The following is a 66,437-nucleotide window of genomic DNA, read 5'->3' as shown; positions in this document are numbered from 1 at the left end:
CTCCCCAGTGCTGGGCTAGGGTGCCAGGAGTGGGGAAGTGAGACTTTCTTCTCCTGTGCAATCCTGGGGGCTTCTCATTCTGCCCTCACTATCTGATCTTCTGGTGTGTTGGCTTGATGCAGACACCCCCATGGTAGCTAGTCCCCTCTCTGAAGGGCTTTTCCCCAGGCTATGAAGGACTTCAGGGATCTATTGTGCTCCCACAGAGGGCCATTTCTCCCTTCCTGCTTTCTTCCTTGTGGCTGCACATAATCCCTGGGTTGCTGTCCTTCCTTGAGGAAGAGAAGCATTCTCTTACTTTGAACCACTTCCTTGGGATGTGGGGCTCCAGCTCTTCCACCTTACAACGTGTGGCTGCATGGGTTTCTCAGACGTCTTTTGTGTTGTGTGGATATCCTGTTGGAATATATATGTCCTTTTCATTGTGTCTTTTGGGGGAGACTTTACTGGGAGCTCACTATGCCATGATGCTGATGTCACTCGACATAGATGAATTTTAAATACACATTGCTAAGTGAAATAGGGCAGACTTAAAAGGCTATATGCTGTGTGATTCCACTTATATGATATTCTAGAAGATGAACAAAGAGAAAGTAAGCAAATCAGTGGTTTCCAGGACTTTGGGAGAAGGAGGATAGTTTAACTGAATAGTTGAAACACAGGTGACTTTTTTAGGGTAGCAAAACTATTCTATACAATGCTGTAAAGACAGATATATCACACTCTTTAGTTGTCAAAACCAGTAAAATCTTGCAACACAAAGAATAATTCTAACATATGCAAATAAAAACAATAAATTTCAGGGTGTTAAAATAAAATGCAGAAGAATTTAACTAGATTACAAATGCGTGAAACAGCCACAGCGAAGGGAGTAGGGGAAAAAGGTGCTGACCTAAGTAGCTGGAAATGAGTGGAATCATTAATACGGCAGTCTAAAGGAACTGTGCAGAAGTCCTGTACTCTAGTTGATAAAGTTGTCTCCCCCTCTACATATAGAGTGGAATCGAATAAGGGAGTAAATGATTGGCAGATGGAGGGAGCCAATGTTTCACTGTAGGAGAGGTTACACGTAAGCAAGAGAAGAAAGCTAGAATGAGTCATGTGGTGATGGGTTAAAGTTGAAGACCTTAGTACACACTCATGATTAGCTTAATCTAGATACAGATGCACATATACAGATATTTATACTTGTGTGTATAGATGTGAATTAGTTAAAAACATATATTTTCACACTCTGTCATCTGAGGGACCTAGAAACAAAAATACCATGTGAAAACGCCAATAGAGAAAGATTCTAGAAAACTGATAAGTTAATTGTTCACACTCATGGCTCCTGATAACTTGCTGTCACATCTGCATTACACAGTGAGAGAGGTAAAGAGGAAGAGGAAGGTAAGTCTCTTTTATCAAGGGATAATCCTGGAAATTCTGCAGATTATCTCCATTTGCATCCTTTGGACAGAATTTAGTCACATAATCACCACAAGTTCCAAGGAAGGCTAGCTATGTGCATACATATGTTCTATTAATATTGAAGCGGAGAATGCTTACTTACTATGAAAGATCACTTTAAGATCCACTAGACAATATCACAAAGACTATTTGGAGAAAAGATAGCTGTCAGAAGAGAAACTGAAGGACACATAGGACGTGAAGTATTAAGTGTGTCTGAAGAATTAATAAAGGTTCATTTAGCTGGAGGTAAAATTGTTTTCTATGATCAGCTAAGTTCTTCATCTTATATTGTCACTTTTTATTGCCACTTTTTTTCAGCTTCCAAATCCTTATCTTTGCATCTGAGATTTCAAAACATGAGGGCATATACATATTAGGGAAATATACACTGAATTATCTGGAGTTGTAGTTAAAGGCAATTTGTTAAAATTTTAACTAACATCTGAGGAGAACACTTGTATAACACATAAATTTGTGATCCTTTAGGAATGAAGTTCTTGGATCTCAAATCTTCCTGAGAATTATTCATAATCATTAGATATTTTCCTTCAGGCACAGAAAGCATAAATACTCCAAAGGATAAAGTGTTGATTAATTTTATACAACACTGTGGGTAAAGTTTAGAAAACTACCCAAAATATACATAAGTATATTGTAGTAATGGGAAAATTTACTACACTAGTTTAAAAATACGCAAAATAAAAATACCTAATCAAACCATTTATGAGGTTGCCATTAATAGACAGGGAAAAATGATCATAGATTGTGGGGTAGAGTGAGATCCATTCAGAGAGCAATGGAATATGAGTGTGCTCTGTTCAGCACGATGACAAAAGAGTTAAATAGTGAAGCAGAGATGATTTTGTCTGAATAAAGCTATGTATATATCTTCTTAAAAAAGTTGTTTGCATTTTTAAGTCTTTTTGGTAGACTGCTATAGGACTCAAAATGATGAAAAGAATCGATATGTCTAAAATTTTAAAGATCATATTTTCTGTTAGATATACTTTAATCCACATTTGTCCTATTTTTCCCATTAAAGTAGTAACTTTAATTTTTTCTAAGCTTGTAAATTTTGATTCAGGGAAAATGGTGAAAGGAGAAAAATAGAATACAATTATAATTTAGTACTGAAAAACATTTTCTTTTTTAAAGTTACATGATATTCACAGTATCTAACACAACTAGGCCCGACTTCTAATGCTTTGGTAATGCGAATTTTGTTAATGTTTTGTAGTTGTGTGATGGGGGTAGCTGGTGTGTGAAATTGTTGAAGTTGCACAAAGAAATAATATGACTTGGTATAATTCTGATATAGGTGTTTTAAATATATGCATTCCTACAGTTGTTGCCATTGGAGTAATTTGTGTAAAGGAAGAAAAATTTGTAATAGATTGCTTCACAATTATGTGAGTATAATAGGAATGTCCCTGAAAAATGTCATTTCTTTTCATTCATATATGTCTACAGAGATTGGTTTCATTTTTCTTGTTTGATGTATATGACATGGACATGGAAGGTGGGCCAAGTTTTCTTAAAAATCCTTATGGTTTACAATATATAGCTACTTCAAGAAGTTTTTGTCTTGCTTTTAAACTTAAATTTACAGATTGTAGAATTTCTCCACTATTAAAATAATTTTCCATGTATTTTTAACTTCCTTGGACAATAGTCTCCAGGGAAATGTTTTCTTCTTTTTAAAAATTTTTAATCAGTTAATTCTCTTGAGACAAATATCACAGAGTACAAAAAGTCTGATTCTGCTTGTAATCTCACAAACTAAGAAAAAGCAATTGTGCTTTTCATATAGACCAAAAACATCTCAAAGTAAACAACCAGTCTGAAATCTTTTCTTACCCCTCCTTTCTAATCTTTTAAAATATATATTTATTTTCATTTTGTATATATTCCAGAAAATGTACTCTAACTTAAATATAACATAAATCGGAGAAAATTACTTGTTTAAAAAATTAATGAGAAGAAATGAAACTATTAATTTTCTTGTCATGATAAAATTTGAGCTTACACATCATAAATGTGTGATGCTTGTGCAGATGTATTTTGGAAGATAATCCAAGACAATGCCAAGGGTTAAGGCAGTATAAAAAAACATGATGGATATGTAACACTAGAAATTGCCTCTGTTCTGGGACTCACATCATAAGAAGACAGTTGGGAATGAAATTGCCAATAGAGACATTAAGGTTTGGAAAAAAATTGTTTTTATTTTAATCGTATTAGTTTTACTGGGTGAAGCTGGAAGAAAAAGAAAGATTGCTTTGTAAACCATTGAAATATATTTCATGAAGTTAGAACTGATGCTTTTTACAAAACAAACATTAAGCTTACCATACCAAAACTTATACTGAAGTAGTTGAGTTATCTGAAAGAGAAATCTTTGAATCTTTCATTTTGTAGGAATCAAGATTTGAATATATATCCTTCATAGTATCCAACGGAATCTCAGAGATGCATTTTATTAAATGAATATGTTGTTTTCTCCAGATAATCATAATTGCTTACACATTTAGTACACATAGTTATTATGAATATTGTGAAATATCTCACTGGAAAAACAACTTTGTCTTGAACTTAGGAAATTTTCTTTTATGTTTACCAAGCATCATATCGAATTCAATAGAATTTAAACATTTCACAAACTGTCAGATTTTCATATCTAAGGAATATCTTATCTCTTACCTATAAATTGCCAAAGCTGTTACAGAAGCCCCTGGGATGGTAAGAATCATTGGAAACAATGACCATTTTATTTCATCCAGGAAGTATTTTCTTGTAGAATTAGGAAGAAAAATAATGTTGTCAAGTAGTTTGTAAGTTTTCTTTAAATTTTTTTTTTAGGATTTTGTAATTTAAAGTTAGGCTAGAGAGTGCCCATGTATGATTCTATTTCTGACTTTATACTCTGGCACACTATAGAACGTGTCATTGTTGATTGATGTTTCCCTATGCTTTTCGCCTTTAAAATAGACTAACATGAGTATGAAGTTTACTTAAGTGGACAGAATATAGATATTTTTAGAAGAATGATCCATTTGCAGAGAATGGGGAAGGAAAGAAAAAAAGTAAGAAAGAAATGAAGTAAAAGAGGGAAGAAAAAAAACTTAGGTGTATTGTAATCATTTATAGCCATTGGAATATTTGTAGTTTTTTAGATACCAGAACTGGAAGATGTGAAACGTAATAAGATTAAAATGCAATTTAACATACGACGCAATAATTCTTCCTCAGGAAAGTATTGTCATTCTTTAAAAAAAAAATTGGTGATAGACTTCTGAGGTGATAAATGTGAGAGCATAGGTATGGTCAGGGAGAAGACAGAAAAACAAGAAGAAATGAAAAGGTTAACATAATTCTGAATCGTTACGTGCTGAATCACAAAGACAGGTTGGATGTGAATAAAAGAGAAGAGGCTGCTATGGGGACGGGGGAAGCACGCAGGGCAGTGACACTAATACGAACTAGCGAGCAGGTCAAGCTAACATTTTATTTTTTTAAATAGCTTGTTTTCTAGAACTCTCCTCTGTCACTGGAGATAATCAGTAAAGCATGTTACATAATGATGTAAACATCATGCACTAGGATATGCTTTATGTCTATTTGGGCATATATCAGACAAAGGAGAACAAGCAGGGTGAGAGAGATGAAAGTAAATTCAAGTCTCTGGAAAAACAGGGAAAGCAAAGCTAAAAGAGGTTATGAGGGTTAAAGCTTGAAATTTCCAGAAGTTTTCTGAAAGTATTGGATTCCCACTGTATATGGGATAGAGAATGTTTAGGTGAAGTTTATGTTAATTTTAAAAGGCAGAGAGGCCTCAGCTAAAATCTGACCTGGAGAATAACAAAGTCCACCATGAAAAGTGAGAAACACAGAGGAAGAGGTGTTTGGCAAAGAACAATGAACCTTATTCCTCTATAAAGTGAGGATAGCGAAACTTTATCTCCCTCAAAGCAAATGGCTTTTCAAAGATTTCTTGAGGTCCTGTGTAGCCTACCATCTATGACTCAATGAGAGAGTTTCACTACTTTGTATTTCCATCATAAAAACAAATGATTCTTTTAACAAAAGCAAAAAAAAAGAAGAAAAGAAACAGAAGAAGAAGAATAGGTCACTAGGTGGTGTAAAATATTTTAATATAAACTAAATAGACAGGGAAGAATTGCAAATACAGAAGACGAAAGTTAAATTATGAAAGTTTTTTTGTTTCTTTCGGTTCTATATGACACTATCAGTCCATTTGAAATGTCTGATTTAAGACACTTGAAAAAGGAAAACAAAAGAAGAGTTCTATTTAGTTAATGAAATTTTGAGTAAAACTTATGTGAGTAAATTTTTATAGGTGTTACTTCTGTCTAGCAGAATATTAAAGGAGGTTGGCTGTGGGTAACAATGTGTTTATGGAGGATCTCAAGATAATTGGTATTGCATGCAACATTTTCCCCTTTAATTCTCATTTTTTCCCTATTCTTTATTTTACTTTATTTTGTAGAAGTCAGCTATGAGAAACCACACAACAGTGAGAACCTTTATTCTCCTTGGACTGACTGATGATCTACAATTACAGGTGGTCATTTTTCTTCTCCTTTTTTTCACCTACATGTTGAGTGTCACTGAGAATCTAACCATCATCGCCCTCACCCTACTGGATTCTCATCTAAAGATGCCCATGTATTTCTTCCTCAGAAATTTCTCATTTTTAGAAATCTTATTCACAACTGTCTGCATCCCCAAATTTCTTGTCAGTATGGCAACAGGTGATAAGACTATTTCTTACAACAGTTGTGCAGCACAGATGTTTTTTACTATTCTCTTGGGTGCAACCGAATTTTTTCTGCTGGCTGCCATGTCCTATGACCGCTATGTGGCCATCTGCAAACCCTTGCATTACAACACCATCATGAATGGCAGACTTTGCAGCTTGTTGGTCTTTGCTTCATGGTTGGCTGGTTTTATAATAATTTTTCCACCACTCCTTGTGGGTCTCCAGCTTGATTTCTGTGCAGTCAATACTGTAGATCATTTCTTCTGTGATGTTTTTCCTATATTGCAACTCTCTTGCACAGACACAGATTTAGTAGAATTAATGGCGCTTCTCTCAGCCATTTTGACGCTCCTGGTTACACTGGTGTTAGTGATTCTCTCCTACACAAACATCATCAAGGCTATTCTGAAGATTCCTTCATCTCAACAGAGGAAGAAAGCCTTTTCTACATGTTCTTCTCACATGGTTGTTGTGTCCATTTCTTATGGCAGCTGCATCTTCATGTATGTGAAACCGTCTGCAAAGGGGAGAGTGTCTTTAAATAAAGGGATAGCTCTGCTCAGTACTTCTGTTGCCCCCATGTTGAATCCTTTCATTTATACACTGAGAAACAAACAAGTGAAAGATGCTTTTAAACATATGATCAAAAGAATAGAATTTTTCTCACTGAAGTGAACCACTTTAGTGATATTAACTGAGGTTATGAGTAAAATAAAACAAGAAGGGTGCAGTGTGTCACAGAGCTATTCAATGTTTGTATTCAAATAATATTACCTATCTTGTGACTTATAATTTCTGTTGGGGCTTGCCTAACCTTCAAAGTCTAACCATCACTGTTGTTTTTCCCCTCATGCTGAGAGCACATATAAAAGATAATTCTTGTTTATTGTCAAGTTCATTTGCTGTTTTATTTGGTGCCTCTATAGAATTTCTTCCAAAATTCTCTCAGAGAGAGACAAAGTGGGATTTCATTTTCTCCATGTTCCTTTCCACTTCTCTGGAATTCAGAGATTCAATTTGGCGTATATTTTATACAAAAAATACACTACCTAGATTTCATCAACTAATCAGGTTTTTTGGGGGGATGCAGAATTTGATGTCCGATTTATTACTGTACTAAATAGAAACTTGGGGAAAATTAATTTACCGGTATTTCTTATATTATGCATCTTGATAGTTTCCAACTTTCAACCAGGCTTAGAGTTATAGTGTGTTTTGAGAAACAAATTAAAGGAACTCCAGAGAATTTAAAGCATTACTGCTTTTGCAGTAATCAGGTAGAAATTATCACTGACATTTATTGATTGCTTACAATGGCCAGGACTTGTGAAATGTATTACTCCCATCTTCAAAACTATCTAAGTCAGGTATCATCATGCTCATGTATGCATGAAAACCTCAGACATATTTTGAGCTTAATTCACTTGCTGATGACAAAAAAGAATAGTCACAACTCACTGATGACAAAATCTGGTTTCTTGATGGCCATGCATCTTTTATACTTTGTTAGCAAACTAAAGTGGAAATCCCTCTGTCTATATGTTATTTGGAGGCAAAAACAGTAAGATCTTTATAGAAAAGTCCAAGAGTTTAAGGAATGACATAGAAAAAATTAAGGCCTTATGAGATTTAGATCTTATTTATTTATTTATTTATTTATTGCTGAGAGAAATTCATCCTGAGCTAACATCTGTGCCAGTCTTCCTCTATTTTGTATAAGGGTCACCAGCACAACATGGCTGACAAATGGTGTAAGTCTGCACCTGGGATCCAAGCCCATGAACCTGGGCAGCCAAAGTGGAGTACACCAACCTTAAACACTAGGCCATGGGACCAGCACTGAGAATGCTTTATTTCTCAAATTAAGTGATTTGAGCATTAAAAATTAGATATAATTACTGATCATGTGAAAAGCAAAATATTTTGACTCTTTTCCTTTAACTTGGATCATTTTACAATGTGACCTACTGATAAAATTTTCCCAAGAAGACTAATTTAAATTTTCTTGATGAATATTTATCTATCACTTAGTTTTGAGACAATCTATATGGTGACCTTAGGGATAATTGTTACATGGATTGTCCAAATCCATTTAGAAGGAAATATGACTTTATTAGAACACCAGGTTAACAATTTCATGTGAATTTTATGAACATTTGTGAATAAATCTACATATCTAAATAAGTATTAAATCGGGCATTGAGAATGACTGCAAGAGATTCGAGTATACATTTCAAATAGGGATCATGTTTGTGTAAGTGGTTTGTATTAAACTATAATACTTTAGGAATATTTTATTTGACAGCAGAAGCTGACACATAAAAATAAGTATCCTTTGACCTTCTCTATTTGGCTTTCTTTTACTGATCAACTTCTGAAAGGCATTATAACCTAAGTTTATATGCAGAAAATTTTCTACTTTATGGATGACAACTACATCCAAGAAAAGTATTCTCAAAATGGTTGGCATCTGACAAATTTCTTGTGAACACCCTTGCCTAAGTCTTAAGTTGTTGCCAAATGCAATAATGTAGAATATTTATTTTATATTCCTAAATAGAATTTTGCTTATGTATTTTATTTTATATTCCTAAATAGAATTTTGCTTATGTATTAAGCTTATTCTTTAAATATGACTATAAAGACTATTTAGCTGTTGTTAAAGTCTGATATGTAGGTAAATTAATAAACAATTTAATATAGATCAAAGACTGAAACTTCCCCCTATTTCCTTCATCTCCAAAAATAATTATATATGATTTTGTGAAATTCGTAAATACATTTACTAGGTTTAACCACTTACAGTGCATAGGTGCTGTTTTATTTTCCATTCCGAGGCTGTCTGTAAGCAGATAATGGAAAATGAAAAAGGAAAGAAACCCCAGGCCTAAGGTATGATGAGACGTGATTAGTGGAAGTAATTTTCCACCTAATTTTAAATAAATCATGAGTTTGTAGCTAAACGTTGACTTTTGTTAATAGCAGAGATAAAGGTGCATTTCGTGGACCTTCGATTTTCAAATTGTGTTAGACTTGCAAAACACTATTAAAGTCCTTTTTGTGCACCAATTTTTGGCACTCTGACTTTCTTTCCCTCTGGAACTTAAAAGTGACAAAATTATTAACAGTTTATGTTTCACTAATACATATTGAATGAGTGTTAAGATGAGCTAGACTCAAGGTGAATCAATTGTCTCTTCAATACCCTTCCGGCCACTGATCTCCAATTCATCATCCACATTGCTTTTCAAATACTTTCTAGAATGTGAATTGATCATGCAACATTCCTGCTAAGAAATTTTTGATGGCTTTCTATTGCTTACAAAATGATGTTGAAACTCCTCTAGTATTTTCAAAATCTGATCTTTCATTTCATTTCTTATCTCTTCCAACTAGGAGTCCTGAGCCTCAATAACACTGTATAACAAAGTGTACTGCAAAATTATATGCTCTCACATATGTAGAAGGCATATTCCATGCCTAAATCTTCTCTGCTAGCATATAAAACATCAATTATCAGTTAAAGTTAATTCACATGGGGTCTCCTATGGAAGACTCTCATGGGCAAGGCTGTGTTGGTCACTCCATACTCAAACTTTCATAGTGTTTGTTGTCAACCTTCGATGGTACTTATCATAGCACATGTAATTGGCTATATATGTTTCCTTCAGTGGACTCTAAGTTCCTCAAAAAGAGCCTACATCTTACGCATTTTGACATTCTCATCATTTAAGCCACTGCCTAGAAAGGAATCAATGATTTAGTGAAGAAATGTGACTTCACAATAAAATATTGCATAATATTTGCATGGCAGTTCACCACAAGTAATCATAAGCAGAAACAACAAACTCCTGAAACAATGAAGTCATAAAAATTGCTTCAAGAATCATATAAATTCTGTCAAATAATGGATAATAGCTTACAGAAATCAAAGAGAGTAAGGCAATTTTACGTAGAGATAAGAGACTATTGAAGAGAAAGTTTTGGAAATAATAGAATTTATTGAAACGAAAATAAAAATAATTGAAATAAAAATTTATATATAGGTCAAACAACGAATTGACATATTTGCTGAATATGTCAACAGGAAAATACTTCTCAGTAAGTTATTTAGAATACCATGTAGAAAGGTAAGATATATAAATATGGGAGAGTTCACAAAACACTGCATATATAACGAGATGTTCTAATGTATGTTGGATTGGATATCTAGTAGCAGAACATATCTAGAACAGGGAAAACTTTTATTGTGAGATAATGGCTATTAACTTTCCATAACTGATGAAAGACACCAATTTGAATTTTTAGGAAACTAAATAAATATTAGGCAAATTTAAATAAAAAGAAATCCATGAGTAGGCAAATCATAATGGAATTCTGGAAACTGCAAGGATAAACAGAACATTTTAAGAGCAATAAGAGAGTAAAGATAGATTAGAAACAAAGGGCGAATAGTAATTCAACAGCAACGCTGTGATACGAAGATAGTTTAATGATTTCTTAAAAATACAGAGAGAGGAGCAGGCTGGGTGGCGCAGGGGTTAAGTGTGCACGTTCCGCTTCAGCCACCCAGGGTTTGCCGGTTTGGATCCCAGGTGAGGACATGGTACTGCTTGTCAAACCATGCTGTGGTAGGCGTCCCACATAGAAAGTAGAGGAAGATGGGCATGGATGTTAGCTCAGGGCCAGTCTTCCTCAGCAAAAAGAGGAGGATTGGCAGCAGATGTTAGCTCAGGGTTAATCTTCCTTAAAAAAAAAAAAAATAGAGAGAGAATAATAATTAGACTTGTATATGCAGCAAAATCATTAAGAATTGGAGTTGAAAGATATTTTATGCAGAGAAATAGCTATGAGAGTTAGTTTTTCAAAAACATCAGAAAATGAGAAAAATATAAGCCACAAATTGAGAGGCAATATTTACAGCCAGAAATGATTAGTATTTGCAATATATAAAAGCACTGCTGTAAAACCATAGGGAATAGGTAAACGACCTACATAAAACTAGCTTAACTTTACAGGACATGAAATTTCTGAAGACGCATTTCAACCTCTTTTCTTTAGGAAAATGTCACTCACATCACAATGAAGAAAGTAACTTCAGAGAACTTTAAATATACATTAATCCTCAGACACAAAACTGCTGGAAGGAATGGGAAATATGAAAATCATGTGCTTGACATTAATTGGAGAGAAAACAAGATAAGGAAGAATTATCAGTCCAGAATACAGGGAAGCGAGATCCAGGAAAATCAGTTTAGACTTTGGGCCTCCTTTTCCCTGAGGGAATTGCTGATGTAGAAGTGTCATCACTAAGAAAAGCTCAGTGTTTTTAACTGATTCCTGGGTCCAAGGAGACAGAGACAGGGCACATCAGAGGAGACTGGGTGAACACCTCTGATTTTGAGTTGAGAAACTCTAGTAAACTGACTCTCACAGGTCCGTATGTTCTGCTTCAAATCATCTCAATACGGGCATTTGGACTGAGATTGTCCTGGATTCCTAAGAGTTTCAGTACCCAGCTAAATCAAAACATAAACATCTCTGGAAGAAATGGCATCATTTTAACCCACATTTTTTTTCCAATTGCACGTCACATAAATACAGTGGAATAACCGCTGTGGTGCTAGATCGATGTAATGGAGTGAACTCATGTTATCTAACATATAGAGATATTATAGAAAAACATATAAGTATAAATATATGGGTATGTTTGTGTGTGTTAAATATGTATATGAGTATAAATATATGAATGAGCATGTGTGTATATATGTATATATGCCCCTCTGTACATGTTAGAATGTATATGTATATTGTGCATGTGTGTATACGTGTATGCATAAGTGTGTGTGTGTGTTTACATGTGTGTGTAAATCTGGCCACTGTGAGGACTTGACAATGTTGACCCCGCACAGCAATGAGCATACGTAACGTCAGCACCCAGATCTTGGCTTTGAAATAACTTTCTTCACTATAGGGAAAAAAAAAGACTCCTTGAAGAAATTGTTTACATCAAGGTTGGTGTTGAAAAGGTACAAGTTGAGTCTGGAGCGCTTTGTGGTGCCAGGGAATAAAGAAACTCTCAAAAATTGATGGGATATGTCAAAAGGACAAGGGAACAATCTTGAAGGGGCCTACACTGGCCAACTCTGGGGCATCTGAGCATCAAAATAAATAATGATAATAATGAATAAAATTAGAAACCACAAATTTGTAATGATAGAAAGCAACAAACCTATAAATTGAAAGCTTTCCAAAGATTAAGATATTTACATAGTATTCAATGTATCTGTACAAAATACTTATTAATTTCAAAAACAAAAGAGTAGCTTTATGGTGAACAATCCTGTAAATAGCCATATTAATCAAGAAATGAAAGAAAACATCACCTATAATGGGAAAAAATAAAATAGTGTGATGCCTGTAGGATTCCATGAGAAAACATCATCATGTCTGTGATGTACCTGCCAAAGGTTAATAAATTTAATGTAATCATGCAGAAATATCAGACAAAAATCGAGTGACACAATATATAATTACTGGAAAATAATTTCTGGTCCACGATCTTGAAAGTTAAGGAAAGACTAGATAGCTATTCCGAATTAAAGGAGATTAAAACATTTTGAAAAGTAAACATAATGCTAAACTATATTCTTTTTTCTACAAAGGAAAATTTTCGGACAATTGGTGAAACTTGAATAGAATTGGAGAATTGTATGTTAATAATGTAGCAATGTTAATGTCCTGGTAATGAACGTTGTATTGTGTTTATCTAGTAGAATATTCTTTTTTGTCATAAACACACACTACTATATTGAGTAACAGATGGAGTGTCAAATGGTTCAGGAATAAAAGATCCATGTTTTTTCTTTATGTTTCATATTGTTTTGAAATAAAAATAAACAGTGAGCCATTTAAGTATTTTATTGTTGGTGCCCTTGAGTCAATTCTGATTCCTATCTACCTTGTGTTCAGCAGAGTGGAACCCAGCCTGGGCTTTCAGTGCCATCCTCTTATCTTCTGGCACTATATCAGACGATGCTCCACTGCTATGCGTAGGGTTTTCATGGCCAATTTTTTTGGAAGTGGGATATCAGTGGCATAGCTTTCAGCATCACAGCAACAGGCAGTCACCTCAGTATGACAACAAACAGATGGACAAGTGGTGTGGGTCCCTGACTGGTAAACAAATCTGGGCCGTGAAAGTTTCCAATTTTGGGGATGGGTCACAATCAAGTTACTGGAATCCTAACATCTTGCCTAGTGGACAAAAGAGACAGGTTCCTTTTGGGGAAAAACCCTCTTTCCAGTAGAATTGGTCATATTGTCCCAGGGCAGTGGAGTATCTGAAATTCTTGTTGGCATTAAGTATAGAGTTTAAATCACTTCTAGTTCTCTTTTGAGAGAATGTTCTTTCAGTTTTGTAGTTAAAACAATTCACAGTAGTTTTTAACTCCTTATTTCTTTGTTTTCTTTTCTCTCTCTCTCTCTCTCTTTTTGCTTAATTGGTATGTCCTGACACCAGTCACCAGAGGACATTTCTTCTTCTTTTTTCTTTCTTCTTTCTCTTTCAATTAATTGCTTTGTGTCTCCTGTGAGGAAAAGGATAAAACTGTGTCTTTTGTTAGCGTACAGTTGGAAACAATAATTCTTTGTTACAAAATTTGTGTTCCTTTCAAATGAGCAATTTCCCAAACATCTTTTCATTTAGACCATCACCTTTTCACTTAGAATTTTTATGAAGATATTTTGCTTGATTTAAATATATAAGAAAAAAACCCAGAAAATAAATCTTATCTGTCATGAAGATGATTCTAATTAAATTTTCTGTGATATCCGGGTCCAGTGATTTTAAAGAGTGTGAGTGAAATTGGAAGACATTAACAGATGCATATAATTTCCAGATTGCATATCTGTTTTGAATCTTTCTCTGTAAAAACATGAAATTACATTTCTTCTTGAAATACTTGAATATTTTATAGTATTACAAAAGATACATGTCTCTTTTTGAGAAACTGGCAAGAATAGTCTTCATTTATTTTTGACTCTTGTTTCTACCATGTTCTCAGTGGGGGGAAGTTAAATCAGTCTACCCTGGACATGGTAAGTCATTTATAACTTGGAATAGCTATCTAGATCATAAATGAAAGCAATTATGCAACCACAAGTCAGGTAACATTCACTGACTTTTAAACTCTCATATACTTTTATATTTTTATGTAGTTGCAATATTCAATACTTCCTGATTAAATGCAACTAATTTTGAGAAGTCTGATGTATTTGAAAGACCCCCAAAATAATCATTAAATGAAATGAGATAAAGGAACAAAGGAGACAAAATAATTGATGGCATATATTAGAGTATTTCAATAACAGAGAAAATATGTAAATCCCTATATCTTCCATATATTTAAAAAGCTTTTTCATGAGCTAAGAACTTTTGAAATTTTGCAAATTGACACTGGTATACATGTCTAGACATTACAACAACTTTTTCAATAATATATGAAATATACATAGAAAATATATTTCAAGTAATACTTATGTTCTATGTAGAGCATTTAAACAGAACTCAGCTCATTTGGGAATGATCAGCTAAAATTTAAATTATCTCTCAAGTTCAAATAAGGAAAAATAAAGAATTTAGTAGTATTGAAAAGATCACTGGCTTAAATGGAACAGTTAGAGGCTGCTTAGGTTGACCTATGTGTAATGTTAGATATCTTCTGTCTTGTCAAATTGGATCAACTTTTTGAACTTGTTTACATTTTAAATTTCTGAATTTTTTTTATGTCCAGCTTTTAAAAAATCAGGTTATTTCCATTTTTATTATAAATAGAGCTGCTATGAACATTCACTTATGAGATGTTCTCTGGATAGGTGTTTGGACATTGTGAGTAAAAATATAGAAGAAGAATGGCTGGCTTGTATGGGAGGTGCATGCTTATCTTTTTAAGAAACTGGAAACTATTTTCTGGAGTGGTTGTACCATTTTACACTCACATTGGCAATGTATGAGAGTTCCACTCCCTCCACAGCCTCACCAACACTTGGTATGGTCAATCTTTTAACTTTTAGCCATTATAATATGTAGGGATGATATTCCATTGCCATTTTAATTTTTATTAACCTAATAACTAGTGAGGTTGAGCCTCTTTTCATGTGCTTATTTACTAGCCATGTCTTTTTTAGTGCAGCGTCTGTTCTAGTTTTTGATCATTTTTCATTTGGTTTTTCTTTTCTTATTAATGAAGTTTGAGATTTTTTAAATACATTTTAGATACAAATCCTCCATCAGATATATGCTTTGCAAATATTTTATCCCAGTTTGTAATTTGTCATTTTATTCTCATAACAATGTCTATCAAAAAGCAGGTTTTTAAAAATTTTGATAGTTTCGTTTATCATTTACTCATTAGGTTATCTCTTTAATGTCATATCTAGATTTGTTTGCCTAACCCAACTCCACAAAGATTTTCTTTTATTTGCCCTTCTAGAAATTTTATAGTTTTACATTTTACATTTATGTCTATGATCCTTTTTGATTTCATTTTTAATATAGTTTGAGTCTCAGAATAAAGTTAATTTTATGATGTATGAATGTCCGCTTGTTTCAGCACAAATTGCCGAGGACTATCCTATACACACTGAATGATTAGAGCAGAACTCTATGAGACAGGGAACAATGACAAAAAAAATGAATAAAAGTGAATTATTTGAAAAAAATAAATAAGATTAATGTGTCTCATTAGGGAAAAGTGAGAAGGCCCAAATTACTAATATGAAAATTTAGAAAGATGACATCACTGCAGATCATAAGATAATAAAGGAATAAGAAGGAGATACAGTGAAAAACTTTGTGCCAAAAAAAGACAATTTATATGAAATGGACAAACATCCATGTAAAATATAAACTGCCAAAGCTCTCAAGGAGAAATATATAACCTGAATAGCCCTATACCTGTTTACCTGATTGATTTGTAGGTAAAAACCATCCCACAAAACATAACAAAAACAACCTAAGCCCAGATGGCTGCGCTGGTGAATTCTACCAAAATTTTTAGAAATACCAATTTCACATACATTCTTTCCAAAAACTGAAGAGTTGAGAACCCTTTCAATTCATTGTTAAGCCAGCTTTACCATGATACTAAAAGTGGAGAAAGACATTATAAGAAAATACAACTATAGCAAATACACCTTATGAATATAGTTACAGAAATTCTAATAAATATAATTGCATTTAATATTACATTGAAGTGATAATGCATCATGACCAAGTGGGGTTTATTTCAGGATTGCATTGTTGGTCTAACATTAAAAGAAAACTAATGATATAATTCTTTGTATTAATAAACCATGAAAAATAATTCAACTGCCATACATGAGTAATTTGACAAAATCCAACATCCATTGCTGAGAAAAACTGAGGAAACCAAGTATAGAAGGCAACCACTTCAACTTGATGAAGAGCATCTAACAGTAACCTACAGCTAATAGCATATTTAAGGTGAAAAACTAAATGCTTTTCCCATCAGATCAGAAAAAATAAAGGAATAAAGGAATATTCACTCTCCTCACTTCTATTTAACATTATAGTGAAAGTTCTGGCCTGTCCAATAAGTCTAACAAAGTAAATAAAAGGCATCCAGATCAGAAAACAAGACGTAAAACTGTCTTTATTCACACACAAGATGATCATCAAAGAAGAAACTCCAATCGAATCTACAAAAATGTTACTGGAATTAGTAAATGAGTTTAGAAAGAGTACAGGGTACAACATCAATACAAAAATTAATCCTGTTTTATATACTATAAATTAAAATTAGAAATTAAATTTTAAATAATGTGGTTTTCAATTTAAGTAAAAAACAGGGATGAATTTGACAAAATATTTGCAAGACGTGTACACTGAAGACTACATAACGTTGCTGAAATTAAGAAGACCCAAACACTGTAGAGACTTAGTCTCTTCATAAGTCGGAAGACTCAATATTTTTCAGATGTTGCTTCTCCTGAAATTGATCTATAGATTCAATGTAATCTCAATCATAACGACTGAAGTTTTTTTTTTATGATGGAAATTGGCAAATTGAATAAAGAATTTATATGTAAATGCAAAGGACCTGGAATTGCCAAAACAGCTTTGGAAAAGAAGAACAAAGTGGGAGCACTAAGACTACCTGATTTTAATACTTATAAAGAGACAATAAAGCCTTGTCTTCAAGTAGACAAATAGGTCAATAGAACAGAATGAAGAGTCACGAAATATACCTATAACGTACCTATATAGAGAACAAATCTCTTTCAAGATTCACAGGCAAATCAGTTGAGAAATGATCGTTTTTTTCAAGGCGTTGTCGTGAGGTATTCTTGCATGAGAGCAACGTGTTTGGGCTCTTTCAAGTCTAATTCCTATGCCACGCCTGCAGTTTTATTAAGAACGGATGGCAGTAAGCAATTTTCCTCTACATTCAAACACCAGTATTAAGTCTTTTGGGATTTGCTGCTGTTGACTTTTTGTTATGAGTCATGACAAAGTGGCCCTTTATAGGAGACTTTGTTTAACAACATTTAACAGTTTATTTCCCAAAGTGATATACATAACCAATCCTTTTAAACTATTTTGAGTATATCTTTATGTCAATACAATTAAAGTGCTTCAGATATTTAAGTTTTCCTGCACAGACCAACCAGTTACAAACCAAATGTGGCACCGGAGGTTTTTTCCAAATTCCAAGAAGAAATACTCCGTCAAAATCTACCAAACTCATCAGACTTGAATACTCAGACAATGTCCTACCAATTGATAGTTAAAACTCTCATTTTAATATAGAGTCTGTTTACCATGTTAGTTTGTGTGTGTGTGTTTCTGTGTAAGTAGCAGAAATTTCCTTATTGGAGAAAACAAGCCCAGTAAATTTTCCCATATTCCCTCAGGACTGTGAAACAACCAGTGTTTTGCTGCATATTTCCTGAATTTTAAAAACAAACAGTGTGGATTTTTTTTTTCCTGTACATAAATAATACTTTCTGAAGAGCGGTGTCTAGAGATAATGTTTTCCTATCTTGTTCTCTTTAATAATTTCAATAGATTCCCTTGTGTCTTTATTAGACAAAAAGATAAAACTGTAGCTTAGCTAAAATCATGGGGTATGTTCAATTTCTATACTTATAGATTGTTTCTTTTTCTAGGTTTTAATTTTTGATGTAACACTTCCAGTTAAAGATTAAATAAAACTTTCAGAAAAGTTTATCCAAACTTGAAAGGATGATAGAGGTATATTAGGATTCTTTAGCATCCCAATACTGTGATCTGTAGTGAACGTGAACCTAAGTGAAAGGGGGAAATATCTTGAAAAATAAATAATTCTCACATTTCATATTTTAGTCAAATCTCTATGAAGAAAACATTCGTTTTTATGTCTATTTGATAATTTATCAATGTCTTTAAATGATTTTAATCACCCTTAATTTAGTTAACCCGTATATTCTACTCTGTACCATGATAGAAAAACAAATCTTAATATACTTTGTGTAAGATAAGTTAATTTTTAAATTTAACTTACCTTTTTCTGAAACAAAAGTTAAAGTAAACCTTGGGACATCTGTGTCTGGGTATAAAAGTTATCTTTAGAGGCCCCTAGTGGTGCAGCGGTTAAGTTCACACATTCCAGTTTGGTGGCCCAGGGTTCACTGGTTCAGATCCCAAAGCATAAAATGTGGGAGGAGGGGAGTGAAAAACTAGAGCTTTTAGAAAGAAGTCAAGCTAAAGAGTCTATCAGCTCAATATAGAATGCAATAAACACAGAATATTATCTAGGATCCTCATGGTAATCACAAATCAGAAACATATAATAAGTAACCAAATAAGTACTACATGAGAAATCAAACATATTGCTAAAGAAAGCCATCCACCCACAAGGGAAGAGAGCAAGAGAAAAAGAAAGGAACAGAGAAGAACTACTAAAACACCCAGGAAAAAGTAACAAAATGGCAACAGCTACAGAGAAGAACTACTAAAACACCCAGGAAAAAGTAACAAAATGGCAACAGCTACTTTAAATGTCAATGGACTAAATGCTCCAATCAGAAGGCATAAGGTGGCCAATTGGATAAGAAAAACAAGACCCATATATATGCTGCAAGAGACACACTTCAGACCTAAAGACACTCACAAACTGAAAGTGACAGGATGGAAAAAGATACTCCGTGCAAATGAAGAAATCAAAGGAAAAATCAAAAAATTTGTGGAGACAAATGGAAATGAAAATACGACATGCCAAAATCTATGGGATACAGCAAAAGTTGTTCTAAGAGGGAAGTTTATAGCAATTCAGACCTACCTCAACGAAGAAGAAAAATCCCAAATAAACAATCTAACAGCGCATCTAAAGGTACTGGAAAAAGGAGAACAAACAAAGCCCCAAATCAGCAGAAGGAAGGAAATAATGAAAATTAGAGCAGAAATAAATGAAAGAGAGACTAAAACAGCAATAGAAAAAAATAATGAAACCAACAGCTGGTTCTTTGAAAAGATAAACAAAATTGGCAAACCCTTAGCTAGATTCACCAAGAAAAAAAGAGAGAAGGCTCAAATAAGTGAAATCAGAAGTGAAAGAGGAGAAATTACAATGGACACCTCAGAAATACAAAAAATAATAAGAGAATACTATGAAAAGCTATACGCCAACATATTGGATAATTTAGAAGAAATGAATAGATTCTTCCAAAAATACAACCTTCCAAAACTGGACCAAGAAGAAGTAGAGAATTTGAATAGACCAATCACCAGGAAGGAGATCGAAACAACAATCAAAAACCTCCCAAAAAATAAATGTCCAGGACCAGATGTCTTCCCTGGTGAATACTACCAAACATTCAAAGAAGACTTATTACCTATTCTTCTCAAACTCTTCCAAAAAATTGAAGAGGAGAGGAGGCTTCCTAACTTATTCTACAAAGCCAACATTATCCTGATACCAAAACTGGACAAGGATGACACAAAAAAAGAAAATTACAGGCCAGTATCATGGATGAACATCGATGCAAAAATCCTCAACAAAATACTAGCAAATCGAATACAACAACACACTAAAAAGATCATGCATCATGACCAAGTGGGTTTCATTCCACGGATGCAGGCATGGCTCAACATCCACAAATCTATCAATGTGAATCACCACAATAACAAAACGAAGAATAAAAATCACATGATCATCTCAATAGACGCAGAGAAAGCGTTTGACAAGTTATAGCATCCATTTATGATAAAAACTCTAAAATGGATATGTAAGGAAAATACCTTAACATAATAAAAGATCTGAACAGAGATTTCTCCAAAGAAGATATACGGAGGGTCAACAGGCATATGAAAAGATGTTCAACATCATTAACTATCAGGGAAATGCAAATCAAAACTCCAATGAGGGGGCTGGCTTCGTGGCCGAGTGGTTAAGTTCATGCGCTCCGCTGTGGCCACCCAGGGTTCGGATCCTGGGCGCAGACATGGCACCGCTCATCAGGCCACGTTAAGGCAGCGTCCCACATCCCACAACTAGAAGGACCTGCAACTAAGATATATGCAACCGTGTACAGGGGGGCTTTGGGGAGATAAAGCAGAAAAAAAAACTACAATGAGATAGCACCTCACTCAGGTCAGAATGGCTGTAATTAACAAGACAGGAAACAACAAGTGTTGGAGAGGATGTGGAAGGAAGGGAACCCTCTTACACTCCTGGTGGGAGTGCAAACTGGTGCAGTCACTATGGAAAGCAGTATGGAGTATCCTCAGAAAATTACAAATAGATCTACCATATGATCCAGCTATACCACTGCTGGGTATTTATCCAAAGAAATTGAAAACACAAATGTGTAAAGATACATGCACCCCTATGTTCACGGCAGCATTATTCACAATAGCCAAGACTTGGAAGCAACCTAAGTGCCCATCAAGGGATGGATGGATAAAGAAGATGTGGTATATATAAATAATGGAATACTACTCAGTCATAAGAAATGATGAAATCCAGCCATTTGTGACAACATGGATGGGCCTTGAGGGTATTATGCTAAGTGAAATAAGTCAGAGGGAGAAAGTCAAGTACCATATGATCTCACTTATAAGTAGAAGATAAAAACAATGACAAACAAACACACAGCAACAGGGATTGGATTGGTGGTTACCATAGGGGAAGGGGGGAGGGAGGAGGTGAAAAGGGGTGATGAGGCTCACATGTGTGGTGACGGACTATAATTAGTTTTTGGGTGGTGAACATGATGTCATCTACACAGAATTCAAAATATACTATGATGTACATCTGAAAGCTATACAATATTATAATCCAATGTTACTGCAATAAAAAATAAATTAATAAATAATAAATAAAAGAAGAGAAACAGGAAAAAATTGTGTTTGCTCTACTTTGTACATACTTGAAACTTCAAGGACCTGAATTTTGCATAACTTTTATGAAGGACTTGCACAATTTTTTCACTCACACTCTCTCATTGGGCATGATTATATTATTATAGACTAGTCAGGGAAGGTACTAACTCCTAATATTATAATTGGCATATAAATTACAACATTAATCGATCAAATCAAGAAATTCTTCAGTTGTCATTCCTGGCAAGCAAGAGTGAGCAGGAAGAAAAGTATTATGTATTAGTAATAGTATGCTACAAAAATTCTTATTGGAAGGCAGATTAAAAATAATGGAGTTAATGACTGCACTTAGTACAATATGGCAGATTACCAGTTTTAAAAAATGGCATGGAGTATTGGGTAGAGATCTGCATCAGGAATTAAGACATTTGGTTGCTAAACTCTGTCTGAAAAATAATGTGAACGGAAGCAAGCTTCACACGGTGTTGTTGTTTGCTTGTTGTTACTTTTTTTTCTGTCTCATTGATCACTGACCCCTAAGCTTCCTTTTCCAACTTCAATACTAATGTGTATCACATTTTGTATTCCTCAGTGTTTTGTGTACATTCCTGTTCTGGCAATTGTGATTCACTGAATTAGTCCCTTTGAGCCAGTGGCTGAGAGAACAGATAAAAAATTACCTGGCTTGTGCTACATAAAATCTATGTAGACACCATACCAGAGAGTTTTAAAACACATTCTGATATTTCTTTCTCTTTTGTGTATTTCCTCTTTTCTTACTCTCTGTGGTCAAAGAAATACATCCCCTCTGGATAAAATGGAAAATTTAAGACAAAAACGTTGACAAGTGAAGGCAAATTTGTTCAATGAAAGCAACTGTTCTCAGAAATGCTGGTTTCCTTGGATTAAAACAATGGCAGTTGCTAATATTTTCCATATTTCAGTCATTCTGAGTGTTAGGTATGAATATCAGAGGTAAGTTGGCCATACAGAGGCAATGGAAGTCTCCCAAACCCTATCATTGATTCATTATTTGTCAGCTCAATTTTTTATCAAATCGAATGGGATATATTGAAGTTATATATTGCAAACGGATAGACTAAAAAGTGTAAAAAGAAGTTACTATATATTTTTATTATATAAATTTATTCATTCTCTAAGTGAAATTGAGAAATTGCTGTCTCCTCATTTGTGTGTTTCTAATTGAATATAAGCAATGTAGTACTTTGTTTAAGGCTAATTTCAGGTGGTCCATGATTATATTTGACATTTGCTAACTGTCTGAAAATACGTAAGGTACATAACATCTATGAGCTTCGTTATTTATTTGGGAATAAAGATAGAAGTTTTATAGTTGTGTTATAATGGCTAAATGAGATAAAATACAAAAGTCCTTAGTATTTCTCTGGTATAAATAGTGCTTTTGCTAAATCGTAATTACTATGAATATCCTTCCCAATGGTAAATTCCAACTAAAAGGAAAATAAAGATAATAAAACAGCTATTCTAAAAGAATATTAAGTGCCACATGATTTATACAGTACTGTCATTTATATTATTTCAATTAATTCTCAAATACACTCTTGAAATTTCAACTCAATTTTAAATAGAACTGATACTCAAAGAAATTAAGTAACTCATCCAAAGGCCAAAATGGATTAAGTGGCCCATTTGTATTTTAATCCATGTTTCTCTAACTGCAAAGCCCAGATACTTGCTGTGATAAGAATTTATCCTAGAATGTCATAAATAATAAATTAATAGTGTTTTGATACTACAATCTTATCATCTTTTTACTTTTCTTTCCTTGTTTAAATTATAGGGGGCTTGCTAATGAACTGAAGGTGTGAGATTATGAGCTGATATTCACCATAAATCCCTACAGATGTGAGTGTTACCATTTCTGAAATTGTCATTAATTGTGACTTGATGATTTCTCTTTTTCCTTGATTTGATTTGATGAAGACTGGTATGAATGCTGATAATTGAATCTGCCCATCATTACTGAAATGAAGAATTATAAATTCTTCTGATTTCTCCCGGGAAATAGTCATCTAAAATAATTGTGGAAAAAGAGTAAGAAGCATCTAGTAAAACAACCCTTCCAACCACTGGATTGGTTCTCCTGAGGAGTCTTTGTTTCACTCAGGCCAAGAGATCTTCTAAGAGGAACCCTGTGTCATGGCTCAAAACATAGACGGATTGAGCAGTGCCCCAAGTAAATTTAGAGTAATTATGAAACTAAAGTAGATGTTACCCACAGCATTGAATTAAGCAATCTTCCTTTTCTCTAACGTATAATCCTAAACCCTGAACCACTCTTTAACTCAATAAGAAAGAAACTGAGTGATATAATCAATAAAGCACACTGCTTTGGGGATATGATTTGTGATATTTTTCTTATGACCTCTAATGAAGGTTAAGTGAAGAAGAGAGAATTTACTAAACATAGAAAAATTTGAAGCAAGTAGACTTTCAAAGTTACTGCATTTCTTAAGGATAATTCCATACTGTGCAACATAAAACATTGCTAAACACAATAATAACAACAAAACACACCAGAAGTAGAATGGAACCAGTGTAAGGCTTTTCTTTCAGTCTCTTGGAGGAACATCCTTTGGTCCTTCAAACCTAATGTACTCTTTAATATAGAGTCCTTTTCTCACCCTAGACATCAAAGAAATCATCAATATCTAGTTTATCGAGAGGGTTATTGCTAATATTAACTTGATGGTAGGGAATTTGGAAGGGTAAGATATAAAGTTGTTTTCAGAATGATGCCTGGAAGATGCTTTGTAATCATCTTATTTAACAAATATGAACTATTATTATTGGTTTTCATTCTGAATAGCTCAATGAGTCTGCCTCAGGGATTCTTAGAAGGCAAGTAAGAATTGATTGTGATGAAATGGGTGGAAGGAAACATAAAGTTTAATAATCTAAACCATGTTCCTCTGGGGGGAAATATAGATCAGCATTCAGAATTAAAAGCTGAGAAGGTGAGTTAAGTGCTTGGAGATATCCTTGGGACTCTTCAGGACTATATCCTTGGGATGGCTTAATGCTCTAGGAATCACAAGCACCTTGTTAATCATTTAAGTTTATTTCTCTCAAAGGGGTGACGAATGCATGCAGATGATTCTTAGCAGACTTATTTGATGTCGATAAGTGAACACAATGCACTGAATTTTCATAAACATTTTTACATAAAAAGTGTAAGATCCTACCTCCAATTCTGTGGCATTGGATCATCTCTTGCTAGAATTTCTTTAAGCCTGTTTTCTCTGGTCCTTGAAGACTGCTTATATAAATATTCACTTTCAGTGAAGTTCACGTGAACCCTGACTATTAATACCTTTCTTCACAGCTCTTCATACACTCCTTCACAAGCTTAATCAGTAGCCAAAAGGTGTAAGTCATTGTATATTATTCAGAGAAGTCTTAAAATTAATAGGAAACTTAAAAGGAAAAACAAATATGCAAAAACATTGAAATAAAGTTAAAAACAGAGTGCAATGATACATTATTCACTATGGAATTTTAATAATATATATTTTTAAAAATCTGGATCTCTAGTGTCAACAGGTTATTTCAGAAATTTCAATCTTGAAATTGAAACCAAATCTTGTCTAGTTGATGAGAATGTGTTTTGTGACTTCAAGGTGTTATGAAAAACTAGCTCATTCAATGAAAAGCAGACCTTGGTAAAGGAAGAGTGATGGCACTGAGCAGGAGGAAAGTTAGATAAAAAGGATGATTTGTGAAGAAATTTAAGGAATTTTGAAATAATGTTTTGTGATCTATAATTTTAAATTATAGATCAAAAAATATGGTTTCCTTTACATATCCTTTGTTATAAATTTACTTACTACAGGGAATTTAGGCCATGCAGATAAATACATCCTGAAAATCAGGTAAAGTAGGAAAATATTTCCTGTAAAACAAAGATGCAACCTGCGTAATACACAGCCTAGAATTTGTCGCAAAATAGAGAAGTGTAGCTGATGTTAACAGGTGATTCAACAACAAACTCAATATTAATTAATTAGACAAGTGTTTAAACCCACTATGGCTATATGAGACACTGGACTATGTTGCAACAGCTTTGAAGGTAAGACTCTACTACCTTTCATCGATACCAGAGCAGTGGAGGAGTTCACAGGAGATTTCAGAACAGGATGTGTGGTGGGCTGGGAAGAACGAGTATAAGATTCTTACGGAACTCACACAATGAGTATTAAACCTAGTGTTGTGGGAATAAGGAAAGAGGTGAATTTGTGTGTCATAGAAATCTGCTACTCACAATGCCAGTTACATAATCTATTTTATTTAATGTAAGCTTCACAATCATTCTCATAGAGGTTACTATTTCTAATGAAGGGCAGAGAAATGAATTGCCCATTGGTAGTAATGTTGACATGTTGCAAATACCGAACATGCCTCAAATGTGCTGGTTAAATCCTAGCTGAAGATAAAAGTGAATTGTGTGTGTAGATGGGTTAGGGGGTGGTAACGGGGTGAAGAAGGCAGATACACCATGGTGGGAGAGGTCACCAGGTATGCAAAGTGGAGAAGCAAAGCTAAGATACACTTGCCTAGAATGCCTGACAGGTACTGTACAACCAGGTGATTCGACCTTATTTTGTTGTTGTCGTTATTGTTCCCATGTGGTTCTCCTGGTGCTAAATTTATTCATTATTATTTATCTTAGACACAGATTTTTATACAGGGCACCATCTTAATCCCAAGGTTTTCTGCTTGGCGGTTAGGGAACATTTTCTCCATTAAACAAAGCCTTATAAGATTTTTATTAAATCCTAAGCATCTTTCTAAATGTTTCACATATATTAACTCAATTAATGCTCACAATAACCTTATGAGACAGGCTTGTATACAGAGGCATAAACTGTGTATTTATAGATGAAGCACAGAGGGACTAAATGATTTGCAGGCCTAGTTAGTGGCTTGGACTCAAACACAGACATCTTCCCTCTTCCTAATGGAAACATCTAGGGTAATACCATTTAAGTTTTATTTTATAAAGAGAAAAATTAAAACTTACTATTTTAAAAGCACATACAAATAAAGAAATTTAACTATTAAATTGAACTATGTCTTGGACAGCCCTTATCTAACTCTTTAACTGAGGGAAATTCTTCAATATAATAATAATAATAGTAACAGTAATCATTTTAAATAGAAAGGAAATAAGCTGCATAGGAATAAAAGTCATCAAAATGAAACATAAGTAGGCTGAAATGTCATAAAATATTGCCAGAGATTCAGATGAAATCAATGTCAGTTTAAGCACTTCCGGCTTAATTTATTTTCCACTTCTTCCTCCCCTCTATCTCTACATCTGAAGTTGCTCATGGCAATGACTTTAGTGTTTCTGCCTTCCAAGAAAGTAGTACTGGGAGTCGGAAAAGCTGAGGGTTAGCAGAAATTGACAGATGGCTGAGGACAAAATAGTCACTTAAAAAAATAATAAACTGTCTTTCTTATTTTTGAGGATTCTTGATGTAATTAAACTTTTTAACTTACACATACTGAAACAGCTGTATAGGGATTGGAGCGATAGCACAAAGGTGGTTCTCATTGAGAAGGAACCTCGTGGTCACATCTCTGAAAGTTCACAGGTGGTATTTGGAGTCAGAAAAGTCTGGGAACAAATCCTTGTCCAACTAATGCAATCTTTGTGATACTGACTTTTATTAAGTCGGCCTCAACGAAAGAGTTTTCACCCAGAAAAGAGAGGAAATTAATGGATCACTGTTATTATCAATTTGCTTTCAATCTCCCCTGAAGGTGAAATGCCATACTATTTGAGTCAAATTCCAGCTCCACACTTGGATACATGTTAAGCCACTCTTCAAGTTTGTTCTTTGTGCTTTCTCACAAAGGTCTGGCAGGAGGAAAACTAATAACTGAAGAATGAGAAACCAGACAGAAATAACAGGGTTCATCCTCCTGGGACTGTCAGATGACCCAAAGCTCCAGGTGGTGATCCTTGTCTTTCTGCTCATCTCCTACATGCTCAGCATCACTGGGAACCTGACCATCATCACCCTCACCCTGCTGGATTCCCACCTCCAGACCCCCATGTATTTCTTCCTCAGAAATTTCTCTTTATTAGAAGTTTCATTCACGACTGTCAGTATACCCAAGTTCCTGAGCACCATTATTTCAGGAGATAAAGCCATTTCTTTTAATGATTGCATGGCTCAGTTATTTTTTCTCATTCTGTTGGGAGTCACTGAATTTTACCTTCTGGCTGTCATGTTCTACGACCGTTATATTGCCATCTGCAAACCTCTGCATTACATGATCATCATGAATCGGAGAGTCTGTATATTCCTTGTCTTTGCTTCCTGGCTGGCTTCATTCTTATTCATGTTCCCTGCACTCATGTTGTTCTTAAACCTTGATTACTGTAGGTCTAATATTATTGAACATTTTACCTGTGATTATTTTCCCCTGCTGCAACTTTCTTGTTCAGACACCAAATTCCTGGAGATAATGGGGTTTTCCTATGCTGTGTTCATTCTACTGTTCACTTTGGCATTAATAATTCTATCTTACATATATATTATCAGAACCATTTCAAGAATTCCTTCTACTAGTCAGAGGACAAAGGCCTTTTCCACCTGTTCATCTCACATGATTGTCATCTCTATCTCTTTCGGCTGCTGCATTTTTGTGTATATTAAACTGTCTGCAAATGACAGAGTGTCTTTGAGTAAGGGAGTTGCTGTGCTAAACATCTCAGTAGCCCCCATGCTGAACCCCTTTATTTACAGCCTAAGGAATCAGCAAGTCAAGCGAGCCTTCACGGACATGGCGAGGAAGATTGCATTTTTCTCAAGCAAACGAACTGATACAGTGTAATGCATTAGAGACGCATTGCAGGGCAATTTAAAAAATAGAACATGAAATTTCAGTAGCTTCTTCTAATCACAACAGCCTCCCTGTTAGACTAGTTCATTCTCTTTCTTTTTTTCTAGTAGTTTACAAGCACATTCGTTTAATATATTTCTCACTCAATTTAAATAACTTTTCTTATGTCTCTCTGACTCCCATACTTCTGAACACTGTGTTAGTTGCAAGATATTAAACAATAGTTGTTTTAAAAAGTAAAATTGTATTTTGAGTTTTGTTTTGGAAGAGAAAATGATTGGCAAGAATGGAGGAAACAATGTATAAATATTGATGTGATATTTTACTTAGTCAACATAGAAAATATAGTTTTGTGATATTAATTTATGTTTGACAGAAATTCCTTTCATCATCTTGCAGTTTCTCTAAAAAAGATGAATGCTAAAAAATGTGAATGCTTTCATTTAGAAACCAAGAAATATTACTTGTTCACTTTAATGGGGTAAGTCAATATAATTTATCTAATGATAAAAAGCATAGATCTTTAACATATATACTTTTGTAGATATGGTACTAAATAGTCTCCATATTTCCAAATCCCATAATGACTCCATAGATATAGGTAGGTTGATACATATACACATACAAACTGCAGAAAATAGCGAATAAATATCCATTTTAGATATGTAGAATGAGTTCACTTTCTTTAATTCCATAGAAGGTAAGCTCTGCTTTCTGACTAAGCTGAAATATACATATATAAATTTATATGTATATGTATATGTATAATTTACATACATATATATATACATACACACATATGCATATAGCTCTTTCTCAAGGTTTGGACTTGTTTGACACAGGGCTTGTATCCAAATTCTTTTATACCTAAAGAAATAATTTAAGCTTTCTAGAAAATAAAAGCTTCATAATAAAGTAGAGTTTCCCATCTTATACAAAAATAAGATTTCATCTGTTAAAACATTCTTCCACTCTTTCTATTTAACACATTAGTAAGTGCCTAAAGTATTTTGAGATGATGTGTGTGCATCTGTGTGTGTGTGTGCATGAGTGCAAAGTTCAAATAAGAATTATGGATACTAAAAGGTATTCTAAATTATATAAACCACCTTTTAGTAATAGAAAATATGCTATAATCTTAATGAGTGGTACAACATTCCTGGTGATCCTCATGTGATATATTCAATTGAGAGAGCCAGCACAGAATTTGTTGAGAGAGAACAAAAAGTAATAGAAAATTGAAGGAGATTCACAATGTTAGAGGAAAGTTATGGTTTCTCAGTTTCAATTCAAACCATCTGAAGTACAATCTGTATGTTAAATAAAACAAATATAGTTGACAAACTTGAGGTTTCTATAACTTCTAGGAGTGAATTTTGCTATTGGTAAATCAGGTATGCATAACTTACTATAGGGATGGAAATAAATCTGTAACACATATAGCATAATTAGCTGTCAATAAATTGTAGCAATTATTATTAGTATTATTCTCTATATCTAACTGTTACAGTTGCGAGTAGGTACAGATTACATTTTTTTAAGGGTAAGAACAGTTAACACAGGATCAACCCATATGAAATTCGAAGGGCATAAGACAGTGTTGTTAACTGTAGGCACAATGCTGTATAGAAGATCCCTAGAACTTATTCATCTTGTAAAACTGAAACTTTATGTCCATTGATTAGCAACTTTCCCATTTTCCCCTTCTCCACCCCCTGCAACCACATTCCACATATGACAGGATTTCCTTTCTTTTTCAGGCTGAATAGTATTCCATTGTATGTTATTTCCCATATTTTCTGTATCCATTTACCCTGCCATGGACATTTAAGTTGTTATCATATCCTGACAATTGTGAATACTGCTGCAATGAACACAGGAATGCTAACATCTCATAGAGACACTGATTTCAATTATTTTAAATATATACCCATGAACTAGCTTGCTAGATAACATAGTAGTTCTATTTTTAATTTTTGAAGAACATCCATACTGTTTTCCACAGCAGTTGCACAATTCTGCAATCACTCCAACAACGGACAAGGATTGTAATTTCTCCTCATCCTCACCAACACTTGTTATCTTCTCGTTCCTTGATAATAGCCATCCTGATAGGTGTGAGGTGATATACCACTGTGGTTTTGATTTGCATTTCTCTGAAAATTAGTGACACTGAGCGTCTATCAAATGCCTATTGGCCATTTATCTCCTTGTATTTGTATGTCTTCTTTGGAAAAATGTCCTGCTCAAGTCTTCAGATCATTATTAATTAGGCTACTAGAATTTGTTTCTTTCAGCTTTTTGCTGTTGATTTATAGGCGTTCCTTATATATGTTGGACATTTACCCCTTATTGATACAGATATTGTAGATTTGTGATATATTTTGAAATCTGGAAGCCAATTTTGACCTTTTTTTCTCAATATTGATTTGACTATTCACAGTCTTTTGTGGTTCCACATGATTTTAGAATTATTTTTTTCTATTTCTGAAAAAAAACAGACCATTGATATTTTCACAGGGATTGCATTGAATTTGTAGATCGCATTGGGGAGCATGGACACATTTACAGTATTTAGTTTTCCAATCCACGAACACTGGATGTCTTTCCATTGGTTTGTGTCTTCTTTAATTCCTTTTGTCAGAGCATTCTATTCTTCAGGGTACAAGTTTTTTACATCCTTAGTTAAGTTTTTCCTAAGTATTTTATTCTTTGGGGTGGTATTATAATTGAAAGGTTTTACTTAATTTCCTTTTCAGATAGTTCACTAATAGTGTATAGAAACACGATAGGTATTTTTAATGTTGATTTTGTATCCTGCAAATTTACTGAATTCATTTACTAGTTCAAACAGCTTTCTTATGGAGTTTTAGTGTTTTCTATATATAAGATCATTTTATTTGTAAATAGGGATGCAATTTACTTATTTACTTATTTGTATTTAATTTGCCTAATTATCCTGGCTGGGACTTTCAGCACCATGTTGAATACCTAGCTTTTACATAGCACACCATCTTAATCTGAAAGTATTTAATTTACTGTTTAGGAAACATATTTTTCACAGAGCAAATCATTATATGACTTTCGTTGTGTGCTTGGCATTTTTCTAAATGCTTCACATACACTAACTTATTTAAAGCTCATACAACTCTACAAGATAGACAGATATTCAAAGGAAGAAAATGTATTTATGGATGAGGAAACTGAGGCACAGAGAAGTTAAGTGATTTTCAGACATAGTAAGTGGCCTAGATTCAAACCTAGAAATCCTCAGTCTTCCTTATAGCAATATCTATGGTAATACCTTTTCATTTTATTAAAAAATAGAAAAATTAAAACCCTAAATTTTTAAACACAAACAAAAAAGTAATAAATACATAAACATATTGCAATCAGCCTTCTTCAATAACACCTATTTGTGCCTTTGACTGAGGGAAATTCTTCTGAAATAAAAATAATAATAGTTATTATTATAAATAGAAAGGGGCATCAGTTGTATTGAAATAAATTCCACAATTATGACACATAGGCTGAATTGTCATGAAACATCGCCAGGGATTCACACGCAATCAACTCGGTTTTAAGTGCTTCCTGTGTATGTTATTTTCTGCCTCCTTCCCTAACATCTGGGTTTCTCATGACAATAGCTTCAGTATATCTCACTTGCAGTGATGTACCACTAAGAGTTGGAAAAGCTGAGTGGTAGATGGCTAAGGATAAACAAGTCACTTATTATTAAAAAATAAGGTATATGTACCATTTTGGAAAAGTCTCACTGTGGTTAAACCTGTACCTAACACAATAGAAAATTTGTATGGGGATTGGAGCAATGACACAAGGTGGTTCTTATTGGTTAGGAACCTTGCGTGTAAGATCTTTGAAAGTTAACATTGTATTTTATTTAGGATTGTAAAGGTTGGCTTATAAATCCCAGTGCTATCACTTCAAGTTGTGTAATCCAAAAAAAATTTTTTAATCTGCTTTAGCCCCAGAGTTTCTACGTGGGAAGGAGAGGAAATTAAAGCATCATTGTAAACGTCAAGTTGTTTTAAATTTCCCCTGAAGGTGGAAAGGGCATATTACTCAGGCCAAATTCCAGCTCTGCACTTGGATGTTCGTCAAGCCACTCTTCAAGTTTGTTCTTTGTGCTTTCTCATACAGATCTGGCAGGAGAAAAACAAATGACAACTGAAGAATGAGAAATCACACAAAAATAACTGAGTTTATTCTCCTGGGACTGTCAAATGATCCAGTTTAGGTAGTGATTTTTGTCTTTCTCCTCATCACCTACAGGCTCAGCATCACTGGGAACTTGACCATTATCACCCTGGCACTGCTGGATTCCCACTCCAGACTCCCACATATTTCTTCCTCAGAAATTTCTCTTTATTAGATGTTTCACTTATGATTGTCAGTACACCCAACTTCCTGGGTACCATTATTTCAGGAGATGAAACCATTTCTTTTAGTGATTGCATGGCTCAATTATTGTTTCTCATTCTCTTGGGAGTCACTGAATTTTGCCTTCTGGCCATGATGTCCTATGAACATTTCATCGCCATCTGCAAACCTCTGCCTTACATGACCATAATGAATAGGAGAGTCTGCACACTCCTTGTCTTTGTCTCTTGGCTGGCTTCATTCTTAATCATATTCCCATCACTCATGCTATTCATACAGCTCGATTACTGTAAGTTCAATATTATAGATCATTTTACTTGTGATTATTTCCCTTTACTACATGAGCAAGGGAGTTGCTGTGCTAAATACTTCAGTAGCCCCCATATTGAACCCCTTTATCTACGACCTAAGGAATCGGCAAGTCAAGCGAGCCTTCATGGACATGGCGAGGAAGACTATTTTTCTCAAGCAAGAGAAAAATAAGAGTGCTGTCATAAATTAGAGGCCTAATGAAGAGCAATTAATGAAAAATAGGGCTGCTCAAAACTCTATTAATATTTGCATATTAGAGTTATTTTTCCTTTCTTATATTTCTATTTCCAGCAGTTTACTAAGAATATTTGAATGTAGATGTATACATAGATATCTCTCTCTGTATACCTATATATAATTAGGCATTTTTTCCTTTTTCATTCAAATTCTCATTCTTCTCATATATATTACGTATATATATGTGTGTGTATATATTTTATTTTTTCCATTCAAATTCCAATCTTCTCTAATGTGCTTTCCTCCTTTGCCTCGTCTTTCCACTCTATAACTATGAAACTGACCTCATTTCCTTGTCTTGACATCTTTTAATTCCAGTGTTCCACAATAATTCATAGAAAATTAAAGACAGACAGAAAGAGAGCAAAAGATTGCAAGAGAGAAGAGTATTTCATGATTTGACCAGGAAACACTCTTTCTAGAAATTCAGGAAACATTAAATCACGTTTAATATTAACTTTAATTTACTATATACACTATAAACATAATTTAACAGTCTTTTTAGAATATTCCAGATATTATCTTCTCCATACTGTAGCTCATTTAGTAACTTTGTGAAAAGCAGGATAACTCAAAGAATAATGTGATTAGATTTTCTTGAGAAATCAAAAATTGTTTTTCATTACTTTATTTAAAATTTCTGTCATATAATTTATCAGTTTAAAAAATTATCAATACATATTTTTAGAACTCTGTAATTTCCACATACATAATTCAAATTCTTCATTAAAGTATAAAGAAATAAATATTACTAGATACCAGTTATGACTATATTTGCCGTGGTTCAGTGATGTAGTTAAATAAATACTTTATGTGAAGCTTCTTCTATTGATTATCAACAGCTAAGACTTTTACAACTTTCTCAACATTGTGGCTATTTTGATAAAATAGCTTACACATACAATACATTTAATTACTTACTTATGTGAGAAGCTATATAGACAGGAATAAAGAAGCCAACAATGGCAGTCTTACTATATATAAAATTGAGAATTTCTTTTTTGTGAAAAAAATCTTTTACGTTCACTCTACTTTATGCATTAGAGTATAGTACTTCATTGGAAGATTTAGTGATTAGAATTTAGTGATCATACAGCTCTGGCCCTGAAATTTTTGTTTTCCATGAAGTCAAAAGCTAATATAAGAATGGAGGATACTAAAAAATATCCTAAATTTTTATTAACCATTTTTCTTGAAAAGAGAAGAAATACTCTAATCATAACCAGTTGAGCCAAATTCTTCATGATATTCATGCATTATACTCAATTGAGAGACTCATCTCTATTATTTGCTGAGTTGTCACAATTAAATAACGAGGAGGACAGCTATCGCTGGAACATCACGCAGTTACTGCTTGCTTCCTTCTAACTGGATCTATAATTTCTAAGCTAAGCTGGAAACATTTGAAAATATTGAAGTTTACACTTGATTGATATTGTTGGTTCCTAATCGCTCAATAAATATATACCGTAAAGATTAGATATTTGTAAATTGGGGAATTAAATTGTAAAGTTATTACAAAAGATATGAGGAAGTTTATGCTGGTATTATTGGATGACTCAGCTTTCTATATAACTCTACACCAGCTCCTTAGTGGTTATTATAAATGTTTGGAATCTGTATGAGCATTTTGATTATCAATATCTGAGGTCAACAAACTTTTTCTGTAAAGGGCAATATATTAACAATTTAGATTCTACAGGCCATAGTCTCTGATGAAACTACTCAACTCTCCCACTCTTGTATGAAAACAGCCATAAACAATGTGTAAACAAATGGGCTTGGCTGTGTTCCAATAAAATTTTTACAAAAATAGATGATGGGCCAAATTTGGCCCGTGAAGCATAATTTGCCCACCTCTGTCGTAGATTTTATTTTTTGATCTTTGATATGTTGCAGCAAAATATTAACTGTAATTGAAGCTCTTCCTCCAGTTGTTAAGGAAGGTGAACTCTGGGAGCCAAACTATGTATGTTTCATTGGCTTAAAACACAGTCGCTCAAAAACCTCAAAATACCTTAGAGGTAATTTGATACATTATTTAAAAAGCATTTGTCATACTAGATTGCAGATAGGAGTGCAATAGAGATGAATCAGTCTAAATTAAAAGTGAGCTATTAGGAGGCCTAGAGAGATGCTAGAGAATTATTAGGGACTAGGAAGAAAACAATAAAAGTAGAAAGTAAGCGAGTGATCCAGGGAGAGAGAGAGTCGGGCAACTCAACATCTGGGAGTCTGAGAAAAGATATTGTGGAGAAGAAACACGTCTCATAGGAGTTTTCAAATGAAATGCAGTGCTTTGTGAGATAGAAACTCACTCCTTTTCCTCTAAGAAAATCAATAAAGACGGAGTGCTCACAACAACATGTAGTGGAGCCAAGATACTTAACTAACTTCTGTCTGCTTCAAACTCTTTAGAATTCTTCAAACTCTGAAGAATAACAATACTCACCTCATAAAGTTTTTTGTTGTCTGTTTGGGAAAATGACATGATTTAAGTGTATAATCAATGCCTTGTAATTAATAAAATCTCAAAAGTGATTACTACATCTATTACTGTTAAAGAGTTTAAGAAACATAATATAAAAAGAACCATTATTTGGATACAAAAATAAAGGCAAAGGGATAGAATTTTCATAAACAGAAATTCACTTTCACTGTTTCTACCAATGGTGGTCGAGTGTTTGAGATCCGACGCTGTTACCATTGTGGCGGAGGTTTGTTTTCTCTTCAGGGATCCACATCACCTGTCTGTTGTCATATTCTGGTGGCTACATTTTGCTGTGATGCTGAAAGTTATGACACCGGTATTTCAAATATCGGCAGGGTTACCCATGGTGGACAGGTTTCAGCGGAGCTTTCAGTCTAGACGGACTAGGGAAAAGGGCCTGGTCACCCACTCTGAAGAAACTGGCCAGGAAAACTCTGTGAATAGCAGAGGGTGAGAGGTTCTCTCTGCTGTCCACAGGGTCGATAGGAGTCAGAATCAACTGGACAGCACTAACAACAACAAATCTCTACATAAATATGTCACATAAATATTTTCAATGCCTATTCTAAAGTATATCAATTATAAATTCAACACATCTCGATGTCTATGTTTTGTCCTGTGTGTTCACTAGCGATTTGTTCCTCCTTTCGTATTTTCTTCTTTCTATACCACTTTCAAATACTCTCATCTTTCAGTACTATAAATAATATGCACTCCTGGCATTAAATGCACACATGTGTTTTGTCCATATTTATAACTGTGAAGAAAATACGGATAATGTGTAAAATGTAAAATTTGTATTACATATATGTGTTTATGAGTATTATATTCTTCCAGTAATAAAATGTACATCTTTCATCACAGAAAACGTGGAAATGAAAAAGTTAAAACATCCAAGGCCAGATTTCCAAATATTTATTTTCTTGGTTCATAAATATTCTCACAATTAGATGCCCCAGATGCACAAATATAAAAAAGGATTTAATGAAAGTAAATGATACTATGAAGGAAAGTCACCAAAAGGCAATAAATGCAACACTTAGCAAATATTGCTATGATATTAGTCATGGGCTGTGGAAAAGGTTTCCCTAAATTCCAAGGGCCAAAGCAGGGATAGAACTCCTCATCTGTCTTTAATATGCTGTCCATTTTGGAAGATAATCAAGTCATCCCAGAAATCCAAAGCAGTATTTTCTACCATTTCATTATGGTTTGGTGAAGAACTCTTCTCTAGGTTGCCAAAATTCAGGGGAGATAAGCATCCTAAGCCTCCTGAGGATAAGATCAGAATTTCTGGGAGAAAAATGTGAACTCCTTTATCCAGCATAGAAGAGTCAAATTCTAAATTAAACTTTCACACACTCAGCATCCTATGATATTTTTATATTCGCCTCATTTACCTCAACAGTTCTGACTTTTTATACTTTCTTATCAATATTTATGAGAAGGCCAGCATCAATGATTCACCCGTATCTTTTAATGATGCCTCTCCTTGGCACTCTGTTTACTTAATAAATTCCCCTGAGTCAACAGGAAAGACACAGATAAAATAAGTCCAGTTGCCTTTGCATGATATACATGGAGAAGAACATTCCTTACTTTCTATTTTTCAAAGCAACATTTGCAGGAAAATATAACAGTCTCTGAAGCCTAAGGAAAATATTACTTAGATTTTATAGATGTATAATCGTAGAATTGCAAAATAGTCATTTAAAACTTTTGCATAAATACAAAGAAAGCATTTTAATAAATGTGTTTAGTATTATATGAAAAGGGGCAAATGGAGGGGTGCTTCATTAGTCCAGCCAGGTGTCACTGAGTTTCTACATGGAGACTGGGTGAGACACAAGAAGCAGGAATCACTTTATAAAACACATTCCAAATATTTTACATCAGGAATGAAGGTTGTTGTGGGTCAAATGTTACTAGTCTAACAAAGAGAACTATAATCCTTGAGCGACATGAAAATGTTAAATCACCACACCTGTTTTGAGAGTACGATAGAAACCAAGTAAATTGCTAACTCAATTTACATGCTCTGAAATGATGTAGATATTTAAGCAAATCAGATGATAAAATTTGACACTAAATCATCAAGAAGAACCAGGAAGTAAGTAAATTTGTTATTCTACAATATAGTATGTATTATTCAATTTTCCTCAAATGTTTAAAAATCTTATTTGTGTATGTTTGTGAATTTACAACTCGTTCAATATTAAAAATTAAATAATTGTTTACTACCAAGACTATTAATAGAGTCCAAAGCAGGAACACAGGAAGAAGTCTTGGATCGATCATTTATTATTTTCTGAATTTAAATAGTATTCTGCTATGGAAATAGGATTATAAAAAAGACATTTCCTATTGGAAAGAATATGTGCTTCCCAGTACGTGTTATTTTGACCATTTACTTGTTCGTTTGCTACAGTAGTATCATAAAAAAATGAATTGTGTATTGTATGAATTAGATTGTTTCTAAGCAATTATTCATTTCAGTAACAGAGGTTACTTTTCTTATCTTTCTGACCTTTTTATCAGAAAAACAAAAAAAATAATGTGGGAGACTGATATCATCAATCAATCTCTTAAGACTAATTTAAGAGAGAATGCCAACAAAACATTCCCATGGATCAACGTGTTTGCTCTAAAGTGAGATGATTACCCTGTTTTCTAGTTGTTTAACTTTGTGAAAGTTTCCTAGACTATGTGGGCCTCAAAATATAAAAAGTGGGGGGAGGCCTCAATAACCTCTACAAGTTTTCAAACTCTGTATTTAGATTATCCATGATCCAGATTGATTATTATAATATTGAGGAAAGGAAAAAGTCATTTACAATATTTTCATATTTTTTATAAAAGGAGCCAAATATTTTAAAGAATAACTAGATGCTTAATTTAAAAAGAAACATTAGAAGAAATAGTTTCTGTTTAAATGTTAGCACAAGGTTTTTTATCCATGGCCTGTGATCATGTATTTTCAAAGAAAAGAGATCAATATTTAACTTCAGATAATCTTCATTACTTGAATGTAAGGTTGAAAAGAAATTGGAGAGAGTTGCTGAAGGGAACATGTGTTTTTGCATTTCATGGATTATTCATTATCATGGATATTTTAAAAATTTTATACTATAATCTCAATCTTGTTTTAACATTTTTAGGTTCTATAGGGGGGACATACATTTTCTGTTATAAAGTGGGGGAAAGGATCAGCAATGAAAAACCACACGATACCCACAGAATTCATTCTTCTAGGGCTGTCAGATGACCCTGAGCTTCAGATTGTGATTTTTCTCTTTTTGCTTATCACATATATGTTAAACGTCACTGGAAATCTGACCATCATCACTCTCACCTTGGTGGACTCCCATCTACAGACCCCTATGTATTTCTTCCTCAGGAACTTCTCTCTATTAGAAATATCCTTTACAACTGTTTGTATTCCCAGATTTCTAATCACAATTATCACCAGAGACAAAACTATTTCATACAATAACTGTACAACTCAGTTGTTTTTCTTCATCTTCATGGGTATAACTGAGTTTTATCTTCTAACTGCCATGTCCTACGATCGCTATGTAGCCATCTGCAAACCCCTGCATTACACAACCATCATGAACAAGAGAGTCTGCATATTGCTTGTTTTTTGTGCTTGGCTGGCAGGATTCTTAAACATCTTCCCACCAGTTATTCTTTTCCTCCAGTTAGATTACTGCAACTCAAACGTCATTGATCACTTTGTTTGTGACTATTTCCCCCTCTTGCAATTATCCTGCTCAGACACATGGCTCCTAGAAGTGGTTGGTTTTTACTCTGCAATAGTGATTCTGCTTTTCACTCTGGCATTAATAATTCTATCCTACATGTTCATCATTAGGACAATTCTGAGACTGCCTTCCACCAGTCAGAGAAAAAAGGCGTTTTCTACCTGCTCCTCTCACATGATTGTCATTTCCATCTCTTATGGGAGCTGCATATTCATGTACGCCAACCCTTCAGCCAAAGAAAAGGCATCATTGGCCAAAGGAGTAGCTATTCTGAATACTTCCATTCCTCCTATGATGAATCCATTCATATACACACTGCGGAACCAGCAAGTGAAGCAAGCCTTTAAGGACACTGTCAAAAAGGTTATGTTTTTCTCTGGTAAATGAAAATACTAACAGCGTTAAAAGAATAAAGATTTTGTCAGTGCTTTCTATTATTCCTATTCTCTCAAAACTCTTTCCTTCACTAAAGTTATATATTTACCCTTTTTTTCCATTTCCATACTAAAATTTCCCCTACATTGAATTCAATAAATTTGATAAAGCTGAGTATTGCTTCAGAATTTTCTGGAAATTCAGATGTTTTATTCAAGTGTATTTGGATGAAGTAAAAAATGCAGGTTCATGATTATAATTTTCATGAACTTAGGAAGTGGTTTATTTTTGAGGAGACGTAGGGCACTTAGTTGAATGGAAACGGCATCAGGAAAGATGTGGATTGCTGAACTTTTCATTTTTACCAGCGAGTAGAAATGAATGTTATTAGGAAATTTTGGTTCTATTTGAATCAAATAACCACAATCACCAGGGGATTGGAAATAAAATATAACTATCTACTCAAATGTTATAAAAGGTTAGAAACTCATATATATTCAAATTCTTTATACTATTAATAATAATAATGATAATAATGGGTAGGAGGAGAAGGAAGAGGAGGAGTGGTAGAAGATGAAATAATTTTTTTTCACCAATTACTATATTCCAGACCATTCTAATTATTTCCTTTGCATTGAGTCCTTCTATCCAGCCAACAACTTTATGAGGTACCTACAATTGTTATTCTTTTTTAGTAACAGGTGTTTATCTTTTTTTTTTCTTTTTGAGGAAGATTAGCCCTGAGCTAACATCTGCTGCCAATCCTCCTCTTTTTACTGAGGAAGAGTGGCCCTGAGCTAACATCCATGCCCATCTTCCTCTACTTTATATGTGGGATGCCTACCACAGCATGGCTTGCCAAGTGGTGCTGTGTCCACACCCGGATCTGAACCAGTGAACTCCCAGAAGCCCAAACAGAATGTGCAAACTTAACTGCTGCGCCACCAGGCTGGGCCCAGGGGTCTTTATCTTTAGGTAGATTAAATACCTCCAAAAATTTAAAAACAGAGAGCAGACAATGCAAAATACGTCAAGTAAGTGCATGAAAATATGATAAACTGGTGAGAATTCAATTTTCTGAAAAACTGAGTTTTAACCTGAGTCTAGAACTGACTTCAGGATTTTGGGGAGTAGAAAAGCGCGTCTATTGATAGTATTATACACACTCTACTTTGTTTTAGATGAGTAATGTGCAATATTTATTTTACAAAATCTCTTAGAAAGTGAGCATTATTATTCCTAATTTGAACAGAATGAACAGAATGAAATCGACGTTGAGAGTTCGATTTCACAGAGATTTAAGGTTTCAGAACTGGGATTAAATCATTCTTCTTTAACTTTAAAATCAGACTAGTAGGGTTACTTTCATTTTTACACTGACTTTCATTTGCAAAAATTTATGAACAGAAGTTCATCTTAAATATTAGAATTGTTAAAGGTCTCTCTAATGTGTAATTAACTCATTCAGGCTTTACATATGACGAGTGTTGGGGACACAGTGATGAAAAAGGATGATTCTTTCCTAATTTATCTTAAAATCTCATGAGGAGAAAAAATAACACATAAGTAAAATTTTAATTTGATGAATGCAGCAATTTGGGTCTAAGAAAACAATAGGCCAGATAATGTTATCATTGATCAGAAAAAAGGTCCGTTTTCCTGCCTTTTCTCCTAACAGAATTATAGCAACTTCACAATAATTGATAAATGTTGGTTAATTTTAATGATAAAGTCCCAACCCTGTCTGCTTTGGCTGTCATCTTAGTTTTAACTTTTATTTTCTTTCTTCATTTTTATCTTGTGTATTAACAAAAAGTCACATTATTTCGTGAGTAAAAATGGGCTACTGGGAATAGCATTATGATGGTTTCTGAAACTCTCTCCCAGAGGGCTCCCTCTGGCCCCAACCTCTACCATGAATCGCAGGTTGATTTTCTACTCATTTGACCCGTGCACCACTATGTACCTATTATTGTCTCACGTGTATACGAAAGATGTTGCATCAGTGACCACACCCTCAATTTCTAGGAGGTGTCCAACTATTTCAAGTATTTATCATGTCACATCCAGGAAACACTCAAATGTCTCAAATTAAGTCCATGCCCAAAACAAAAAGAAAAAACAATAACAATGACATAGACTGAATATTCTAAGGTGATATCTTGTAAATAATAAATAAGTGATTATGAATACAATATTTTCCTTAATTGAATATCTATACATAGATATTAAAAACTTCCTATAAGCACAATAATAATATTACAGATATAATTTCTTCCTAATTGTTATATGATTGTAAACATTCATTCAGACATTATTTCTGAAAATATTTTTTAAATGACTAGGTTGCAGGCATGTCCTAGCCATTTGGTTGGTAGATACACCATCTCCATCCTACAGAATTTCAGGCAGCAGATAAAAATGTAAACATTTACATAACAGAATTAATCTTTTATAAAAGCATACACCAAGTGCTACATCAACAAAATTATGGGATTGCTCACAACATTTGCAGTAATCCAGTCAGATTCTCAGTAAAATAATAAATATATTTAAATGAATATTGTGGGCAAATAGAATCAAAATTGAAAATAAAACAGTTGTGAAAGTGACAGAAGTGTATGGTGAATCATGTGGACACAGAAAGCAATGAGTAATAATAACTTTCTTTTTATACTTTCGATGAAAGTGATAATTTTATTGATTTAACTTATTATACAAAGAAAAGTAAGACAATAAAACCAATACTCATTTCCTCATGTGAATATTGTTTTAAACTATGTTAAATTTTACCTATCTCTCTAAGAATTTGACAGTTCACTTAAGTAGATATGATTTTCTCCTTTTAAAGAATGAGACAAATTCATAAGAAACAAATAACTTACTTGTGGCAGATAAACATCAGAACAGTGATTCAAATAAGTTCTCTGCTCCTAAAATAAGCCATTGTACCAATTCCTGGGGAGGGGAGAAGTCTTGCAAAATGAAAATATACACAGGAATCTCAGAATTTCAGAATAAAATTCTATTTAGATAAGATATTCTTTCACAAAAGTACTAAAAGAACACATTCAAAATACCAGCCTTGGTTTATGACGATTTCTCCGTAAAATAATGTGATAGAAAATGAAACAGAAGACAATTATTTCTTTGGAATTAAACTTATATCTATTGGACAATACAGAAGATCACTTTAGCCCAAGACACTCAGAATCCCCAACTCTTATCGACGATTGATGGGGCTGAGGGCGGGCGCCCCAAGGTGTGCCACTCTGGTATGCGGACTATTTCGAGCTGAAGACAACGAAGCCTCAAAAGACTCAGAAAGAGCATCTGACCTTCCCCCAAACTGCCTAAAGAAATTTAAAATAAAGGCTGTCTCCAGGACAGGCCATCACCATAGATAACTATCTAGTACACTTGGGGGGACCCTTGCGAAGTCCACTCTTATCTAAGTCCTGCTTATCAAACTTTTGCATTCCATCTCTATGTAGATTGTCTTTCTCCCCTCTGAAGTCCCAGATCATTACGTCCTCCTTGTCTGTAGCTGAAGGTGCTTAAACGGGTGGACTCAGCCAGATGGCTGAGTTACTCAGTTTACCCTGGGTTTCTCCCATGTATACATGCTATTAAATTTTGTTTGATTTTCTCTTGCTAACCTGCCTCTTTGATTATTTGACCAGCCATAAGAACCTTAAGGAAAAGCGGTGGGGGGAATTCTCCCACCTCCCCGACAGTTTTGGCGTCGTCAGCAGGATCCCCACTGGCTGGCAAGTTTGCCTCCTTTGGCTGGAAGAACTGCTTCCTCCCGGGGGCCACTGCGGAGGAGGAGATCCCGGGTCGCCTGACGAAAGCCGGCGAAAGGTAAGATTTCTTACCAAGTCAGCCTCCCGGAATCTCTATCTGCGGGGTCCGGTGGAAGCAAGCGGTGAGATTTTTTTCTCTTTCTACATTTAGGTTGGCAGGAGAAAATATTTGGGAAACTAGTTTCTTGTGGGACTCTGGTAAATTTGGTAGAGTACTGTTGGCTTTATTGATCCCTTTTTCCTCCCAGAGATAGCCACTGTGTTTTTTTCTTTTGTCTCTGTCTTTTGTGTCGTGTGTCATAAGAAGGAAATACCATAGGGTAGGGCACAGGCATAGGCCCTATAAGCCTGTTGTCCGGGCCCGCCCCACAGGCTGATGAGTTTGTGGTCTCACCAGACCGGCGTCTAACTAGACACACTTTGCTGTGGGTTAACGTGCGCATGAAGTGAAAGCTATTGCCAAGGGCATCTTGGAAGCCAAGAACGCTGCAACATTGGTGGGCGCGGGTCGAGCCGTTAAGAGCCACTAGGGTGCTCGCCACCTCAAAAAAAAAAAGTCTCCCGTGAAAGGATAGGTTGGTCACGGAATGGGGTAGATGACTCAGGCCCCCCGCCAACTTCAAGAAAATGTTCGTGCAACGACCAGGTACTCTGTAAAGCACACACAATCCCCAACCCTGCGGCGCCTCCCTCCTAGGTGTTATTCTGGCTCCAAGAGACCCAAGGTTTAGCTAAAGCTGTCATTGTGCGCGTAAGAAAAAAAACGGATGAGGTTTTTCCTTCTGTCTTGTTTCATGTCCTGAGAATTTGGCTTCTTGACCAGTGAGAATATTCTCCTTGGTCTCCACCGTATGGAAGGTGCATTTACCGGGGTGCACCTTGGTGGCCAGTCAAATAGACTGGGGTTCCGAGCTGTGTCTCTGTCCAGCTGTGCCAAGTTCTCAGGGGAGTTTGTCATAAAGGGCCCAGTCCATAAGAGCCTTTTGTCGTCTCAACCTTCGTTGCTTGATAGTGCTGGAAATATCCAATTTCAGTAGCATGTGCCCGGTGTCACAGATTAGCGGGTCTGTGACTGGAGGCGTCCCACACTTTCGTGGGAGACCGGAGACACCGTTTTCACTACACCATCCTTACCGCCTGTGCAACGAAGGTCTTTCCTTTCTCTGACTAGTTCTGGGAGTGAACTGTGAATCATGGGGGCTACATCATCTGCGCTCTCCCCAGGGACACCTCTTGCATCCATGGTAAAGATTTATTCTGAGCCTGGAAAGTTACCTCCGGGTCTTTCCTTAAAAAGGCTTATTGGGTTGAGTCACTATTGGAATACGTATACAAATGGAGATCCTACTTGTCATTGGCCAGACGACAGATCTTTTGAATTGGAAAAACTTCTATATTTAAAAACTGTTTTAGAGAGGTCTCATAACAAGCAGCTGCCTTATTGGTATTTATGGGAAGATCAAATTGAAAAGAAAACCCAAAAAAGTATAATGGCTAGCCTTAAGGAATCTCTTAATAAGTTGAAAGAACAGAAGTCAGACTTAGAGCAAAAATTGCAAAGCAAACTTAATGAAAATTCTCCTTCTCCTCCCTCCTGTGCTCCCCTATATCCCCAGCTCCCTGTTCCTGATTCCCCAGAAGATCTTTTAGATCTCTGGGCCCCAGGTTCAAACCCTCGCCCTCAGGACTTAGCTCCCCAGCCAGCTCCCCTGGATCTAGAATGCCAGCCTCTCCAAAGGGCATTCAATTGCCTGTTTTAACTTCTCTCTCTTTAGAAGATTTACAGGGGTCACTCAGGCCTGACCTCCAAGCGAGAGGCATACCAGTCACTTGTGTAAATGCTGAAAGCCAGGAAGTGAATTTAGTAGAGGCGGCCAGGAAAAGCAGAAAGGTTCGCTTTGCTGTCCCTTACAACTCCTCCTACTTTCCAGGGCTCTGTAATCAGGCTGTGCCAGCTTCAGGGGTTTCTATGCAGTGTCCATTGCGGATGTATCCTGGACCTCCGCTGCAGAGAATTCATGTCCCCTGGACAGCAGCTGATTTATTGAATTAGAAAACTCTGCTGCCTCCATTGTCAGAAGATCCTACTCAGTTTAGAGAGGAATTAGAAAGATTAGTGGCTATGCATAACCCCACCCACAGAGACCTTGACTGGTTGCTAAGGGCCGTTCTTCCAGCCCATGATTACACTGTAGTTATCAGACAGGCCAGACGACCCCCTGGAGAAAACCCCCCTCACAGGGGAAATAGATGGCCAGACCCTCTCCCAGGCCCTCCTGCAAATGAACAGGAAGTGGCGCAACTAGAGGCTGATATTCAAGGTTTAATAGGAGCTATTTTAGAGGCATTTCCTCCAAAACTTAATTGGTCAAAAGTTGAATTATGCACTCAGAATGAAGGGGAGCATCCAAAAGCCTTTGTGGAACATTTTATAGAAAGTTTTCGAAGGCACACTGCGTTAAACCCGGAAGCCCCAGAACATAGGAATCTCCTAAGTTCTGCTTTAGTTGGAAACTTTCTTCCTGATATAAAAAAACAAATTCCAAATAGTGTGGTTGGTTGGTCAGGGCAACCATTAAGCATAATAATGGAGGCTGCTACACAATTCTTTGAAATTAGTCCACAGGAAAGCAAAAGAAAAAGAGAACTAAAGACAACTCTTCTTGCTTTACAAGTTGAATGTTTTGAGAAGCAAAAAGGCAACTCTGAAAGTAAACTAGAGCCCACTCAGAGGCGTCCCTATTGGCCCCCAGACAATTGCAGGTATTGCAAGAAACCAGGGCATTGGAAAAGAGAATGTCCTGCTCTTAAGAGAAGGAAAAGTTTAAAAAATGTCCCCACTTGGCCCCAGAACCCCCAGAAGTCTCGTTTTTCTCCTCCTGAGGGGCATTTCTCCCTTAAATGATGGGGTCAGCCGATCCTCAGTCGCACCCCTGAACCTACCATTAAACTTAAAATAGAGGATAGGGAACTGGATTTTTCAGTTGATACTGGTGCCACTTTCTCTACTATCCGTACGAAGGATTTATCTGCACCTGTCACCTCTGAGTCCATTCAAGCTGTGGGAGTCTCTGGGCAGCCTATTTCACTTCCCATATCTCAGCCAATTCCAGTATCTTTAGGTCCCCTTAACACTCCTCATGCCTTTCTGGTCTCTGACTGTTCACCAGCAAACCTCTTTGGCAGAGATTTGTTATGTAAATTTAATGTCACTATAAATTGTAATGAAAAAGGTGTTTTAATCTCCCTGTCCTCTGGCAAAACTCCAAGTCTCCTACTTTCCTCGCTAGAAACTCGTCGTGATTTAAAATCCTCTGAAGAGGATGAGTCTTTAAAAGATGTCCCAATTAGTCTTTGGGCTACACATGCAAATGAAGTAGGATTGTTGCTTAGTGCAGAACCCGTGCACATTATTTGGAAGAAGAATAAACCATTTCCATCAGTAGCCCAATACCCACTCTCTAGAGGTGCAGAGCGAGGAATTGAACCCATAATAGACTCTCTTTTGCAACAGGATGTACTAGTTTTTACTTCCTCACCCTGTAACACTCCAGAAGTTCTTTTGCCATTACTCCTCAGATATTAGTGTCTTCCTTGAGTTGCATCCTTCAAGTCTAAGCAACAGCTCCTCTTCTCCCTCATTCACTGTATGTAATCTCCAGAAGCCCAAGTCCATTTGCACAGCCTTGGGCAAATTAGCTAAACTCTCAATAAGTCAGTTTCCTAATATGGAAATTAGGGAGAATAATAGAAATTTCCTCAGAGGATAGTTGTGAGTATTTTATTTTTAAGATAAAGCTTAAGAAGTGCTTACAAAATGCCTGGTATCTTCCAAGTGCTTAATAAATTACAGCTATCACTATTATCTTAAACAAGGCCAGTTTTAATTTAATGACATACAGTCATCCAATACAATTTACTCAAGAATAATTCAGTTTTATGCATTGCAACAGTGTCAGTCAGACAACTGTCCTTGTATAGCACATTATATGGTACTATCTCAACTGTAGATTAGAAATCACAATTACGATAATTTTTACTTAATTTATTGATGTGAATAATTTACACTTCTCTTTTGGATATCACTACTCTAAAAATTTTTTATTATGAACTTACTCATTTTGCATCTTCAAAATTCCTTCATGTAAATCTACCTTTATGCAGAGACTACAAAGACCACATTTTCAGTTGTCCTTGAACCTAGGACTCTAAATGTGATTTCAGTTCTGCCAATCAGATATATCTATAAAAGATACGAGCTTTAAACTTAGCTATAGTTAAGCATCTATATTGCTGGTGTAGCTCATTGCAGATGCAGATGACCCTGAATCTTGTAGTGATAGTACCAGATTCCTGAGGAGCAGGTCTCATGGAGATTCAATTTTGTGTAGTGGCTTTGAGATTATTCCAGGAAGCTTATGCTAAATCTGCTTTTAGCTCTCTTGATAATTCCTTAAGCCATTCATTACACTATATTAAATAAATTTATGTTTAATTAGCTTGGGTGAATTCTCTTCTCTGCAATTGCAATTGCCATCTAGAGAGCATATCTAGGTAGCAGGCTCTCAAAGCAGTGAGAATCTGGGACCAATTAATTCACCTGGTTTGGTCTGAAGTCAGCGGTGATTTCAATAGACAATGAATCACTTGCAGTCTACATTCACACATTACCAAGGCAGAGCTCACCTAGAATTAAATGCCTACTAAAAACAAGGTTGAATAAACTTGAATAATGAATACAAGGCTTATACAGTTGGCTGGCTGCTTCCAAATGCATTAGAGAACTTAAAGAAAGAAAATAGAACTTTATGATCTTTCAATTATCTCATAACTGAAGAGATTACGTAGCCAATATTAAATCTTGTTCTCACAGTTTCCTTAATTTGAAAATTGATTTAATTCACAACCTCTCCAAATGTCTTATGTGAATGCCAGGCTATTGATTGGGAAAGGATGGGGACTGAGGATCAGAATGAAGGCATCTCTGTGGATTCAGATAACCAAGTACCTGAATTTGAAAGTATCACCTAGACTGCCTTGCCAAAAGAGAGCTCCATCTCCTTCTGCTTCATGAGGCTGGCCATGCATTGGTCAGAAACTCTACAGTTATCTCACAAGAAGGAGCTAGCTTCAAATTTCTCTTTATGTGGTGATTCACAACTCCTAGTCTATTTTCAGACCTATAATGTGTATCAGAGTCTGAGCATATCCAGGAGATGGCAAGCGTGCCCAAACTAAGAAGGCAAAGCCTTACATATTAAAAGTTTTGCAAGTTTTTTTGTTAATTAAATATATATATATTGTCAATGATGATGATGAAACAAAGCAAACAAAACAAAAAGCAAGAAGAACAAAGAAATGTAAAGATTATCTTTGGTTTCTGAAATGCTGGGACTCAAAATTCTTCCCAATGCAAACAAATCCAGCTCCACAGTCTCATTGGTTGGGCTGAATAGACAGATGGGAAATAAGTGGGCCAGTTTGGGGAGATTCAGTGAGCAGGGACACTGCTCAAAACATTACAAGGCCTGCGTCTCCCTGGCAGGGGAAAGGTGAAGTCACAGGAAAGAACCAAACAGAAATAGGAATGTGATGGAGCTCTTGTCCTTCAGTTCTCCTCCCATAGGCACTGTGGAGGAGAGACAGCACCCAGAGGCTTCCTCCTGTGGCTGCAGAAGGCCAAAGATTCAGGCATGGAGGGACACGGGATGTTTCCAGCAAAGTTGGGAACCAGCAGAAGAAAGCTGAAAGCTTCAGGGCGGCTCATTGTGGATTTAAACTATGGTACAACCATCAAAGTCATAGAGCGCCTGTCTTTTCCAAAGCTGGAAAATATTGATGTTTTGTTTCCTTTTTTAAATTGTTTAATTTTTTTATTGAGATATAATCAACATATAGCATTGTATTAGTTTCTGATTTGAAACATAATCATGAGATATTTGTGTATATTACAAAATGAATGTCACAATAACTCTAGTTAATGTCCATTACCATATAGTTACACAATTGTTTTTCATGTCATGAGAACTTATAAGATCTACTCTCTTAGCAACTTTCAAATATACAATACAGTATCATTAACTATAGTCACCATGCTGTACATGATGCTAGTTTATTTTAACACACTTGCTAATTTATTTTAACACAAATATGGGAACTTAAGTTCAGATGGATTCTCATGGCACATGTCCAGGGAAGAAGAAACATAATTTTACATTGTGCTAAATTTGTTGAAATGAGTGTATCTATCAGAAATTCTGGATATGCCATGCTACCTTGAGTAGAGGGAGAAATTCCACTGGATTTTCAGGCGGTTTATAAATAGATGATTCAAAGTTAACCTATAACAAAAGAAACTGAAGTGCCATAAACTCCTAAATACAGAGTTTTAAATCAATAGATTGGTGAGATCAAGAGTTTTAAAATCGGAGGCAGGCCCGGTTGCATAGTGGTTAAGTTCACGCACTCCGTTTGGTCGGCGTGGGCTTTGTAGGTTTGGATCCAGGTGTGGATCTACGCACTGCTCATCAAGCTGTGCTGTGACAGTGTCCCACATACAAAACAGAGGAAGACTGGTGCAAATGTTAGCTCAGGGACAATCTTCCTCAAGCAAAAAGAGGAAGATTGGCAACAGATGTTAGCCCATGGCCACTTTTCCTCAGCAAAAAAAAAAAAAAAAAGAGAGAGAGAGAAAGAGAGAGAGTTTTAAATCAATAGATTGGAATATATTCAGCATGTTCAAGCTACTCATTAATCTGAAAACTCTCTTCCCCGAGACATCCAGAGCTGAAACATGTACAACTTCTTTGAAAGGTCATCCTTTTTTTTTTTTTTTTTTAAGATTGGCCCCTGAGCTAACAACTGTTGCCAATCTTCTTTTTATTTATTTACTTTTTCTGCTTTATCTCCCCAAATCTCCCCGATACATAGTTGTATACCTTAGTTGAAGGTCTTTCTAGTTGTGGCATGTGGGATGCCGCCTCAACGTGGCCTGATGAGCGGTGCCATGTCTGTGCCCAGGATCCAAACTGGTGAAATCCTGGGCCGCCACAGCAGAGCATGCAAACTTAACCACTTGGCCATGGGGCCGGCCCCTATCTTCTTCTTTTTTAACCAAGGAAAAGAAGTGGGGAGGATGATTAAAGTGGGAGATGCTGCTATTGAAGCATCCCTTAAGCATCCTTGCTAATGTGTCCCTTAAGTCTTGGAATGGCGAAACCAAGTTATTGTACAATTTCCAGGAGCATGTCTAGAGTGGTAATAAAAATGATAATCCACAGAGATTTACTTTTGTTGTGGGAGACTAATCATGAAAGTCTAGAACACAAATGAATGGACAGTGTACTGAGGTAATTCTTATTTAATAATAATAATAATATCTTATTAATAGAAGTCTGACTTAAATTATCATGATGAATCACAAACTTTCACCCAATTCAGATTCAAATCAGTTTCCAGAAAAAAAGCACCTTCTGTGAAGCAGAAAGTGTCCTGTTACAATCTAGGAAAGACCCTGCAGTTTCACCACACACATACAATGAACCTTGTGAGCAGTTTACAATGGCTAGTTACCAGAGGAGGAAAACACTGAGCCTGGTTTACAGATATCTCTGCATCGTATGCTATAATTAGCTACTGAGCCAGTGCATCCCATTCAGGAATGGCCCTAAATCATAGTCAAGATGGAATATTTTTTCAATGCGAGAAATTCATGTAGCATATCGAGTTGTCCTCATTGCCAAGAAGATTGCAGTTAGCCAGATGTAAGATTTTATACTGATTCATGAACACTCGTTAATGATATATTGGGTAGCAAGAGACTTAGAAAGAAATATCAGAGGATCTAACACAGAGAATGAGGAAAACTCTACTTGAATGAGCCTCTTAAAATGGAACCAGATTATTTAGGTGTTTGTGTCCCATGTGGCTTTTCAACAAAATATCTGTCTGAAGAAGAGACTTACAGTAATCAAGCAGATAAGATGAGTCATTTTGTAAAAGCCACTCAGTTTTGTTAAACCATTGATGTTGATATTTGATTACCAGGCTCTTGGAAAACGCGGCTATGAGAGCAAGGATTAAACTTACATATAAACTACCTGGATGTCGAAGCTGTCAATACCAGAGACCAATGCTGAGCTTTCAGTATAGCTCATATGCTAGAGAGAGCAATCAGCCACCTGACAGCGAATTGCTAATTCCACACCCCTTTTTCGTGAAGGGGGCTATTGTTTGTACTCCCTGGAAGAGACACTTATCCTAAATGTGTGCCTACTTCTGCCTCCCATAGTGCTTCTGCCAGTTATGTCATGTATAGATTTGCTCATTCACTGTCACAATGACCTAAATAAAATTGATTCTGAAAAAGGAACTCATTTTATGGTAAAAGAAGTGAAGCGGTGATATTGATTTGTCTTACGATGTACTCTATCATCCAGAAATAACAGACACAAGAGCAGCTGTGATGATCAGTCTTGGTTAATCATCTGAAATATGGTGACTAATTCAAGAACTGGGGCTTTTAGGAAATCTCTAGGTGCCAAGTATCCCCAGGGATCTTTCTAGTGCCGCCTTATATATGGGTAAATTAGATTGGGAAGCACGGAAGAGGTAGAGCCAGCACACATGTAGGCAGGAACATCTGGTTCCTCAGGAATGAGATTTAGGTCACCAAGCCAATAACCAAGTAAGGTGCTGACTGAGGAAAAAAAATTATACATATACATATGTATATATATATATGCACATTTATATATACATAATAAGTAATAGGTAAAGGGTGTGTATTCAGAATTTATAAAGAACTCTCAAAACACAACAATAAGGAAACAAAGTTTAAACAGTGGATAACTATCTGAACACAAACTTTATCAAAGATGATATACAAATGTCAAATAAGCATAGTAAAAGACGTTCAATGTCATTGGTCATCAGGAAGATAAAATTTAAAATCCCAATGAGATATTACTGCCTATCTATTAGAATGACTAAAATAAAAAAGAGAGAGAGGGGCAACATCAAATACTTGAGGGGGAACTACAGAAACTCACAAATCACTGATGGAATGCAGAATGTTGCAGTCACTTTGGAAAGAAGTGATGTGGGGTCGGTGAGCCGAGGAGTCGAAAGAAAGATTTCTTAGACTCTTAAGATCTGGCAGTAGTGCTCTTTTATTTAGAGAATAGAATAGCATGGGGAAGGACCCATGGGCAGTCAGAGCTTCTACTGCCCCAAGTTGAGGGTTAGAGCTAAATTTAAGGCATAGGTATGTGAGTTATCTCTTTACAAGACAAAGAATATGTAAAAAAGTTAAAACGATATCAGTGCCCGTAGGGTCCGGCCATTTGGCGGTCTCACAACTTTTAGATAAGAATCAAACCGGATTGAGTAAATGGCAGAAGTCACTGCTTGAATATTATCCTCATCTAAAGACAAAGGAGGATTTGGGGGGAGGGGGGGTCAGTTACATGAGGTTGCCACACAGTAAACAACTTAAGTTCTTGCCTCTGGCATTGATTAAGAGTTTCTAGAGATGAGGCCATCCCCCTTCTTCCTGGCACAGACAGGGAGGCATCTTCACAGATAGAGGTTTTCCTTAGAAATGTAAATCTTTCCCAACAAAGGGACAAGCAAATTCCACTCCTTGGAGCCTGCTTCTCATCTGTAGTTTTAAAAGTAACCAGCCTAAAAAATCCTCATTTAAAATTAAGCAGCCTAAAAATCCTCATCATAAATTTAACAGTTTCTTATGGTTTTAAACACACAATTAATGAAAAAGCCCAGCAACCTCACTTCTAGTTATTTTACTCAAGTGAAAAAAAAATCTTATATTCGCATAAAGCATCTTATTCGTAATTGTCATAGATTAGAGACCACCTAGATGTTCTTCAATTTGTGAATGGATAAACAAACTGGTGTTGCTACGAAATGGAATACTGCTTGGACTAGAAAGAAACCACTTACTGATTCACAAATCAGTGTAGGTGAAACATAAATTCATTTTACTAAGTGAATGAATCCAGATCCTTATATGAGTCTATTTGTGTGACGTTCTGGAACAGCAGTCTATCAGGACACAAAGAAATCAGTTGTTGCCAGAGCTGGGAGGGAGGAAGGGTTGACTACAAAGGGCAACATGAGGGACATGTGAGCTGATGCACCTGCCCTATGTGGTTCTGTGGGTGGATGCTAGACTCTATGCATTTTCAAACACTGATAGAACAGTAAACAACACATAGCTAGTGACTTTTACTAAGTGCAAATTGAAAATAATCACCCAGGATGTTGGTGGAACTGAAGAGGGACACATACTGTGACAAATGAATCTCACTGCTTTACAAATTAATGGCATAATCAGTACTAAAGGGAGTAAATAAGAAAGGCACTGGCCTGAGTCATTTTGAAAAACAGTGTTTTGGTTTGATGATCCATGGCTGATGGAATAAGATCACAAACACTGTACTCCTGGTGGCAAATCTGTTTCTCACAGGCATATGGTTAGCAGTTCTAAAATTACTCTATGCGTTTACTAGATTTGAATAATTGAACATTTTTCTATAATAAGAACAAGGTTCCTCCCTATCAGGGAAGGAAATTATAAATAAGCAAATGAGGAGTGCTTGAACAAACTCTGGAATGGAGGATTAAAGTCACAAGTGTCATTATGAACTTATGTTTATTTTATATAACACAGATCCATTCATGGATCTGATATTTGTAAATTTGTCCTCTCTCTAAAATTTATTAATAAACCCCCAATCAATGCAAGGGCACTTTTGCAGTCAGTCCAGGACATGCACAGAGCAGCAAAAAACGTGAGTTACCCATTACTTACATTCACAGGTGAGGTTAAACAAGGTGATACTCTCCCTTCTTATTTCAGTTCACACCTTTGTCAATGCAAATAATCCATAACCAATCTATAAATGAAAAATGGGGTGAGTTTATCCTGAGCCAAATGTGAGGACCATATAGCTCAGGGCCTTCCTTCCCCAAGGAAAGAAGTGCACCCATGAAGTGGGATGTACAGAGTGGTGATATACCCTCAAAGAACATGTTTCACATGTGATCGAAATGTCCCTTTCATAAAAGTCATAAGATTGCCCTGTCGGCACAGCGATTGATGGACACAGCAGGTAGGAAGGAGGTCTGCTCTCTTGGTGGGTACAGCAGGAAGCAGGTCTGTTATCTCAAGCTGAGTGGTCACAGGTGACCTGGATGGTCACAGGTGAGCACAGCAATCAATTCCTAGACTAGGGAGAGATGCTTATCCTTAAGGAAATGCTAATGTGGGGGAAGTTGCACCTTTATCTCAAGGTCAGTTGTTCTCTCCTTTGGGGCACAGGAAATGCTTAAAGCAGATATACAATGCAAGCTCAATGGCCACATCAGGCCCTTTTGGAAAAACAATAACGTTAGGCGAAATCAGCTTTGCACCAAATGGCTTCCTCCTATACTCCAATATGTACTATTACTTGTCATTTTTATCACCTTAAACAAAAGGCCTTTTCATGGCTATTTAATGCCATGTTCTTCACACTTTGTGTTTTTTATTGGTGATTTTACTGCTTAAAATGGCTCCCAAAACACAGCAGTAAATCACTAATTTTCTTAAGAACAAAAATATTGTGATGTGACTTACAGAGAAAATACCTATTAGGTCTGGTTTGTTCAGGTGTGAGTCAGTCATAGGGCTTTTGGCAGTGAGTTAATGTCAATCAATCAAAAACCTAGAACATCCATAAAAAGGAAGAGGAAATCCACTGCTCCTTATGTGAGATCTCTCTTGAAAGTGCTAAAGTAACATCTTCCGTGTGTGATGATACTTTGGAAAAGATGGAAAGTGGATAAATTTCAGATGCATATGGTGAAATAGATTTTTTTCCCAAAAAAATCATAACAACAGCAATGCTGTGAAGCTAAAAGCCAAAGAAATGTATGGTCATGTTGCCCACTATTAGGAAAATGTTAAACTCTTCACGGCTACTGCTGGTTGGTTCACGCTTTTCAAAAGATGACAAGGTGTGAAAAATGTTAAACTTGCAGGTGAGGCAGTTTCTGCATATCAGTAAGCCGTGGAGGAATTTTAAAAATATCTACTATATATTATTGAGGAAAAGATTATGTAGAAGAGCAAGTTTTCAATGCTGATGAGACTGACCTGTTTTATAAGGACATTGGCAAAATAACCTTTAGAGCACAATGTATTTGGAACCTATATAATAAACGATTTTGGTTGATGAATATGTTGTGATAAAGGCTTGAAGGAATTTAACACTCTATTTCCCTAGGAGCAAGAGTTCAGTATTCCTAATTCAGTGTTTGGGGCAACTTTATGGAACATAACTATGTCAAGTAATGAGAACTGACTCTCCCTACATATGTGTATATGTGTACGTAGACATATTGATATATAAATGAACATAGATGTGTGCGCACATGGATTCATGTGCATGCAAAGATTTCCTATTTCCGTTCACTGACAGGCCCTAGGAAGACTTCAAATTTTCTTTTTTTTAATGATGAAGCCTAGTTGAAAGGACTCAGGAGGCAACCTAAAAAGGCAGCAAATGGCCAAAGCTGAAGAATTTGGAAAAAAATAAAGAACGTAGTGTGGGGACCTGGAATTGGCTACCCCAAGATATGTCTCTTTGGCATGAGGATTATTTGAGGCTGACTGCTTTTGATAAACTGGGACAGGGAAGGAGGCTCTGAGGAATGGAACTTGCCCTTTGTTAGGACACGTTTACATTTGTAAGGTAAATCTCTATCTGTAAAGGTGCCTCCCTCTCTGTACCAGGAAGAAGAAAGGAGATGACCTTCTCTCTAGAAACTCTTAGTCAATACCAAAGGCAAGGACTTACATCTGCATTTTATTGTGCTTGTCTGATAACCTCCTGTAACTGACTTCCCTCCCCCTCCCAACTTTGGCATTTCTTTAAGGATTAAGCATCTTTCCTTAGACTAGGAACTGATTGCTGCGCTCACCTGTGACCACCCAGCTCCAGACAATAGACTTGCCTCCTGCTACGCCCTCTGAGACAGGAGACCCACTACCTGCTGTGTCCATCAAGCAATGTGCCGACAGGGCAATCTTGTGACTATTGTGGGAGGGACATTTCAATCACATGTGAAACACCCTGTTTGGGGGTATATAACCACTGTGTGCACCCCACTTCTTCAGTGCCCTTTCTTCCTTCAAGAAGAAAGCCCCGGGCCATGGTTCCTCATAAAGCTTTGTTTAATTTTCTCTTGCTATTCTGTCTCATGTGAATTTAATTTGTTCTCCGGCTTGGCGAACCCACATTTGGGAAGAGGAAATGTCTTCCTCCCCTACAGTAGTATTGAATTATAACCCAAAGAAAAAAATTGATATTCATTAGTGCATATTGTTATAAATAAATGGTTGAATAAGTAATTAAAGTCAGAAAAGGGTTAACTCTTTCTTACAAAAGAATACCAATTAACAAATATAGAATAAATGAAGGAAATAGAAAATTGCCACCTTAAAAACACAATAATAATTTCTGCAGCAACATAACTGTAAAATGTTAAAATTAGGGAAAATATTTTATAAGACATTTTATCTGATTGGAGAGAAGCCTTTAGGGTGAGCTGAGGAGTGTTGCTTTGTTTAATATAGAAGACAAAATGAAAAAACAGAAAGGAGTTTATTAATATGCTATACATAAATTTTATTCATCACTTTTTCAGTTCTCTTTTGTTTCTTTATAGTTTTAAACTTATCCATTTATTAGTTTTTATTCTTATTTCTCTATTTTGTAAAATGAAGGTAAATACTAAATAATCATAGATTCCTTTTTTGCTCTGCATACTGGATAGCTAACTGATAATTTGTACCACTTAGATCACTGGGGGAAAAATATGGATCAGGTGTGAATTTCAAAGTAAACTAAAGCTAAAATATTATTATATGGATCTCATCATCAGTAAACTGGTATACCATAGGTTTAAGACAATCTTCAGTCTTTGATGGATTTGTTCTTAAAAGGTGTATTAAAAGATTAAATCACTTATTAACATGTTTATTTAGTTATTCTTAATTTAACATATTTAATTACTTAATTCTGTCAATCTTTATGCATGCTCCTATAATCCAGTATTGAAAATATTGATATAAGAGCAGATTCTGCAAAAATTTTTGAAAGCACATAAATTGCTATGATGAGTGGAGATATATGTTATTGTTTAAAATTGTTACTAGAAGCATTTGTTTTGGGTAATGTACTAGTTTACATAGTGCCCTTCAAAAATCCATGTCCACCTGGAATCTGTAGATATGACTTTATTTATAAATAGAGTCTTTGCAGATGTAATCAAGTTAAGATGAGTTCATATACATTAATGCAATTTTCCATGTATCTTTATTTAATAATAAGTTCTCCATAATGTATAATATTAAATAAGATTTTGGCCTACAGATAGACATCATGTAAACACTAATGTGACAATGTTTGTAATTAAATATGAGCATGATTATGGCACATTGTTCAAGTTCTTTACTTTGATCTTTAATAATATAATATACTTTGAGTTCAAAATGGCCACTGTGCTTTAATAACCCCCTTTTCAGTATGTACACTGCACTGCTTAATCAACATACCTTGAATAACTTCACTTATCTCTCACAGAAACAGTAAAAATAATCTTAAAATTTTTGTTACGGAAGTGCCTAGCATTTTAAGATCATTAAATAATCCCAATTTCCATTCAATGTAAACTATTTATATGTCTATGGAACTCCTAAATTAAATAGCAACTAACTATAAGTCTCAAATAATGAATGTGAGTGGGATATTGTAGATGTGTTTTCAGATCAAGGCAGTGAGTAATTAGATGATGCCAGGGAGAATATTGCTTATATTGAACATGAGAAAAGGAATCTGAGATTTCAAAAATAATGTAAAATTCTCACACTTTTCTGTTAAAAAGGGAAAATTATGCAGAGCTGTCTTTATCATCTTTGTATTCTCAGAACCTAAGGTAATTATTGAATGAATAGATGGCAGTTATTCTAGTCACAATGAGGTTTCCACATCATCATTCAGTGGAAAGATGTAAAACCTAAAAGACAAGCCTAACATCTCTTATGGTGTAGAATAATGGAGACCTCAGCCCTAGTCTAAAATATGACAATGAATTCTTAATATTTGCCTTGAGATTAGAGAAAAACCTACTTGTTCACAATTTAGTCTGTTGCCGTTATAGAAACTGCTAATCTCTATTGCTTTGTTATTAACTTTCTACTCCTCACGAAGTTATAGATTCTTAGGAAAATGTAAATCCTTCAATAAATTTTTCTGCTCTGATTTCAGGCCACAATCACCTACATGTTCCATTTTAAATTGCGTATTAATTCAGACTATTGTTTAATGCTTGATATCTTGAGAACGCCAATCTTCATGGTGCCTTTTGTTTCCTCATCAATGAATCCCCCTGAGTCCATTGTAAATGGAGCAGATGAAATTATGGCTAGCCTGGATAACATTATCTCTGTACAAAAGATCATATCATCCTGACCACCAAGCTTGGAAAAACAGAGCATTAGCATCCATTTCAACTATAACTTATTTTGTTTCAAGTACCAAGATGCTAGTTCTTAAATGGCAATAGATAGGATTATCCTTAGAGAAATCTGAGTTAATGTATAGAAATGGGTTGATGTATGCACTTTTTATAAATGTAGCCGCCCCTGACACAGGAAGGGTTAATAATCACTGGAAAAGGCTTGCCAACAAGCTGTGACCCTGAGGTGAGAAGGCCAGTTAGCCAATGACGGGTAAGACCTCCAGGGGGAGGCAACCTAAGACGGGCATCGGTCGCCCGGGGGACACAGAGGCACAAATGGAGACAAGATATCAGGAGCAGGAGGAGCCATTGCCTAGGAGGCCTTGCCTGCTCCGAGATAAAAATAGAAAAGCACAGCAAAAACATGATAATATCAGAACAGAGGCCTAGGGAGGGCTCCTTGAGAAATCACTAAGAATTCTTGGCATTCGCTAATTACTTCATCCAGAACACCTGTATATGTTTAACAGATGTAAGCTATGTATATATTGAAACGCTGGTTATAATAAACTCAGAGTGGCCATCAGCCCTCTCCCCATCTATCCTGATGTGTACGTTGGATTGCGACACCGACAATAAACATGGTAGAGGAGCTCTTGGAATTCCTCCTTATTATCAATATTTTGGATATTTGGTTAGAAATATAAGATGGCGGAGGAGAAATAGATTGCAAAGGCTTTTGAAAAATCTCAAAGCACTCTGAACAAATTAAAGAAGCCATTAAAAAAGACATTGACTAAACCAGTGATATTTACGATAAAAACAAGTACTTTTCTGATAATTTCTCTCAGGAATATATTTTCTGCTTTAATAGTGCTTTATGAAAGGAATCTCAATTATGCACAGCACTATGAAAAATAAAATTAAACTACACAATTTATATGAAATATATAAATGAAGAAAATTTTAAAACTACAAAAATATAATAGTTTCATGCACTATTTTTGTTCATTAAAACATAAATTTTTTTTTTTTTAAAGTTTGGCACCTGAGCTAAGAACTGTTGCCAATCTTTTTTCTTTTTTCCTGGTTTATCTCCCCAAACCCCCACCCCCCACCCCCCGTACATAGTTGTATATCTTAGTTGTGGGTCCTTCTAGTTGTGGCATGTGGGATGCCGCCTCAACATGACCTGATGAGCGGTGCCATGTCAGCACGTCAGTGCCCAGGATCCGAACCCTGGGCCGCTGCAGCGGAGCACGCAAACTTAACCACTCCACCATGGGGCCGGCCCCATAAACATAAATATTTTGTAATTGATAGGACTACATGATTTTTTGTGTTCTTAACTAGATATCTTTTAATAAGCATTTTTAAAATAATAAATATCAGGACACCATGTAATCATTTTTTAACAAGATTGAAACCAATTTATTTGATGTGTTTTAACACTGAGGAGATATATTTTATGTTTTAGTTTTGCACATTGTGAATTTTATACATAGTGAAGGTTAGCACCCATTGTGTAAAGGCAAAAGACAAAAACATGCCTATGTTATGATCACAAAGAGACCAGATGATGGAAATTGGAAACATATGTCTCCCAGAATTTTCTAGGTAAAAATTTTGAGTAAGTTCATTCACATATTAAACTAATTGGCTAATCTTGAGAAAATCTTATTTCTTTTGAAAGCTCTGAAACCTCTGAAGAATATAGAAAACAAATGAGACATTACAGACAGGCAGACTGTCAGGACATTTAAGTATTAAAAAAAATGATTTTAGATGCCAGCACATCTCAAGCTTTTATGGAAAATAAAGACTTTAAACAGGAACAATTAAACAAATCCCGTATAAATTCAAGAATTATACTACAAGCCAAAAATGGAACAAAAAGAAAAAAGAAATAATCTTTGCCTCCCCAAGACTTACCTTGAATGTTGAGCTGTTTGCTTTCATCATCTCTCAGGAAAAGAACAGGCAATATTGTGAAGTGCCAAATGATTGTGGAAATAGGTAAGAAATCTTGCAGTTTACAAAAATAAAATTAGGACTCAAGTAAAAGTGCTGCTTTATATATCAGAGAATAACTCATGATAGGAAGTTAATAAAAATATATGCAAGAAGAATATATTTGCAATCTTAAAAGTTTCTAAATACAACATTATAACAAATTACTGATTAATAATAGAACGTCTTGCTGTGCAGACATTGGCATTAGATAGAGGACACCCTCCCATCGATTAAATACCTCTGTATGCTGTTATCAGGAACACGTTACTTGACAGAGGGACAGCTGAATCAACTCCGTAGATTTAAAAGTTTGAATGGGGAAGGAGACAGACATGCTTATTCAAAATAGAAAAATCAAAAATGTATATGAAGAAGAAAGTGACAACAAAAAGTATCTTCAAGAGTACTGTGGTATGCTGGGAGTAAGCTCCCAGAATTTTATTTGAGAAGGTTTCAATCTCAGAAATTTTAATCTTTTTTTCCTCTTGTTTTCAGAAATATATAGAAACATTCATAAGCAGAGAGTTAGACAAATAGGTAAGAATACAATGAAGGAAACATAGGAATAATGAATTAATATATGTCAATAAATAACAGAGTTTTAAAAAATATTTTGTTTCTATTCGCTACAAAATCATTTTTCTCTAAAAGTAAAAGGCAGCAGTGATCTTTTAAAAAGTGTCTGTCCTGGGACAATCCCCTTGGTGTAGTGGTTGAGTTTGACATGCTCTGCTTCTGCAGCCCGGGTATGTGGGTTAGCATCCACCTACACCACTTGACAGCCAGGGTGTGGTGGCGACACATATAAAATAGAGGAGGATTCGCACAGATGTTGTCTCAAGGTGAATCGTCCTCAAACAAACAAACAAAAAAGAAGCATCTGAATGAGTGTATGCATGTATTTTTTTGCTGGTGTCATGGCTTTCTTATTTTTTCATGTATTTCAAGCTTAAAAAAGAATATCATTAAAAAGAAGGAAAATAATGAGAAATTACATGGAAGTAACAGAGTTTATTCTTCTTGAATTGACAAATGACCCACAGGATAAGGTTGTACTTTTCCTGTTTCTGCTTGTTACCTATATGCTAAGTGTGACTGGGAACCTGATTGTTATCATTCTCACCCTTTCAGATAACTATCTGCATATTCCAATGCTTTTCTTCCTTTGAAACTTCTCATTCCTAGAAATATCATTCACATCTGTCTGCATTCTTAGATTCCTTGTCATCATTGTGACAGGGGACAGGAACATTTCCTATAATGGTTGTGTGGCTCAGTGATTTTTCTTTTCATCTTTTTGGGGGGAACAGAATTTTACCTTCTGGCCGCCATGTCCTATGACCACTATGCAGCCATCTGCAAACCTCTACATTACACAACCATCATGAGCAGCAGAGTCTGTATCCTTCTTGTCCTTAGCTCATGGCTTGCAGGATTCCTGATCATCTTTCCACCTATACCCTGCTGCTGCAGTTGGATTTCTGTGCCTCCAATATAATTGACCATTTTATCTGTGACTCTTCTCCAGTTCTGCAGCTTTCTTGCATGAACACTCGCTTTCTAGAACTCATGGCATTTTTTTTTAGCTGTGTTAACACTCATGGTCACCTTAACACTAGTTATTCTCTCCTACACATATATCATCCGGACAATTCTGAGAACTCCTTCCGTGAGTCAAAGGTAAAAGGCCTTTTCCACATGTTCCGCCTACATGGTAGTTGTCTCCTTCTCTTACCGTAGCTGCATCTTCATGTACATTAAGCCTTCTGCAAGGGAAAGGGTAACTTTAAGCAAAGGAGTAGCTGTGCTCAATACCTCAGTGGCTCCTCTCTTGAATCCTTTCATATACACACTAAGAAATCAGCAAGTGAAACAAGCCTTCAAGACCCTGCTCCAGAGAATGATCTTTTCTTCAAGTAAATGAATGTGATTATGTGAAAAATGTGCCCTTGAAAGCAAAGCTGAAGGAAAAACTCTCTGCACTTCTCTACATAAATTTTTTAAACACCTCATTTCATTTTTCCAGCTAGGCATATTTATAGGTCATCAATGACTCTTTTTCTTATTAGCCTAGAAACCAGGTTCTAACTATCAAGTTATATAGAAAATGGTCAATCTCTCACCTGTATAACTAAATATTGTGTAAATCAATAATTTCCATTGTTTCTCATATAAAAGTGAAGTTTTATATGAGATTATGAATTTATCCAGAAAATACAGATTGCTATAATATTAGAAGCTTACTAAAAACCACACACAAGTATGAAATTTGTTTTATGTGAAATAAATAAAAATATGTATCTTAATGTCTCTAAAATTTCTTCTGTCATTGGGGCTGGCCCCGTGGCCGAGTGGTTAAGTTCACGCGCTCCGCTGCAGACGGCCCAGTGTTTCGTTGGTTCGAATCCTGGGCGCGGACATGGCACTGCTCATCAAACCATGCTGAGGCAGCATCCCACATGCCACAACTAGGTGGACCCACAACGAAGAATATACAATTATGTAACGGCGGGGGGCTTTGGGGAGAAAAAGGAAAAAAATAAAAATCTTTAAAAAAACAAAAAATTTCTTCTGTCACCAAGAAAACATGCTATAAAATTAAAGGCATTATTAAAATGTCCCCTTGATTTATCAATAAAATGTAGTTAAAATGTGTTGAAAAATTAAATAGAAATTTAGATAAAGTGTACTGTCAAAACCGTTATCTTTGCTATTGGAAATAAGGTTGCATTTATTTTTGTATTACTTTTCCTAGAAAAAAATAGCAAAGTTTAAGCGTAACATACGAGATAAAATTTGCCTTATTTTTTTTCCATTCATTGCATTTCCTAAAAAAATAGAATATTTAACTGAATATTTCTCTGTTTCTGCCAATCATATTTGAAAATGAAACAGTGGTCTGGAAAGGTAAGTTAAGCTATCCCCAATAAAATTCATATTGTATTTGGACTCTCACAATTGATACAAAAATGGTCTTTCCTACCAACATGAAGAAAATGACAAACACAGAATCTTGAATGGTATGAGATATTGACTCTCAAGAGAGTATCTCAGAAATGATGATACATGAATTACTTATGCCTTAGTTTTCCTTTATTAGCAAAAACTCTATCTTTCCATTGTTTCCTTCTTATAAGCTTCTTCCTTCCTTACCCATATTCAAGAAAATGTCCTTCTAAGGTATTTGAAAACTGTAAAAAATGTGCTCAACCCTAGTTTCTATGGTTAATAAGACCCTCAATTTCAATGTGTCACTGAGAAAATTGGTTGTCTTGGGAGAGTAGTAATGAGTCTAAATACAGGGTAAGTGAATTTGGCTTTAGTTTCTTGACTTCCAGCTTACTCTGATACACAGATTAATTTAAAGTATTGTACATATTTTATAAAGCAGTGACAGAAATACTTTTTCTTATTGCTCATAGACAGATGAGAGTGTCTTTAAGCACTCATGTATTTCTAACTATTGTGCTTTCATGAAATGGGTTACAATTTTTTCCAAACAGATTCCAGCAATACTATCACAAAATAAAAATCATTAGGGTATTTTCTTGTTTTCTTTGTTTTAGATTCCATATAAGCGAGATCGTACTATATTTGTCTTTCTTCATATGACTTATTTCACTTAACATAGTGCCCTCAAGGTCCATCCATGTTGTCACAAATGGCAAGATTTCCTTCTTTTTTAATGGCTGGATAATATTTCATTGCATATATATATCTAATTTTCTTCATTCATTCATCAATGGATGCTTAGGTTGTTACTGTGTCTTGGCTATTGTAAACAATACTGAAATGAACATGAGAGTGCACATATCTTTTTGAGTTAATATTTTCATTTCCTCCTGATTAATACCCAGAAGTGGAATTGCTGGACCATATGGTAGTTCTATTTTAGGTTTTGAAGAAGCTCCATACTGTTTTCCATAGTAGCTGCATCAACTTGCTTTCCCATCAACAGTGTGCAAGGGTTCCCTTTTCCATATATCCTTGTCAATACTTGCTATTTCTAGTCTTTTTGATGATAGCTGTAACAAGTAGGAGATGATATCTCATTGTGTGTTTTTTTTTGTAAGATTGGCACCTGAGCTAACCTATGTTGCCAATCTCTTTTTTTCTTCTTCTTTCCAAAGCCCTCCAGTACATAGTTGTATATTCTAATTGTAGGTCCTTCTGGCTCTGCCGCGTGGGACACTGCCTCAGCATGGACTGATGGGCAATGCTAGGTCTGCGCCCAGGATCCAAACTGGGAAACCCTGGGCTGCCAAAGCAGAGGGTGTGAACTTAACCACTCGGTCACAGGGCCGGACTGCTCATTGTGGTTTTGATTTGCATTTTCCAGGTGATTAGCCATGCTGAACACCTTTTCATGTACCTGTTGTCTGTCTGTGGATCTTCTTTGGAAAAATAACTATTCAATTTCTCTGCCTGATTTTTAATTGGATTCCTTTTTGCTATTGAGTTGTATGAATTCTTTATATATTTTGGATGTCAGCCCCTTATCAGATATATGTTTTGCAAATATTTTCTCCCATTCTGTAGGTTAACTTTAATTTTGTTTATTTTTCTTTTGCTGTGTAGAAACTTTTTAGTTTGATCTAGTCCCAGTTGATTTTTGCTTTTGTTGCTTGTGCTTTTGCTATCATATTAAAAAAATCCTTGCCAAGACCAGTCTCAAGGAGCTTTTTTTCTATGCTTTTTTTCTTTTTCTTTTATGAGTCATTCATGAAACATGACTCTGAAACAATGAGCAAAAGTACTCTTCCCAAGTGAACTGTTTTTCAGAGGTTCATTTCTGTACATTTTCTTTAACAGGACTCAAAAGAAAAAAGAAAGAGGGAAAGCCAAGAGAAGGAAAGAAAGCAAAATAATCAAATTCAGTTGAATATCACTGAGTATATCCACTGTTCAAACGTCAGGAATTTCTTGGCTGATATTGGTATAAGAATGAGATAACTTCTCCATTTAGACTTATATAGTTAGGTTTTATCTTGTC

The 66,437-nt window shown here is 35.4% G+C and overlaps 3 protein-coding genes across 3 annotated transcripts; all 3 read left to right on the top strand.

The window, feature by feature from the left end:
• The first annotated feature begins 5,968 nt into the window (after positions 1 to 5,968).
• On the top strand, positions 5,969 to 6,910 carry LOC124251733 (olfactory receptor 6C74). Its single transcript, XM_046684564.1, has one exon. It carries the CDS (start codon positions 5,972 to 5,974, stop codon positions 6,908 to 6,910), a length of 939 nt encoding a protein of 312 aa, XP_046540520.1. The 5' UTR covers positions 5,969 to 5,971.
• A 20,644-nt stretch (positions 6,911 to 27,554) lies between these two features.
• Positions 27,555 to 28,508, top strand: LOC124228417 (olfactory receptor 6C1-like). Its single transcript, XM_046642911.1, has one exon. It carries the CDS (start codon positions 27,555 to 27,557, stop codon positions 28,506 to 28,508), a length of 954 nt encoding a protein of 317 aa, XP_046498867.1.
• Positions 28,509 to 39,170: 10,662 nt separating this feature from the next.
• LOC124250603 (olfactory receptor 6C3-like) lies at positions 39,171 to 40,109 on the top strand. Its single transcript, XM_046682640.1, has one exon. The coding sequence runs from the start codon at positions 39,171 to 39,173 to the stop codon at positions 40,107 to 40,109; it is 939 nt and encodes a 312-aa protein (XP_046538596.1).
• Positions 40,110 to 66,437: the final 26,328 nt, after the last annotated feature.

Source organism: Equus quagga, chromosome 1, assembly GCF_021613505.1.
Source record: "Equus quagga isolate Etosha38 chromosome 1, UCLA_HA_Equagga_1.0, whole genome shotgun sequence".
Lineage (NCBI taxonomy): Eukaryota > Metazoa > Chordata > Mammalia > Perissodactyla > Equidae > Equus > Equus quagga.
This window is presented reverse-complemented; position numbering and strand designations above follow the sequence as displayed.

Bases quoted from the DNA above. Each gene is read 5' to 3' on its own strand.
- LOC124228417 (XM_046642911.1), top strand. From the start codon at position 27,555: ATGAGAAACCAGACAGAAATAACAGGGTTCATCCTCCTGGGACTGTCA.
- LOC124251733 (XM_046684564.1), top strand. From the start codon at position 5,972: ATGAGAAACCACACAACAGTGAGAACCTTTATTCTCCTTGGACTGACT.
- LOC124250603 (XM_046682640.1), top strand. From the start codon at position 39,171: ATGAAAAACCACACGATACCCACAGAATTCATTCTTCTAGGGCTGTCA.